The 72089-nt window shown below is 47.6% G+C and overlaps 3 protein-coding genes across 3 annotated transcripts; 1 reads left to right on the plus strand and 2 right to left on the minus strand.

Moving 5' to 3' along the window:
- Positions 1-17857: 17857 nt before the first annotated feature.
- Positions 17858-20424, minus strand: LOC121046700. Its single transcript, XM_040501232.2, has 2 exons — positions 18376-20424; positions 17858-17898 (listed from the first exon to the last, which is right to left on the minus strand). Exon 1 carries the CDS (start codon positions 20402-20404, stop codon positions 18386-18388), a length of 2019 nt encoding a protein of 672 aa, XP_040357166.2. The 5' UTR covers positions 20405-20424; the 3' UTR covers positions 17858-17898; positions 18376-18385.
- A 15279-nt stretch (positions 20425-35703) lies between these two features.
- On the plus strand, positions 35704-36835 carry LOC115324204. The gene is made up of 3 exons (XM_040211214.3): positions 35704-35741; positions 36159-36198; positions 36396-36835. The coding sequence occupies exons 1-3, from the start codon at positions 35732-35734 to the stop codon at positions 36832-36834; spliced, it is 489 nt and encodes a 162-aa protein (XP_040067148.2). The 5' UTR covers positions 35704-35731; the 3' UTR covers position 36835.
- A 988-nt stretch (positions 36836-37823) lies between these two features.
- Positions 37824-40300, minus strand: LOC115324205 (putative nuclease HARBI1). The gene is given in 3 exon segments (XM_040211215.3): positions 37824-38742; positions 39931-40044; positions 40113-40300. Coding segments are annotated over 3 exon segments (1221 nt in total).
- Between the last annotated feature and the right edge of the window lie 31789 nt (positions 40301-72089).

Genomic DNA, 72089 nt, shown 5'->3' on the forward strand with positions numbered 1-72089 from the left:
AGCAACAACGGACGATTTATTCTTCGACGTTTCGGCCGGAGTCCGGCCGAAACGTCAAATAAATAAATAAATAAATATATATATATATAATGTTACGAAGATGTGCGGCCGGCAGCAAATGACGATGACGCGTCCACTCAATAGAGAGTTTTAGTAGATCGTTCCGATACCTCCGATAGCCCCGATAACGATACTATGCATGCACAAGGGAGGCGGTGGCGGAGTTTCGGGATATGGTTATCGGAGTCATGGGAACGATCTACTAAAACTCTCTAATGAGATAGAAAGGATTTTATGGAAGCCGGGCCGTGCGCGCGGACCTTGGCGCGAGATGGTCAGGCACGCCACTGCCCCAGCGTCGTCGTTGTCTTCGTCACATTTCCCCCTCCTTTAAAGAGGACGACCCGGCCGATGAATGATGAAAACACGAGAGTAAACTGAAAACACGCACACAGACAAAGAAGACGAGGTCGAAGAAAGGTGGACAGACGAATGACTGCTGCCGGCCGCGTAAAATGAAAATGTTTTTGAAGCTGCAGCCTCTCTCCACAGCATTGCCGACCTCTGTACCAGCCACAGCCCCACGACGTCACGATCCGGGCTGGGGAATTCATTTGACCGCTATCAACACAGACGAGGCTTGGGACAGGGCAGGGGACCAAAAACTCGCGTCTGTATCTTGATTTCGTCCATAGTTCATCTTTTTTACGGCGATCTTCACAAAAATTCTCGTAGCTCACATTCGCTAAACCTCTGTTTCACTCACTTCGGCATTTCACGTAGTTCACAGGGCGGGGGCTGTGCGGCGGGGCTATGGTCTGGAGCTCAATCGGCTGCGACGGAGGACTGCTGCAACCAAGGTCCGTAGCGATGATGACGAAGAACGAATGATGACGTACCTCACACCTCCACCAAATATGTTGCGTTGTTCTGGGACCAAGCAAGGAGACGACCGTTTGCGGTTCGGCTTTTTAATTCCAAACTGACCGCCACCGGCGCGAGCCCCTCGCTCGTGTCCGTGGCGCCGAGACAGCCCGTCATCTTCTTCCTCGTAGCAATAGACCGACCTCACTAAGCGTTCGGCGCATGCGTGACGCCGCCATAACTTTAGTTCACAGGAGGCAGACGGCCGTGCACGCGATGGATCGTGCCTTCTCGTGCTCTACATGCGCAGAGCTCCAGCGAGATTGTCGCACGTGCAAAAAGACTTTCCCTCGATGCATTGCGGCAGCGGTGGCGTAGTCAAACTGGCTGTGAGATCGGTGTATTGCCCGGGGAGAAGCGTAGGTCGTCCCGACCGAAGGGTGCAGGCGTTGAAGGGGATGGGGAAGGGTGCTATAGTGCGAATGGGGGATGGTACGGTTTTATGCGTCTGACGTGAACAATGTCTGTTTAGGTTCGACGGCGATCGTGGAGGGGTTGCGGGAGTTGCACTCTGTAAGTCACGTCGGAGATTTTGGCGATGATTTTGTAAGGCCCGGCATATCGATGAAGCAGCTTGGTTGCTTTGCCTAGTTGTCTAGTTGGCAGCCAAATCCAAACTAAGTCGCCGGCAGAATACCTTGCAGGCCGATGAGTGGCGTTGTACTGCAGGGATTGTCTTTGCTGCGAGGCGCGGGTACGTTCACGTGTAAGTTGGCGTGCTTCCTCCGCTCGACAGATCATCTCTGCAACGCTGGGGGAGAGCTGGGTGACATTAAAGAGTTTTAGTAGATCGTTCCCATGACCTCGATAAGGATACCCGATACTCCGCCAACGCCTAACTTGGGCATATATATCGTTATCGGGGCTATCGGAGGTATCGGAACGATCTACTAAAACTCTCTATTAGAGAGTTTTAGTAGATCGTTTTCAAAGGCCCGCTACCACTACAGGCGCGCGCTTCGGAGCATGCATCGAAGGGGTAGCGCGAGCTCCCGCTACAAATAGCGTGGCCCGAAAACACGATCTACTAAAACTCTCTATTGTCGCGGGAAGGAAAAAGTGTGTCTAGCTGGGATACTGGGAAACGGTTATAAAGAAGAAAAAAAGGAGAATAGCCGTGTGTGTCGTGAACTGCAGTGTTATAAGCGTATGTTACAAATGGGAGTACTGCGTCCCAGCGGCGTTGGTCGGCCTGGACATACATAGACAGCATATCTGCAAGTGTGTGATTGAATCGTTCGATCATGCCATTTGTTTGAGGGTGGTACGCAGTCGTAGGCGTGTGCACAGTGCCGCAAACATGCAAAAGATCTTGAAGAATCTGAGAAAGGAAAGCACGACCACGATCGCTGATCAGCTGGCGAGGTGGGCCATGCCGTAAAATGACCTGAGAAAGAAGAAATGTGGCAATTTCTCTGGTTGTACCTTGAGGCAAAGGGCAAGTTTCCGCGTACCGCGAGAAATGGCCCATTGCGACAATCACCCAGCGGTTGCCTGAGTAGGATTTAGGAAACGGACCGAGCAAGTCAATACCGACTCGCTCAAATAAATAGTGAGGTGGTGGTAGGGATTGAAGAAACCGGCTGGTTGTTGGGTAGGCTTTTTCCGCCGCTGACATTTGATGCAGGACGTGACGTATTTGAAGATATCTCTACACATGCCTTGCCAGTAAAAGTTGGTGCGGGCACGCAGGTGTGTTTTGTAAACGGCCATATGACCGGCAGTAGGGTCGTCATGCAATGCCAACAGAATATTCGCTCGGAGGTGTTTGGGAACGACGAACAGGAGATCAGGACCGTGTGGATGATAGTTTCGGCGATACAGTATGTTATTCTGAAATTCATAAAGGCGGGTTCCTCGTTTGTCCTTCTGGGTTAGGTGAGGGTTTTGAAGAGTAGCAATAATCCTCTGTAGTTTTGGGTCCTTCTGCTGTTCGGTACCGAAATCAACGGACGATGTTAGGGACACTGCGGCGGCGAGGGCTCCATGGTTTTCGGGGCAAGCATCAACTGGATACCGACACAGGCAGTCATGGGCTTCATGCTTCTTTCCAGATTTGTAGCAGATGGAAACGTTGTACTCTTCCACCTTGAGCGCACATCGGCCTAGGCGTCCACTGGGATCCTTTAAATTAGTCAACCAACACAAGGCATGGTGGTCGGTGATTACCTTGAATAAACGTCCAAAGATATAGGGTCGAAACTTTGTTATGGCCCAGATTACGGCTAAACATTCTTTTTCTGAGATGGCATAGTTCCTTTCGGCTTTTGACAATGATCGGCTGGCATATGCGATGACATGGTCGTGGCCTTGACGCTTTTGAATTAGAACGGCGCCTAGTCCAAAACAGCTCGCGTCTGAGTGTATTTCGGTATCGGCTCGCGGATCAAAATGGGCTAACACGGGCTGTGTTATTAAAGCTGCTTTTAAGGATTGAAAGGCCTTCTCCTGATTTTTGCGCCATATAAATGGTATATCCTTTCTAAGAAGGTGGTTGAGGGGCGCAGAGATGTGAGCAAAACCACGGATGAAGCGACGAAAGTACGAGCACAGACCTAGAAAAGACCGTATACTGTTTTGGGGTTTGTCGGACGAGGAAAATGAGATACGGCGGTGAGCTTGTCGGGGTCTGGCGTTATTCCCTGTGTATCGACGACATGACCGAGTATCTTGAGTGTCTGAGAGGCGAACTTGCATTTCTTAAAATTCAACTGCAGGGAAGCATTTCGAAAACACAAACAGCGCGCAGTCGAGATAGATGCTCATCGAAGGTAGAAGAGTACACTACAACGTCGTCTAAATAACACAAACATGTCGTCCATCTTAGGCCACGTAATAAGGTATCCATCATCCTTTCGAATGTGGCAGGGGCATTGCAAAGCCTAAAGGGCATTACGCGGAACTGGTAAAGGCCATCAGGTGTCACAAAGGCTGTTTTTTTTCTCTATCCCTTTCGTCGACAGTAATTTGCCAATAAGCAGAGCGCATGTCGATTGAGGAAAAGTACCGGGAGCCATATAGGGTATCAAGGGCATCATCTATACGTGGCAAAGGATAGACATCTTTTTTTTTGTGATCATGTTCAAACGCCTGTAATCGACACAAAATCTCCAACTGCCATCTTTCTTCTTCACGAGGACAACTGGTGAAGACCAGGGGCTGGATGAGTCTTCGATTATTCCTTGTTGTAACATGTCATTGACCTGCTTTTGAATAAGTTGGCGTTCAGTTTGGGAAACGCGATAGGGACGGCTTCGTACTGGGCGGTGGTCTCCTGTGTCGATAGTATGTTGTACAGTGGAGGTTTCACCGAAAGGTTTCGCATCGATGTCAAATATATCGGTAAAATCGTGCAGAAGCTTTGATAACTTGTCACGCTGTGTAGGCGGTAAATGGGGATCGATCATTGTCAAGAGTGCGCCAGATTTGTGTTCGCATGGTTTAGTAGGTGGTGACTCTTGTTGGGATGGTGTGACGAAGAACGAATGATGACGTACCCCGCACCTCCACCAAATGTTACGAAGATGTGCGGCCGGCAGCAAATGACGATGACGCGTCCACTCAATGAGAAAGAGAGGATTTTATGGAAGCCGGGCCGTGCGCGCGGACCTTGGCGCGAGACAGTCAGGCACGCCACTACCCCAGCGTCGTCGTCGACTTCGTCACAATATATATATATATATATATATATATATATATATATATATATATATATATATATATATATATATATATATGTGGTTTAACGAAATTCACTTTCAGGGTATCACTTTTAGGATATATATATAATTTGTAGTAATCAAAAAAAATTCGAGCTATGTTTTTTTTTTTTAATGATTTTCAGCAGAGTTCGGCAAGTTCTCCATGCCAGAGAGTGTGCCTAGATTTAAGGGTGTTTCCCAACTGCTCGTACAGTACAGGGTCACGTGTAGACGAACTTGTAGTTGGGCTAGTTGGCGCCTGTATGTCTATTTTCTCCCTTGCGTCCGAGTTGTTTTTTTTTCGCCTCACACCGTGATTTCCATGGGTCACGTGGTTTATGGGCCGCGTTTCCAATACAAGCTGCGACGAAGAGGCGAAAGCACCGATCGTGCGCAAGCGTCTCCAAGCTTTGCTCAGCCTCTCCGTTCACTACTCTCCTCGCCCCGCAGCAACGCGCGCATGCGCACGAGCAACCAATGTGCGCGGGAGGTGTCCGCCATTCAGTTGTTCGCCGCGGTTCGCGTTGACCTCTTTTAAAGCTAGGCTCTTTCTGGTGACCAGAGGATCTCGGGCGCCCAAGTAACCGCAACTGCTCGTCAAACTAAGGCCGCGGACTGGAATGCTCGAGCTGAGACAAACAATGAGAGACCTAATTAGTAAAGTTTGAATATTTAGATCACTAATTATCGTCGAACGCGCGTGCCCTAATGTTCGCTGCAGTAGATAACGTTTCTAAAAAAGGAAAAGTTATTTTTTTATTCCTGTATTTAAGGACCTTTAAAAAAAAAAGCATTTGGAGTTCATAGGGAACACCCTTTATGTGCGAAAATACCCCAAAAGCCGGGAGACGTCATAATTAAAGTAAGAGCACCGACTTGTCACAACAGAAAACCTTTATGTGTGTATATATATATACAGGGTGTCACAAAAGAAAATTTACACTGTCTTTTTTACCGCAAAAATAAACTAGGCATCGCCGAACGCTAATTCTTCGCCCAAAGGTAGAGCTAGAGGTCACAACCAGATGCCAAAGTTTCAGCCCGATCCGATAACTCAATCCAAAGTTATAAGTGATTTTCTGAAAATTTCATTGGGAAAATGGAGCCTATTTTTGCCTGTTTTCGGTTTCTAGTGCCATAGAGCCCCGTGTGTTTGAAAAGTCCGTCGGCCGCCATTTTCCCATTGAAATTTTCAGAAAATCACTTATAACTTTTGATTGAGTTATCGGATCGGGCTGAAACTTTGGCATCTGGTTGTGACCTCTAGCTCTACCTTTGGGCGGAGAATTAGCGTTCGGCGATGCCTAGTTTATTTTTGCGGTTAAAAATACCGTGTAAATTTTCTTTTGTGACACCCTGTATTTATTCATATGCAAGTAAAAACAATTACAATGGAAGTGATCAAATAATAATTAAAAAAAAACAGTGCTCACTGACCCTTGATTGTCGATGACCTTTACATGCACACATGTAAAAGTGAGCCTATTCTTTTCTGTATACGGGGAGAAACCGAGGACGCCAGGGATCGGCGCTCTGGAACCCCCCCGCACTCTCGTATCCGGCTTTTTCTCAGTTTCTACCCGTATAAGCTTCCACGGCACTTGCACAACCTCTCAAAAACCGAGAAAAAAAAATAAAAAGCCGGCAAAAACGGGAAATTAAACCAGCCTGTCCAACGCGAGAATCCCGACAGCAAAAAAAAAAAAACTCAAACAAACTTTGACACCAACTCGATATTTGGCATACACGTATAATCTAGAGAAGAACAAAAGAACGCGTGCGTATGCTCGAACGGTCGCTGTGCTGCTGTTTAAGGCTGTGAGCTATATTCGCAAACGTGTCTAATCCGCTCGCTGCTTGGAGAGCGCGAGGGGTCGAGCAAACACAAAGAGGATCGGAGAGTGGAGGGAAAATCAAGAAAGGTGCGGGTGGCCTCTGCAGCGGCACACGTGTCGTCGTATTGGGTTAAAGCAGGTTAAGTCGTGTGTCGCGCCTTCAAACACTCGCAAGTCGCCCGAATCGACTTCCGTGTTCAGCGCGCGCACACGACTGTTCTTTTTTTTCTGCCGCGCTGTCGCACTATTCGATGTCGTATGTGGCTTGCGCGATCCGAAACGCGATAAAACAAGCGAACGGATACAACTAACTTGGTAGGTAAGAAGACGAGAGCGTGCGCAGACGTCAAAACGCTCTCACTGGAATGATTAGTCTCTAGACGAAAAGCTATACTCCGTTCTCAGACTAGAAGCCTAACAGAAGTGTGACCGTGCAGGCACGCACAACCAAAGCCCTACGGAACGCAGCGAGTTCGAGTGAAGGCGGAGCTTCTAGTCTCAGCTTAAAGGGACACTTAAAGGAAAAACAAAAAAGTTTTCTTTTAAAGGCCCGTAGTTCTCAAGCGAGAGAGAGAGGGGCTTTCCCCCTCTCTCTCGCGTAGAAGCCGGCTCTGTTTTTGTTTTTTTTTCTTTTTTCCGACACGTATGTGCGGGCTGGACTTGAACGCTTTTTGGACCGTCATCTGGGCCATTGCTCACATTTGATGAAGAAAAGACGCCGAGGTCCGTCTTGTACGGCAATAGATATATACGGGTCGTCCCGTTCAAGCCGAAAGCGGTGACCTGCGGTATCTGCCACCGATTGGGACACAAACTGAACATCTGCCCAGATGCTGCCGTGGGTCACATCTGCGGAACTCAACATCCAGCCTCTACGAATCCTGAACAGGGACCCGGATGCCCCGACTCCACACCCTACTGCCAAGGGTGCAGAAAGAAGGGCCACCTGGGAACAGACCGCAAATGCCCCACCTGGCAAGAGACCAACAAGCGAATGCGGGAAGACGTAAAAAAAAATCCCAGAACAACATAAGCAACAACAACAACAGCAGCAGCAGGAGACTGCGACCGGGGCTGTCAAGATCCCGGTCTTTCCCGGCGGCACCTTGTGGGCTGACAGAGTCAAGCAAGGCATCATCGCTCCACCACCATCACCGTCGTCATAGGCGGAGATCCAAGAACTACGCAACACTTGCGACTACTTCAAAGCCGAGCTAGAGACGGTCAAGGCCATTGTCCAAGCCCAGCAACAAGAGAACAACCACCACAAGTCCACCCTCAGTCAGATGAGGGCACTTACAGCGAATATGTTTTAACGCTAATGATAAGGGTGCTCCAATGGAACTGCCAGGCGCTCCGCAAGCGGGCGGCCGAGCTCCGAGTACGTCTGTTGGACAAGCCTGACGAGCGTCCTGATGTATTACTGCTTCAGGAAACTAATACTACAAGCATCGACTTGAGTCGTTACACTATGCTTACTCAAGCACATCCAATAACTAGCAAACGGCCGGGGCAATCTTACTCCCCGCCAGGGAAAGCGCTCGTCTATAAAAAGGTGCGACTGGCCCCAGCACCAAGTAGATCTAACCACCTATTGTAATGAAAACCAAGAAATCGTTGCAGTCAGAGCCACGGTCCGGCGGCAGAACATTGTATTCACATCCGCATACTTCAGGCCTCTTAAAAGCAAGACACCAATAAGAAACCACGGTTGGATCGCTCATCTGCAGGATCTGTAGCCAAGAGAACAAAAGCTGTATTGTGGAGACTTCAACCTCCAACATCATGCATGGGGGTACAACCACGTATCGACCGGAGCGGAAGAGCTGCTTGGTGAGATGCAGATCTTCAGACTCAACCCAGTCAGTAACCACGGGACCAAGACAAGGCTGGGAAACGCCAGGCAGAAGGACACCACCCCAGACCCAACATGGACCTCAACCATCTACACATATCACCACAAGTGGAAGCGCCTTCTGGACTCTTGGGGCAGCGACCACTTCCCAATCTTCTTGGAATTCTCGCCTACAGGGAAGATCAAGGACAGATCCAAGCGGAGAGTTGCTAAAACCATTCACAGGGACAGGTTCAGGGCAACGCCAGAAGAAGGTAACTTTGAATGGTACAGTTTCGAGAGCCTCCAAAACAGCGCCCTGCAAGGAGCTACGATTACTACGAATGTCGATGAAGACGCTCAAAATCCCGACCTCCACCTATTACGGCTCTGGGCTAAACGGCTGCAGGTACAAAAGTACCGAAAGGGTCGCAAAGCTCCGCAAGGCAGACACGCCAGAACAAGAGCTATGGTAGAGGCCAAGGAATACGCCCAACAATTATAGATACACGCCGATGGCTAGACTACAGCTCTTCGCTCTCCGACAAAACCTCGATTACGAAGCTACCGGCTACAAATCGGGCTCTGCTTGGAAAGAAGAAGGTGAAAGGAGCGACGCTCACGCTCGCTCTCAAGTTGAATAAGACGGAAGAACAGCTCGTAAAAAAGGCGGGGGATCTCTTTTCCCGCAGCCAGACGTGAACTGCCCTTCTCCGTACTACGTAGAAATCTTGGCCCCGAACGACGGCATGGACCGACCGTTCACGAGGGGAGAACTCGAGTGGGCGCTACACAAAGGAAAATCCCGATCGGCGAACGGGCCGGATAAAATCACCATGACCATGCTTAAGAACTTTCCAGAAAACACAAAAGAACAGCTCCTCGAATGGGTGAACCACATCTGGGTCACCGGAAAGCTTCCTGAGCAGTGGAAGCATTAACTTGTCCTTCCCATTCTAAAACCCGGAAAAAAGAGGGGATCAACCAGAAATTACAGACCCATCTCGCTAACCTCATGTACCTGTAAGGTCATGGAGGAGATGGTATTGGCACAAATTGACTGGCACCCAGAATCTTCTGTCACCTTACATCCCTCCCAGACAGGTTTTCAATCCTGCCTCGGAACAAAGGAAAGCCTCGCCCTCACCTCGGCAGAAGTCATAAAAAATATTGGACTCGACCGCGCGGCGATAAGAACAGTTGTGGCGGTTAATATCAAAAAACGTTTGACTATGTACTCCAGACCTCAATCATTAGCGAAGCCAGACAATTCGGCTAGGAAGCTCGTCATCAAGAGCTTCCTAGAAGGATGGACGTTTTCGGTCCGCTGCGGCACGCACAACAGCGACCCGGAGATGAAACGAGTTGGGGTCCCTCAGGGTTCCATCCTTTCACCAACACTATTTAACCTCGCAATGGCAGCCCTGCCGCATGAGCTCGCCAAAATAGCTGGACTGGGTTTCACCGTGTGTGCGAATGACATCACAATGTGGACACAAGGAAGACATTGCAAAGCAGCAAAACACACTTCAAGCAGGCCTTGACACAATCGACGCTCACCTTACTTTTATGTATCTGCGTACAGGACAGTGCTCTGCTGCTCAGGCCACTTGGCTGTTTGCAGGCACGCAAATAAACCCCATCTATCTATCTATCTAACCTAGCCAGGGTAGGAATGCAAGTATCTGCAGAAAAGACCCACTACACCGTGGTGGCACCAAGAAAACACAGAAATGCGAGGATCGCAGAACGATTTAACCTCGTCCTCGCGGGTAAAAGAGTCCAACCCTCCCCTTCAGTCAGGATCCTAGGCATTACAATCGAAGAAACGGGCAAGGGAGACATCTTGTTACAAGACACAATCAAGTACTGCAACTCCGCGCTCAACGCAATCAGGCGTATATGCAGCGCAAGAGGAGGCGCGACTGAAAACATAGCCAAACGGATGGTCAAAGCCCTCGTAGTCTCGCGCGTAGTCTACGGAGCCTGTCAGTACTGGCTCTACAAGGGACAGTTGCAGAAACTGGAAAATTTGTACAATCAAGCCATCCGTGTAATTTCCGGCATTCCCAAGTTTACCCCCCCCGGCAAACTGCGGGAACAAGCCGGTATCAACAAACTCCATGACGTAGTGACGGCCCGCACGGTTGCTCACAGTGAGCGCCTGAAACTCACTGGACAAGGCAGAGAGATTATGAAACTCCTCCACAGGCCCACGGAGAACCTCCCAGAACCACACGAGCAACTTCCAGCATGGGAAGACCTCGCGGAGATCACCGACAACAAGCCTAGTGCACGCAAGGGGGACACGAAGCAGCGAACACGTAAAGCCAGGGCGCACACCAAGATGGTAGAAGCATGGGATCCGAGTTGCACCATGGCTGCCTAAACGGATACCGCATCTCTAGACGGCCCCGTCACCCTGAAGACGGCAGCTGTTGCCATCCCTGCCCTACAAATCAGCGCTACTAAGCAGCTCCCCGAAGGCGCCTCGACTAAAGGAGAACTTACAGCAATCCGCCTCGCCCTCGAGACCGGTCCTCGCACTCCCCGCCCCGCTTACAACGAATCTCCGGATATTTACAGGTTCGCAAGAGGCGGTGAAGGAATGTAGAATAAGAAACAGTCCAAGCCGGATAGTCCGCTCGATAAAGAAACTTGCTTTTCAACTAGTTTCAAGAGGCACTACCACACGAATTGCATGGGTTCCCGGTCCCTCGGGTATACCCGGCGACGAACAGGTATACATCGCCTGTCCCACGCGTCGCTTATTCTTCCCCGCGGTTCGGACGACATACCTGCATCATAACATGACCACGGGTACGGCCACGCTCGCGATCGGGAACAGGCCTACTGGGAACCACAAGAATATGATCCAGGCGAGGTTCTGGCCAAGATTAGAGAAGACTGTCTAGCAAAACTCGAAGAGAAGCTCCCCAAAAACCCAGACCCGCTCCCTTGCACGGGTATTGGAAGACGGGCGAGAGTTCTCCTGACTCGAGTGAGGACGGACACCGCACTAACGCCAGCGCGCATCTATCTTGGAGCTAAGGAAAAAGATCCGGAACTTGCTCCAAGTGCAACATGGGCGTCAAGGCAGACATTTTTAACTTGGTGTGGGAGTGTCCAGAGTACAAAGACATAAGGGCTAGACATCGACCAACAGACATCGCATCTATGGAGGGGTGGACACATTCACCAGGCTCCGAGAGTGATAGACGAATAGTCTTGAAAGGTCCCCTGGATTTTATCGTTGAGGCCAAGCTGGACATATTCATTTAGATTTAGTAACCTTTCCTTAGTGCCAGCGTCCAGATCTTGACATCACCGGCGCACTCCCTCATACCTCCTTCCCTTTTTTCTTCCTTTTTTTCTTTTACTATTTTTTTCTATGGCATTAAACATTTTCTTACTAACTGACTGATTCTAGACGCCATGGGCTTCGCTTTCATGGGCTTCACTTCGCAAATTAAAACCGTAACAATATTTTAAACATACCAAAATTTTTTTGGTACATGTAGTACATGTAAAACGAATGATATTCCCAACATGTCTTCATATTATTTTTTTTTCTTTTTGTGTACATTGAATTTTGTATATGCCCCCCTAGCGTAATCCCATGTGCAATTAATATCATCTTGAAATAAATAAATTAATGTATAAATAAATAAATTCCGCAAGCTCTCAAAAATTAAGTTTTGCTTGCGGTTGTAATTAAGCTTTTAACAGTGAACGCGTGTTATACGTGATTCTGCGGCTGGAGATGGAGCTGGAAAAGCTAAAAAAACACAGAACAAAGGTTGTGCCATGACATCGCCAGGGCGTCAATGGCAGGACAAAAATGGAACGTAATTTAAATATGTCCTCAACGTTGAACAAAACGTGGGTGGTCGACGTTGCCAGTACGTCCTGTATGACGTTTACGACAGTTAGGTGTGATCGCGACGCCGCTGAAACGTCACTGACGGGACAATAATGTAAAGTCACTATGGACCTTATTTTAACGTCGAAGAAACGTGAGTGTTCGACGCTTCTAAAACGTCTTGTCTTGACGTCGCGGCGACGTTGACGACGTAGAAGTTGAAACATGACGTCGCCAGCACGTGACGGACAGGACGATAATGGAACGTCATTTATGAACTTCACTTTAACGTCAAAGAAACGTGAGCGTTGTACGTTGCCACAACGTCGTGCATCGATGTCGGGGAAACGTTGACGCCGTTTGAGTTGAAATACAACGTCGTCACAACGTCACTGATTGGACTCTAATGGAATGTTATTAAGGACGTCATCTCAACATTGAAAAAACGTGATCGAAGTCACGCGGGACGTCACGGACGTCAAGGACCTTTTCTCGATGTTTCCACGACGTTTTGTGCTGCCTGGGGTAGCGCGATGAACGCGAGGAGCACGAGCGGACATTCCATCGCTCGGGAGAAGTGTGTTTCGGCGTTTCGCTGCAGCGGGGCGCCCATTACATGACTCTCCTCTCATCCGTTGTCTGCCGCTCTACCTTTCACTTTCGGCAGCCGCGTTTCTTGGCGATCTGTCAGGATTTGTCAGCATAGACCCGTTGCTCTCGGGCAGGGGGCGTGAGCGCGTTTGCAAGACGCGACCATGTTATGCTGGCAGTACTATCCAGGCGTCGCTGTAACGTTCTATTTTGTAGAGTGCCTTCATACACACGCGCTTTTGCTTGAGTGGTGACATCTCCAGCCATTTTTCCGCCTAATCGTTCTTCTATGCGTCTTGAAGCCCACGCAATCTGGTGTCGCTCAGCTCGAGCGTGTAGCTTTGGCTAAGGCAGGGTCGCCATTTTACCGCCCGAGTCACGCAACGAGTGCGCGAGAAAGTCACGCGCTGGCACATTCAGGGCAACAATGGATGTCTTCACCCTGAGACAGACAGACATGTAGGCACCCTACTATTTTGTTACAATTTTGCACGTGCCACGTTCGAATGTAAGCATCTGTCAGCATCTGTAGACGCGCGATAACAAAACGTCTAAAAAAAACTAAAATAAAAAAAAAGAATTATGCAGCCCACGGGCTCAGCGTCCCATTCAGCTTTATTAATTTATTGCGTTCTTTCATATATCTTTCGTAATCTTGCATGTTTCACTTTACGTGATAGCGAAGCTGAAGCTACTTGAAAAAACATGTTCCCCTGAACTACAGTGTACTATAATTCTGGCACACTGTACCTGAACGATGCTCGCACTGCACGAGCGCGCGTGCTTGGAAGGGAGTCTGCAAGCTCAGAGCTTGCTCTTGTAGCCTCTGCTACGCTGGCATTGAGAATGGAACGGAGTATAAAAAAACTGTAGTGGGGAAGCGTGATGACCGCCCGTTCGAAACGCGAGCCAAATATTCTATTTTGCTCGCCTGGAGCGCTGCTCAAAACTTGAGAGCTACAAGCCTATACAGGAGGCTATGGCTCTTGGCATTGACAGTGCTACGACGCCGTTTTGTGACCAGCTATTTCTTTGTATTTTTGGGGGGAGCGCGTGCTCTGAGCTTCGGGTACTACAAAGAATGGCATCACCCAAAGCGCACATGAAGACGCCCTATACCAGGGGTGGCCAAGCTGCGGCTCGTCGCTTGTTAAATTGCGGCTCGCGGCTCCCTTCCTTATCTCTCTCCCTTTCCCGCCTTCCTGCCGGTCACACGAGCACTTCCCCAAAAAGAGAATAGGGATGCAGATTAAATCGAAAGACAGGTTGCGGTTTGGTAGTGTTGTGCTATACTGCTACCTTACGCACAGTTGGACTGCTTTTGACTCGGATAGATTGAAGCTAGTTCAAGTTTCGTTTATTGCTCTAGACAAAAGTTTGCCCCCCCCCCCCCTCCCCCCCGCGGCTCTTGGAAGCTTTGTGGTTTTGTTTGCGGCTCTTCGGCCGGGTCAGCCTGGCCACCCCTGCGTTATACTCTGTTTCATACTTAATATGCAACGCTGCCAAAGCTACTGGCAGCGTTGTACATTAAGGCGCGTTCACACTCTTGCAACCGAGTACGACCGAGAAAGACTTCTTGGGACCGGATGCACTGAGCGGAGCTGGTCCTAAGAGATCGCAAGAGGCTTAAAAACCGGTTTGGTCTCTCTCGGTCGCACTCGGTTGCAAGAGTGTGAACGGGCCTTTAAGAATGAAACGTAGTATAGTTTATTCAAGTGCGCAGCAAAAGCTGTCTTGGCTTGGCGACGAAAGTGTCAAACTAAGGAAAAGGGAAAGAACGTGGAATTAATGCGTACCGCTGGAGTCGAGAATACTTCGTTTCTCCTTATGATGTGCAACAAGGGGCGGATCCAGACCTCCATTTTAGGGGGGGGGCGGTTCCTCGGTGTAAAACGGCGGGGGGGAAGGGGGGGAGTGTTTATATTTTTCGTGGAGTTATCGTAGACCCGCTTCAGACAGAGCAATTTCACCCAGCAACTTGACGTCGCAACACCAGCAACACCGGCCGCACGCGTTCACACGCGGTAACCGAATTGCTACGACTTGACATCATCATCATTACATTTGATTCTTCTTTCACTATTTAGACGCCCAGCTACGCGCTAAAAACGCATTCTTATATCTTTGAACGGCGTTGAGAATAATAACTCATTTTTCTGAAACTGTTTATTTCCGAAAACGATCCATTCCACTAAACTCTGATAACATAATATTGATCTTGAGAGCTTTTGTATCGGTTTACCTGTCGTGGATGAACTCTTTGAATTAAAACCTTTCGGGTGACCACGCTAGAGGTAAAACAGTGGTTCTCAAATGGGGGTCCGCGAAGCTACTTCTGGAATCCGCAAGACCCTCAACAAAATTTTTTTTTTTTTTAGTTGGCACGTTTTGATCAATTGACCAAAATGAAGTGATGTGCCACCTTTGTTTTATTTTTTTCTGATACGTAGCAATAAAAGGCACCTGTTTCATGCTCCAGATGTGTTAACTTACTAACGTCCCCCCCCCTCCCCCCCCGCCCCCCCCCCCCCCCCCCCCCCCCCCGGGCTGGAAGGGGTTTCCCCTCACTGCCAGCGGTCCGCAAAGGGTCCCCGACACATCCATGGCTGAGAACCACTGATCTAGAAAATTGTGGTGGCACTATCCTTTCTGAAACTTGGTTTTCAGACCGACACTATGTGAGCAGTCGATTTAGGGCAGCTTAAAGACATTGCCTTGGCAGACATTCTGGTTGGAGCTAGTGCTCAACTGCTGCGGCAACGGGAAGAGCGGCTTAAATCAATGGAGCAAGTACGTTGCAAACACGCGACAAAAATGGCCCGGCGGCTTTGACGCTGCTCGCGGCGTCAAAGCACTGTTGACGCAGCGAGCGAAACGAACGCTGCCAGGCAAGTTCGTCGTTCGTTCGCCGTATATTTGGAATGTCCAGAGCGCAGCACATGCGGCATTGCCAACCCAAACTCGTGTTTTCACGTGTTCTGGATGCAACTCGAGAGAACGAAAGCGAATAATTGTTGAATATTTTTGAAAGCATGTTGCAGTTCGGAAACTATAACTTTTAAACTTAGACAAGACCTTAAACCAGCAATGGATCCTTCCAAATTATATTCAATTGCACTTCGTCTGGATATTTTCTGTATGAAAGAAACACTTTTTTCTGGGTAGTTAGCTCATTCGTCAGGGTCGAGAGGACAGGTGCAGAGATATGATGGGGCAGAACGGTTGTCTGGTCGGCGAATCTCAACTGGACTAAAGGCTGATCACGACTGCAGCATGGATGTTTGGGAGCCGGTGTTCACTCGAACGGGCACAGGCACTGTCTCTTTAATTTATGTACAGACGCATCTTTGAAAGGGCTCGTTTGCCCCAAGTCCCTAGGTAGGGAATTCGAAGCCGCAGTTGGAAACCAGCAAGTCCCGCCTCTGTTCCGTTCGATACACACATATTCGCTCCTGCAAAGCCGCGCGAAAGCTCTGCCGTCAATCCACAGAAGCCGCGTTTAACTCGAAAAGTAAAGACGGCGCCAAGGGGAGACAAGGAGTAGTGGGCGCCTTTCCAAAAATATGTCCCGCCACCCTAAGTTGAAACGGCATTGTATACAAATAAATGCCTACGGCGTCGGCTTGAGGACCCCGTGTAAGCAGCCTCCAGCCTTTAAAGTGCTCCTACTAGGGAGCCTTCATGTGCGCTTTGAAGCGCACATGAAGGCACTCTAGCTCCTACCGTTTATCTTTTTTTTTTTTTTATTAGCTTCCCGCCATGAGAAGTCGTACCGCAGGCAGTATGAAGCCCATTAGAGGAAACACCTCCCCCTTCTGGCGCTCGTCGGCTTCTTTCTGTATTCCGCGCTGCGGCGCTGATCCTCAGTAAGGGATGGAGGCGAGGACGAAAGCGGGCTTATGTTTAAGCCAAGGTCGTGGGGAAGTCCGGAGCGTCTTCAGGAGAAGCTCAGACCCAGACCACACTGTACCCAGAGCATTTTCTTCCTCTCTCAGTTGAGTAGAAAAGCAATTGGTCACCTGGTTGTACAAGCTGCATCCTGCGTCGATTGCTTACGTTTTTCCTTCGAGCTGACGAAGAACTCCGAGGGGGGGGGGGGGGTTGCCTGGTGAGGCGTTTGGGGGGGGGGGGCGATCGCCCCCACCGCCCCCCCCCCCCCCCCCTTGGATCCGCCACTGTGTGCAACAAAGGACGCCACGAGTCACGTGAGCCAATCCATAGCAAGGAACGTGTCATGTGACTTTCTGGTTCGATGGCGGAGAGGAAAGTGAAGTCACGTGACTTCACTCTTCCTTATTCCACCAAAGACATCGAGCGATTGTCTGCGAATTTCGCAGGCCTGTATTAATGAGATGTTTAAGTCCCGGACATACATTGAATTTTAATAGAATATTCTTTTCCCACATGTAATGAAAACGACGTGAATATGAAGTACTTGCATCGTACGGTTGTTGAGGTCATGCAAACACGCGACCAAACAAAGACAATTTTTGACGCCGAATAACAAAAAAAAATTGACTAAGAAAAATAACACGTATGTGATTAAGATACCCTATAAAATACAGGCCTGCGAATTTCGCAGTCATACATATAATGCAACTAACAATAGACCCTTTTCGGAATTCAGTGACGTGACTCAAATAGAAGTTTAACTTTTACCGTACTAATGGCGGCAATGAACCTGTGGTCTGCAGCATTCTATAGGGTACCGGCACTTCCGCAAGTCAACGGTAAACGAGAATTTGCGCTTCACTGTACAGTTCTTTTTCAATATCTTTCAGTGTCGATGGTGAAAAAGATGCAACCAGTCAGAACGAAGCGCCAACCCACATAGACGCCTCGAAGTTTTATACGTCAAGGGGCTGTGAAGCCGAGTATGTGCTACTAATAGATTGACTGGGCCCGAGTTAGAAATGAACGCTTACGCATGCTCTTACATCCAATTCCCGCCTCACATCGCGCTAACGTCTAGAATGTATAGGTCTCGAATCATCTGCTTAGGAGTATCTTCAACTTCTTTCTTTATCAGTAAACAGAAGGCCGTCATTAGTATAGCACATATGGCATTTTTTCATTGGATTGGATTGGATTGGATTTGGGGCTAACCCCTTTGTATCGGGGGATCTCAGCAGCGCTGGATCTAGCCTGGCTATAGTCGGTTACAGGTTAAGAAGGTAGCGGCAAATGCCCCTCAAAGGGAATCCTATATCCCTCCGCCACCTCCGCATCCAATAGCGTCCCATCGTTTCCGTGACGTCGCGGCCAACGCGCGAGGAGGGTCTTACCTTTCTGTACATATTTGCTTTATCTTTCGACTTCGACTTAGCATTGTGGAAGCCACGAGAGGGAGATTAGAGTTTTCCCCCACCGACGGGAACAAATACGACTTTCGGGGATTAGCTTCCCCCCCGATGGATACAAAGGCTGCTTTCAGGGGCTCGGTTCCCTCTCGAATGAATACAAAGGTCGCTTTCTTAAAAAGTGGGATCGGAGACAAGTTGGAATCCATTGAAGCGGAACAAGGAGCGTTTCCAGCGAACTCTTCTTTCGACTGCGGAGAAATTTGAAATGGGCGCATCACACTTGTGGGAGGAGCTTCTCCTACCTTCTTGACTTGTAACTGACTATAGTAGCTACACTAGCCAAAAACGTAGTTGTGTTCTTTTGCTCTCCTCCACCAACACTCCAGTCTCCTCTTTGTCACCTCCACTGGCTGCGAGCTGTCGGCGTCGTACTGTTCGTCAACGCCCCGGAAACCCAGCGCCACCGCCATGTCTGGTTCGTACGTCACGTCCGGCTTTATACCCGTGCATTCCAGTATGACGTGTTCCGCCGTCTCGTCTGCTCCCTGCGCGCACATGACGCACTTCACTTCCATGTCCATGTACTTCGCGCGGAAAACGCGGGTCCGCAGCATGCCGCCTCGGGCGTCCGAAAGCAGTGCACTGCCCTTGCTGTTGTCCATGAAAGGTATTCGCTTCACCTCCTGTTTCTCTCTGGCATACAGGGCCAGCGTTGGTTTCAGACGTGCCGCTTCCGCCCATCGCCGTGTCTCGCTCTCGATCACCCTCGTGCGGATGCTCTGCTGCAGTTCCGGCTGCTCCGCGGCTGGGTAGAGGAGTGGGCCGTTGACCTCGTATCGCTGTGCCAGCTGGCGCGTCCGTCGCACCCACCGGGTTGGGACGGACCGAAGATGTACATACTTGAAGACCTGTCTGGCCCAACGCTCTTCGCTCATCCGGCTGAGGCGTCGCTCGAAGTCCAGCTTGGCTCGGGCCTCCCTGGCCTCAAAACCGGACCAGCCCATGTCTCCTTGGACGGCTTCGTTCGGTGCTGTTCGGCTTGCTCCCAGTGCCGTCCTTCCCACCTCCCTCTGTCGGACCTCGAGGTATTGCCTGGTACCTGATGACAGGCACAACACTGAGTTGCCAAAAGTGAGCCCCGGCACCGCCACCATCTTCCAGACCGCTCGGGTTACCTCGTATCGGTTATATCCCCAGAGGGCCCTGGCCGTTGCTATGCCCTTGTTCTTCCTGCTCTTCGCCTTGACCTTCGTCTCGTGCTCTAGGAGGTAGTGGTGTCCCTTCTGTAGGTTTACACCCAGATATTTGTAGTGGTCCACCCAAGGTACAGGATTGGCTTGAATGGACAGGTTGGCGGTCCCGTTTTCCTCTGCTGCCCCAAAGGCCATCAGCCCAGACTTGTGCGAACTGAAACTAAGCCCCAGGGCCTCTCCCATTGCACCACACTCGTTCATGAGCCCCTGCAGGCCCTGCAGCGAGTCCGCCATCAGCACCATATCGTCGGCGTAGATGAGTCCCGGGAGTTTTCCTCCCTTCCTTTCCCCGCCTTCCGAATATTCCAGTGAGAAACCCTCCCCACTCTCCTGCAGCCGCTTTTCGATTCCTGCTATGTACAGCATAAACAATAGCGGCGACAGCGGGCAGCCCTGTCTCAAGCCCTTGGAGCAGGTCACTGGATGTGTTGTCTCCTGCTGCCACTGTGCCACCACCGTCGTCCCTCTGTACACTTCTCGCAAGAGGTCTATCCACTCTCTGCAGAGTCCCCGCTCTTCCAGCTGCGTCCACAGTTTTCGATGTTCGACCGTGTCGTAAGCCTTGCTGATATCGAGAAAACAGAGGTAAAGGGGGCGGTTCTCCTTCTGGGCAATCTCGATGGCCTGCGTCAGCACGAATAAATTGTCCTCAAGGCGTCTCCCCCACCGGAACCCATTCTGCAGCTCCCGCAGGACTCCTTCTGCCTCTGCCCATGTCTGCAGTCGGTCTCGTATTATTTGTGTGAACACGCGGTAGAGTACCGATGTGATGGCTATGGGGTGGTAGTTTCCGAGCGTTGACTTTTGCCCTTTTCCCTTGTAGATGAGTCTGAGTCTTGAGGTTCGCCACTCCTCCGGCACCCATCCCTCCTTCAGGATCTGGTTGAGGATCTCGCGCAGCAGTGCTCTCGTCTCTGGCCCCAGCTCCTTCACCAGCCTCATTGGGATTTCGTCCATTCCAGTGGCTGTGGTTCCTCCTATCCTCTTGACTGCTCTATTTAACTCCCTCTCCGTGATTTCCTCTCTGCTCGGTTGCTCCTGCAGTTCGTCCTCCGTCTCCCCCTCCTCACTGTCCATTTGTCGGCTGTCCCCTGTGAACATGTCCCCTATCCACCTCTCAATGTACCGGTTAGTCTCTCCAGGGTCCAGTTCCTTTCCCGTTGCATCGTCTTTGATTACAGCATCCTCCCTAGGTCGACCTGTTTGGCCCTGTACATGTCGCCAGAACTTCAGTGGGGCCTCACGTCCTGCCTCTCTCAGTTCTTCCAAAAATCTCTTATCTACCTTGGCCATTTTGCTTTGAATCAAAGCTGTCACCTCTATTTTCCTGCTCTGGTACTCCCTCCATTCTCTTGAATCTTTCTGTAGGGGGGCTTTCTTCTCCTCCTTTCGTTTTCTGATGGTCCCTCGCAGAGTCCTGTTTGCCAGTTGCCTTCTTGTAATGGCCTCCTTCACCTCCACATCCCACCATCGTTTTCTCCTCCGCTTCCCTCGTGTCGGTCGTTTCAGTTTTTCCAGGTGGTCCTTCCACCACCGCATGAGGTTCCCGTACGTCTCCACCTGCCTGGTTTCCACCTCTTCCTCCAGTTTCTGCGCAATGGTTTGTGCTTCTGCTTGCGTTATGTGGTGTGGTCTCATAGGTTCGCTGACTCTCTTTTCCGTCAGCTTTCCTCCGAAAGTGATCAGCAATCTGTTGTGATCACTTCCCAAGCTCTTGTCGCCTTCCTCGTCTATCTCCATGTAGTTCAGTTTTTTATACAGGTCCGGAGACACCAGGCAATAATCGATTGTAGAGCTCATCCCTCTGGCCGCCCATGTCGTCTTTCCTATGCATTTATCTTGTGTGTTGACGATTACCATATCCAGGTGTTCCGCCATGTCCTGCAGCAGCTTTCCATTACCGTCTGTTCTCCCATCAAACTCCTCTAGGTGTGCGTTGAAATCGCCTACCATAATGGTAGGTCTCCCCATGTTGTGATAGTCTTTTTCAATGCACTTGATTAGCTTGATGTTTGTCTCCCTGCTGTCTGCCCTCGTCCACAGGTACACCACTGCCACTGCCACCTTTCTCCCCGCCAGTGTCCCCGTCAACCACATGTGCTCTCTGCACTCTCGACTTTCTCTCTGCCAGCCTGGCCCGCTAAAGCATCCTACCCCCCCTCCCCTTCTCTCACTGTCCTTTCTGTTTACCCCATCCCAAAAAAGCCCTTCGCAATCCGGGGGTCTTTCTTCATCTCTGAGGTGGGTTTCTGTGACTGCGAACATTCCAATCTTATCATCTTGTAACATCTGAAAGGCCTCTTCCCATTTTCCTGCTCTCCTTCCTCCCTGTAGGTTTAAAAAGGCAATCTTCACTTCCCTCTTTTTCTTTTTTGCTCGTCTGTTTTTCCTTCTTTCCCGGTCAGGTGCCTTTTTGTGTTTTCCGCCTCTCGTGTTTTTGCAGGCACCATCCCTCCTACTTTCTCTTCTTAGTGGGCATGTCCCTGTGGGGGACACATCCTCTGGAGTTGTTCCTCGAGTCGCTGTAGTCTCTGGTCCAGAGTCAGCCTGCCTTCCATTCTTTCCTGTCGCCTTTTCATCGGTGTCACGCTTTTCCCCTTGCATTTCAGTCCTAAAAAAACTCTTTAGTCTGTTACCCAGTGCTTGTCCCTCTTCAATTGCCGCATCTCTGTTGTAGCAGCCATCTTCCATGTCGTTTCCCGTTCCTGTGTTCTTTACCACCTCCACCCTCGGTCCCAGCTGCTGGCTGATCTCTCTTGATAGCCTGTTCCACTTGGCGCACCTCTCTTTGAGTGGGTCCCCCTTGTCTTTGATTTCTGGGACTTCATACACCATAAAAGAATGTTTCGGGGCTCTCGTGGTCCAGTCCTCAAGCCGTTTCCCTAGCTCCGCTGCCATTTCTTCCACCGATTCTTCGCCTTGCACGTCTGTCACTCCCGCATGTATGACCACCACTCCTGCCTCTGCATTCCATATTTTCCCATCCCTCTCTGCTCTCTCGAGTGACTCTCTCAGTTGTGCTCCCGGCTTAGTTGCAAAGTGAACTTTCTTTTCGTAATCTACCACCTTCAGTGTGGCTCTCTTTATCTTGAAGGCATTGGTGTCCCCTACCACTAAGACTCTCTTGTCCACCTTCTTCTCTTTGTCCTGTTTCTTTGTCCCGTCATCTGGGTCTGCTCTCTGCCTCATGAGGGCCTCCTTGTAGTTCCTGTGCTGGCTTCTTTCTGTTTGGCCTCCAGTCGTCTGTCTCCCCTGCTCCTTATCCAGATCTCCACTTCCCGTCCGTTCTTGGGAAAAGCTAACTGTCTCTTTCCCGTCTGTGTGGTATGTCATCTTTTCTTTGACCCCGTTTCTCGGTTCCAGCTGTTGCGGCGCGTTTTCAGCCCCGTTGACCGTCGTTTGCTCTGGTTCACATGACTTCATCCATTCATTAAACACCTCCCCTAATTTTTCTCTCTTGTTCCTTTCCTCCAGGCATTATTGCATTCAGTTTCTCTTCCGTCGCTATTCTCAAGGTTCTCTCTTCTTCGAGCTTCGCCAACATCCTACTTTCTATGGCCGCTCTCTCTGTCTTTGCCTCCTCCAGCTTCACTCTCGCTGCCTCTCTCAAGGCATTAACTTGCCGTTCGATCTCCTCCTCCAAGGTGATTCTTCTCACCTCATTTTCCTTGCACTCCTTACATTTGTATGTACTGTTCTCCGCCTCCGTGCATGATTCGAACGGTGTCTCGCTGATATCCACCCATTTTTCACAGCCTTCGCACTCCACCGACGCCTTGTCTCGCTTTCCCCTCTTCTTTGCCTTTTCCATTTGACTTCGACTGGTTGTCATTGTTTTCCTCCGTGGAGTCATGATGTTAGGTGTCTCCCTTGCCTGGTTTCCGAGACGCCCCAGCCACCACCGCCAGATTCCGTCGTTTAGCCGTGCCCCGACACGCCGTGTCGAAAAAACACTTGCGCCCTACGCCCGGTTGGTAGGCAGATGATGATAGTGATCAAAGTGGCCAGACTGAATTCCGGAAAGGATCTATTAACGTTATTGTAACGAACTGCACCCATACATTGTTTGTAGCAATTATTAACTTTCTTTTAATATTATATCGTTTTTACTACCTGACATGGCCACACCGGCGGTGTGTGCAAATGCGAGTGCCCTCCTTCCCAGGTCCTACGATGTTTTAGTTTCCCGTGATTTCTTTTGGGCCAAAAATATTTATAGATTCGTTTATACTAGACATCATGAAATGACCTGCCATATAAACAAACATATCAAGGGAATTAAAGAATGTCGACATTCACCCATTGTAGGATCTTACCTGAAGTCACCCTATGGCGGCTTGAAACTTTGCGAGATAACTCCCACGCTCTTCTGAAAGCAGAAACTTGTCCCCAGTAAATGAACGCTGCTAGCGGGGGCTACAAGGCTGCTCGTTGGGGTTTCCCATCAAATCAGGTTATCACAGAATGGGCCCAACCGCTTCGGTGCACTCGAGAGTATTTTCCGGCGAAAAGCGACCAAGAACCTAACCAAAAAGCGACCGGCCTGGGTGGTTCGAGTTGACAACTAATCGATCATAACCGAACTCAGAGAAGTCCCCAATCGAGCCACCGATCGGCAGCGACTCCCGTGGTCCTACCAGCAATGTGGAATAAAGTTTAACTATGCGAACTCTATCTCCGTAGCTGAGACCGCAGTCAAAGCTACAAGCGCAAGCTCTAGCCGCGCCCCTGGCTTCGAGGCGTGCATTTTAGCGCGAGAGCTTGTTTTGCGGGAGAACGTTTCAAAGCAACGACCCCGTGCTCTCGTGTTTATAGCATTGGCCACAGCCCCAACTTGTGGGTGAACTCCGTTTACCCTTCAGCTGAGACCAGAAGCTCCGCCTTCAGCGCGAGCTTGCCGGCTTCAGCAGTGTTTTGGTTGCGCGTGCCTGCGCGTTAAAGCTCGCACTGAAGGCGGAGCTTCCAGTCTCATGGCGAATTCCACTGGGCGTTTTGGAGCGCGGCGGGATCAGTTGACCAGATCCGGAATGGAGCACACGATCCGAACGGGGTCGCGCCGCCTACGGAACCCCCGTGCAACATGACCACTGCTCCGGGATCGGCGGATGCCTTCCCGCCATTCAACTGCCCGGGAATCTCTTTTCCGCGGCCGCCGCGGTCGTTTCGAAGACGTTTTCGCAATCGCGGTGCTAACACATGTTCGAGGCACGAGCGGCAGGAATGGCTCAGGCGCTTCTAGCAAAGATTGCCGGAATGCCCGTAACGCCGGCAAATATTTTCTCTTCTCCTTCCTGGAAAACACACCGGCTGTCAAGCCAAGGGGTAAGCAAGCAGCCTTTACGAATTCTTCTGATGTCGAGACAATCTAGGAGCCCAGTCCGCGACGTGCTGCTTCTTCTTCCGAGGCGAGATGGGCGAGATCAGGCAAGATGCCCCGCGAGAAAGGAAGTCACGTGTGTGCGCCGAGGGCTGGCCCGGCTGCGACTTTTTTCGGGAGCTAATCCAAAACGACCAGTGAAACATGACGGTCTCGATCCCGATCGCCCAGTGAAATAGGGTCGCTTCAGAGAAGTCGATCCCGGCGCGTTCCAAAACGACCAGTGGAATTCGCCATCACCTTAAGGGTGAAAGGAGTATAGGCAGTATTCACTGGCGGCCATAGCTGTATGCGCGAATGCTGAGCGCGTGTTGGCGATGAGCTTCCACAGTTCTTCTGCAACGTGCCTTTCGCACCCGATTGCCTGTCTTAAGTTAAAATTATTACTTATCGCGATTATCGTGCTCGTTGCCATCCTCTACTTGGCGCCCTCAGTAATTTTGTGTTCAGCACGCTAACCGGAGAGAGCTCGCAAACCAGAGAGCAGATTGCGAACAGGCTTGTATAGGACATAGAAACTACACGGCCGCCGTTTTTGATTTATAGTTTCAGGTTGGAATTCGAATTTGCAACACGTGCCAAATGTGCTGGCCCTGAAATGGACATCGAAATAATTGTTTTTAAATGGCTTAATAACTTTTTGTAAATTTTTCCACAGACACACACACGCACACGCACGCACGCACGCACACACACACACATACAAAAAAGAAGCAATATTTACGCCGTTAGACGTAATTTAGGTGGGCGTAGCCCTGCTCGGCCCCGCCCGGTGCAAAACTGAGCACCTTTTCTCGGCTCTCATTGCATCGTTGGAGAGATTTTGGAAGTGTGAAATGTTAATTATAAAATTGTATCTCCGTGCCGTAATAGCATTTCAATCGACATTCTTGTTTTATCTTCCCGAAACAAATAATCTAGATAAAGCCATTATTATTTTCAAGACTATCGCGATATTGCTTTTCCGCTTCGGCTTCGAACGATAACAAAGATGGCTGCCGGCGTTTGCGGGGTGACCAACGAGAGCAGCTCGTCGAGCTCTTCTATTTTTATGAGCGCGAGTTGTTTTGAGTTCATCGAGCTGTTTAGACGAAGATCTCCTCAACAGACCTAGTTTACAGCAAACAACGGTCACAAGTACACGCCTTCGGAAGCGCTGTTGACGCTGCGCGGGTGCTTGGGTTCGAAGCGGACGGTAGCGGGACTGGCCTAAGCCCGGTATCCCACTTCAACTATGCTGGTTGATCTGGCTTGACTTGTTTCTTTGCTGATGATGAATAAAGATGTTGGTTCCCGCAAAACCGGCCCCGCTGCTCTGTGAATTGTGCGACCATTGTGATTGTAACCATGGTTTCAATACCCGAGAAGATACCTACACAAGTAAAAATTTGCTAGCGATTTGGCTGGAGGCAATCGGGCTTTCGGCTCGCATCAGGTTTGTTCCCGTCAATTCGCTTTGAAAGGAACGTAGCTCTCTCGTTTTGCAGTGCACCTGGCCTGCCAATGCGAATATATTTAGGTCTCGTTTTAGTTGTGCGTTATGACGCTCACCCAGCTTGCTCACGGATGTCATGCGAAATAATTACAAGAACAGAAAAGCAGGAACGACTACATATTTATTTTTGTTGATTTTTTTAGTCCTCTCGGTCGCTTTTACCAGTTGCTTTTACCGCACATCGACAGACCCTGGCAGACGTTTGTGTTGGACAATGGCTCGTGCGTAATGGAACGTTAGAACGCCGCTTTCATGGTCGCGTATTGCAAGCGTTACAGACATTTTTATACACAGGGCGGAATAGCAGACGGACGAAGGCGAAAACGGACGCCGACACGCAGCTTTCATGTCCGCGTATGGGCATTGCAGACGACAATAGACGGTGATGTGGAATAGCAGACGATGCCGGAGGCTGCTGCGCGTCTGCTCGACCAGCAGGTGGTGTTGGCAGTGTCGGACTTCCAGACTTGATGCACCGGATGTCAGAATAATGGAGGCGAAGGACGTTTAAATAGGGCAGTTAAACGTTATTAGATTAGTTCAGTTACGTAACTGCTCATGGACACCGCTTGCACGAGCAGGACCCCCCTCACTGGCCACGAGTCGCCTCCCGTCGCACGACGCGCCGGACGGCCGCTATGGCAACTGCAGTGTATTCTAAAGGAGTACGTACGTTTCGAAGCACAGCGTCTACATGGCGTTCCAGCTCTGCTCTATGAAACACACAGTTATGAAACGAAAATCTGGATGGCGCTTCAAACGACGCGCGACTAGAGGAGCGGTTGATAAAATCAGGACTGGGCTTCTCGCTACTGCACGTTGAAAATGGAGAGGCCGTGAACTGGGTGCTACCGGGTCTGACCTTCGCGGACGACATTGTGCTGACGGCGGGCTGTGCAACGGCGATGCAGCAACTTCTCGACATATGTGCTGATGAGGCTGCCGTGCTTGGTCTCAAGTACAACACATCCAAGTCCGCCATGATACAATTCGCGGGCACTGAGAAAGAAAAGTTCGACAGCCTCAGATTGGCGCTTGACGTATTACCGGTACTGAATAAGTATAAGTACCTAGGCGTTGAGTTGTCCAACGAGGCAGACTATCTGAAAGAGCATTACGTCCACCTTCGTCAATCCGCCACACGGGGAGCTAACATCCTCCGTAAGCGCAGCCTATGGAGCTGTAATAGATTCATAGTGAGCCGCGAAATGTGGAAGGAGGTGGTGGTGCCAGGTTTGACGTTCGCCAAAGCAGTGGTGTGTGTACCAGGTGACACAAGAACCGCTTTGGAGCGCAGACAACGAGAAGTGGGACGCCAAGCGCTGGGCTGCCATGGCACGGTGGCGAATGAGGCAGTGCAGGGGGACCTGGGCTGGTCGTCTTTCGAAGCGAGGGAGGCGACAAGCAAGGTTTCCTCTGACGGGCGGCTTCGACTCATGGACCGGTGCCGTTGGGCCAAGAGGCTGTTCATGTACACACATATGACTTCTCTGCAGAGCCGTTGGCGAAAGCGCCTCTACCAGCTTGAGAAAAAGTTCGGCTTCTTCACAGAACCGGTGGAGGCGACCACAGAGAAAGAATGGGAGTCTGTGGTGCGGAAGAGGGTCCGCGAACAGGAGAATGTGCAATGGCTGGAGGCTGCCCGGACAAGGTCAACCCTTACCATGTATGCGGAGTTAAAACAGCAAATCACGGCAGAGACGCGGCTGTATGACAACAGCTTGGGCAGCCGCCTATTGTTCGAGGCTCGTGCTGGAGCCCTGCGCTCACTGGTGTACAAACAGCGCTTCGACAATAGTGTGCAGTCGACTGTATGCCGAGTATGCGAGGGTGAGAGCGAAACCGCAGAGCACATCATACTCCGTTGTGGCGGAATCCGACCTTCTGCCAATTCTGCCACCGAAGAGGCGAACCGACTACACGAAGGTGTCCCGCCTCTAGCGGCAGCGTTGGGCTTCTCGTCAACAAGCGAGACAGCCAATACTACTGAAGCCTTTTGGAAGACCATCGAGCAGACGAAAAGACGACTGGAGGATTGGTGGCATCATACACAACACAGGGGGCGCTGAATTCACCCCCAGGCTTGGGCACGATTATTTGAGCCCGCCCGTTATAAAGGGAGCAGCCGCAGTATCATAATCATCATCATCATCGGTGGTGAGGAGGGCTACTCCCTCCCGCGGGAGTTCCACAACTGACCTAATCTTAGTAACGTCAGGTAACGTTGCCTGGGTTCTGCTTCGTCTACTCGCTGTCGCGGCTGACTTTCGACACGATCGGCGCACCAAAAGAAGTTTCGATGCGAACCCGCATTCTCATCACGGCAGGAGAAAACCAACACCTGGAAGCAGGGCTTGTACGATTTTCTCAACCCGCGGTCCCATTCTCAGCTTTCGTGCGTACGACGACTGACACACTCGCTTTCCAAAGCCGCGCTATGACGACTCGCTGCAGACGACGCTACACGCCACCTTCCTACTGGTAAGGCAAGTGTTGGGCTCCAAATCTCGCCCGTTCGACACCGGTTCAGTGGACGCTGCCATGAAATTATGGAGCAAACAATCGCGTTGCCACAACAATGCCATGGCAACGCGGATGTTTGCCCCATATATTCAATGCGACGTCCTATTAATGATGAAAATTACCCGAGAATGTGGTAAAAGATCGGGAACTTCGTAAAATAATAGAGACGCAGAAAATGAATCGTCTCAACAGCCGAGAGAATAACTGAAAAGACATTTCGTGGACGCCTCTTCTGTCACACGTCGATCCGCGTATGGAGAATACGGACGCCACCTCCTGCCCATTATAACCTCCTTGGTGGAGGAACTGATTTATAATCGGGCTTAAAACGGGCCGTGATTTCCACCTAAATAGCGTCTAACGGCGTGAATATTGCACCAAAAATTTTCGTGCGTGCTCGAGCGTGCACGCGCAGCCAAAGCACGGTGGAAGGCAATCAGCACGTGCTGGCGGAAGCCACGGCACCCGAGAGAGACTCCCTGCCGTTATAACCTTGTCAGTGAATCTCTAAAAAAAAAAAAAGAATGTGTGAGTTCACTTTCTTGCTGAACACGGAGACAGCCATTCACGGGGAAAAATGAAAGGATCACGGCAAATGTCGAAGCTCGTAGTACGATTAGATCTGAAAATATGTTATGTGCGAAGGGACAGGAGTAGGTGAAAATAAAGACCCTTGATATATATATATTTTTTTTTACAAGTAACGACAATTAACACGAATTACGAAGCACATTCCGCTGGAACAAAATGGCGTCATTCAGCCCAGCCTTCTGCTGGGCGCCACCATTCGCTCTCTATAACATCCACCGTCACGCAGTCGACACTTCAAATAACGTTGCTACCATGTATAGGAAGCACGAAGGGCTCCTCTTGTCTAGGAACTTTAAGTGAAACGTCATACTCACTGTCCCCGGCACATCGCAATTCTTGGTCTAATCGGATTGACAACGTCGTCATTCCCTGGCATCCTTCTATTGTTTGCCGTGATGTGAATTGTCTCGTATTATGCAGGGAAGTGAACGCACAGCCCCAAATTTTCATAGATTGGACTTCTTCAGTTATCTTCCCAATTTTATGAACGGTGTGATGGCTGAGTATAGGTACACTCAAAGAAATCTGAGGCACCTATAGACATTGTTTCGTTTACCCTCATTCCCAGCCACGTAGCTGACAAATCCGGTATGCGGGATGAAAAAAAAAAAAGAAAAAAGAAAGCGAGGCATTACAACCTGGAACGAGTAAAATAATGTAGAAAAAGCAAAACCAGAATGGCGGACAGTAGCGGTTCAAACGTGAGCTTGTCCCTGTGGTGTGGCGACAGCAAAACGATGTTTTCCCCGCATACCGGAAGTTCCAAGATTCAAGATGACGTCGCAGAAATGGTCTGTACTTTCCCGAAAGTAGTTGGGAAAGCCAATGGCTGCAATTTACGGTTGGAGCTCGGCAAAAAAGCGAGGCTGAAAATACGCGTAGACCTAAGAAAAAGGCCAGCGCTGTGGAAAATGAGTCTAGCGAAACGTCACTCTCAGTGCCGCAGACTGTTTGCTTGGGTCGTATTTCCAGCCTCTTCATTCGCTTCTCTTCGTAGAATGCAGCGATTGGTTCTCGCGAGTCCCAAGTGCTTTGCCAAAACGTAAAGGCACTACTATCTTATTTTAAAGGATCGAGGAGTGTTTAATGCAGGTTTCTAGTAGTTCGAAACAAACCATAGCGCGAATATGGTTGAAGTTGAAAAGGCAGTCGTCGGAACGGCGTCCTTGGACGTTTCGTCGCACCGCTCAACGCACTGCGCTCCCCTGCGCTGCAGCTGCGCGGACTTCTCGGGAGAGGAAACCGGGTCAGTCGGAGAACGGAAACCCCGTTCCCCGTTGTCGAATCGAGGCGCACGATATGCGGCTCGCAAATGACACTCATTGTTTCCTGCCCGAATCGCTCTGCTTTATGTTTATATATGTATGTCTTTTTTTATTATTATTATTAATTGCATGCGGGGTGAATGTTCGTACGCCCATTCGATGCTACGCAGATGATCTGGGCGGAAACGTGTAGCACTAGTCACCAAACAAGCTGCGCTTAGAGCAAAGGTGGGCGCCGCCATCTTGGTGCTCAGTGCAGAGTGACGTTGTGACTTCGGCTTTGCGATTCTAGAAAGCGAGTTCCTGAGCTTATGCGGTGTCATCAAGCTCGAGCGATATTGATTTTACTGAAAAAAAAAAAAAAAGAATTAGACTAAAAACGAAGTTAAGAAAAAAGTGTCTAGCAAAAGCGCGCGTGTGTATGGAGGCAGTCTACCTAAGGTCGGTTCTCGCCGGTCCCTCGTGCTTGTTGTCGTTCCTCGCGTTTCCACTCGTGCCATCGGTGGCTCGTTGTAGGCTCGTAAGCGTTCTTTTCGGGCACCTGAATCTTCGAGTCGTTCGACAGTCAATGAGCAAGCATGTCGCCCTGTTGCGACATGCGGCTGTCACAGCGGGTGCGCGTCTCATGCGTCGAAAAGTGAAGAGAAGCGCCACTCCTTTACCGCTTCGGGGTATGCTCTCTGCCTGAAAGTACAACAGAAAGCGATAAAATAAAAATAAAAAAAAAACCCCAAAAAAAAAAAAACGTTTGCGCAATTTCCAGTTTTAGCTTGACGACGTTCAATGTCATTCCTCTCACGTCATCAATGGACAAACGGTTGTAATGGCCAAAGTACAGTGGCATAATAATAAAAAAATATGCCATGCCACGTCTAATGTCCCCCCACATATCTCGGAATCAACCACGAAAAGCAGCGAACGAAAGCCCCCCACTGATCGAAGCGTTGCAGGCTGCAGCCGGTTTTGTTACCCCTGATGCGACAATTACATGCGAACCCGAAGCAGACGACGATGACAGCGACCAAACAGACACGCGCACCGACGCATTCGACATCTGTTCCAGAATTTTAGGAACGCAGCCGCCACTCAAAGAAATGATAGCGTCCAATGCCCGATCATCACGTCATTTTCTACAAGCTTGTGGAAAGGCGTTGTTTCTGTGATGAGGGCTGTTACATTATATTAAGAATCTCCCTCTGGTTGTCAGCATAGGGCGTATTCACTGGCCGCCACATTTGAGGTCACTGTTTAGAGCGCATGCTCAGAACGAGCTCACATTAATAGGCTGCCAAGACCGGCAATCTTGATGATGCGGGGTGCACGTTGCAAAATAACTGTGGAAGCTAGCCATCAGCCCGTGCTCAGCATTAGCGCACAGGGATATGGCCGCCAGTGAATACACCCTATAGGAGTCAAAGTAAGACTCGGCCATGGCTATCAACCCTCGAAGAATTGAGAGTGTTCTTGGGCTATGCTGACTCCCCCTCAAAGCGTGTGCTGGCTGGATGCCCCTGTGAACTCTTCCTGCCAAAACCCCAACAACAGCCGTCTTGAATAGGTGGTTTAAAAAGAGGCTAATTTACAGCTGGAGGGTGTCGGGCATCGCCAAACAGCACCCGGGCTCCTGCTCTTTAACAAATAATGTGTTGGACTCGGCTTTTTTGACCGTACTGTCCCAAAACGATCTATAGGTCGATTATTTTAAACATTAAGCTTAACAAGGCTCCGGCCATTGATAACATCTCAATTCATGAGTTACTTAGGCATCTCCGAAAACTGCGATAATTACTCCACTTTTTAAGGGCGGTGCGCGTAAAAGCATAGAAAATTACCGACCTATTTTAATTTTGCCTTGTATTGGTAGTGTAAAAAAAGCATTCGTGCCTTACTTTGACAAGTTTTTTTTTAGACGGGTACAGTATTTTTTCACTTCATCAATATGGGTTCATTCAAGGTCGAAGGACACAGACGCTTCTAGAGGATTTTTCTGATACTGTAAAGCCCTTAATGTTCGCGAGCCCTTAATTTTTGGGAAATGCACAAAATTTAAGGGCACGCGAACATTTCGGTCCTTAGGAGTTTCAATGCAGGCGCATGGAATTCGCGAAATTTAGTGGCCGCGTTTATGTCATCTGAGTCCGATTTGCGAAAATAAAGGGTTTTACAGTTGTGGGGGACAATGAGCCGTGATGCACGTGGAGGGACGGCGCCGTGATGGAAGAAGAAGAAAAGGAGGCTCGCGGCGGGCGCGAGGGCAGAGAGTTCCAAGGCAGTGTTCCAAGGGCAGTGAAGAACGGAAGAGACGGTGCCCAGCGAGCCTAGGGAAGACCCGGACCACACGGCAGCTTTGGCCCTCCGCAGCACCCGACTCACGCGGTAAAGTATTTCTCCATGATAGCGCTCCCCGTGTGACTTCCTCGGAGCGAGTGGAACTCGGCCTGATCGGTCGTTATTGACAGGTGATCCAAACAGTATATTGATTTCATCTTTTTGAACGGAACCAAGTTTATGCGCACTTTTTTGGCGTATGCCACCGACGTTTGCTAATGAAACTTTCGAAATTAGGATTTCGTGGCTTCTTTTTACTACAGATTCAAAACTTCCTAAGGGAACGTCGACAGTGTGTTTCAATTGGGCATTTTTAGGGCACATTTTTGTCAATCAAGGCTAGCGTACCGCAGGAATCAGTTCTGAGACCATTATTGTTCAATGTTTATGGTAATGACCTCCAAAGCGCTGTGCCACTTTCGTTGTTTCAATATGGTGACGATACGGTTATTTTATTCAGAGCTACCAATTATTTAGATGCAATCTCTTCTCTGAAATCTGCTGCGATTAAATCTGTGAACAGGTTTGTGGCTAATTTAATTATTGTTAATGCTTCCAAAACGCAGCTTATTTGTTTTCATAAGCCATTGAAAAAAGTTAGGCCCACTTATCTTTTACTCTTACATGCGCCCAATTGTTTATCGTGTGCTTGTGAATCGGTGAAATATACATAAAATGTGAAATATCTTGGTATTTTTATTCGACGATGATCTTTCCTGGAACTCCATCCTTGCTCATATTTGTAAGAGGATTATTTCGAGCCAGGTTGCAACCAGAAATGACGGAAACCTGACTCAGGCCGAAACGTCGACTCACTAAATGCTTTCAAAAGCCAAAAACGCTTCGAAGTGCGACTTCATTCCTTTATTTTTTTCGGCATCCTACGCTATATTACGGCGCAACTCTTAGGCGCCCGTCTCTGGCTTGAGCGGTGACGCCGTCTGCTTCCTGCATGGGGGGGGGGGGGGGGGGGGGCGACGATATCAGAACGCCGAGCTCTTATTGGCTGATTGAAAAAAAAAATAGTGGGTAGACCTCAAGGCGTCTAGCGTTGATGTCTACCCACTATTCTTTAAATCAAAGCTAGTTCGAAGTCGGCGTCGTCCTGACATCATCAAGAAGCGGACGACTTGCTCTCCGGATAGCGTCAGCTGCCTCGAAGTGAAACGGAGTATCTACATGAAGGCTGGTTTCGACACCTGCGTAAATGGAATTCGTAACAACTCGAACAAAAGCAACAGATCACGAGCCATCAATTTTCTCAATCCCTCAATTTTCGCAATTAAATAAAATCACAAACCTCGCTTAATTTTTTTGAACGCCGTTCTTTTTTTGCCTTTTTTTCCTAGATTGAAATTGTTATGCATGTTATGTTTATTTTATTTATATGTGTTTGTCAAAACTTTTATTGCAGCTTTAAGGTTATCTCTTTTTCTCGCTCTCTCTTTCTCCATTTGGATTTGTATGCATGTCGACTCGCTCACTGGCTGTATAAACTAAGTTCTAGGGTGCCTACTTGTTTCCGCCCCTCGGAGCGGAAGCATGTAGGCACCCTACTAATGGCGAATTCCACTGGGCGTTTTGGAGCGCGCCGGGATCAGTTGACCAGATCCGGAATGGAGCACACGATCCGAACGGGGTCGCGCCGCCTACGGATCCCCAGGGGAACATGACCACTGCTCCGGGATCGGCGGATGCCTTCCAGTCATTCACCTGGCGGGGGATCCCTTTTCCGCGGCCGCCGCGGTCGTTTCGAAGACGTTTTCGCAATCGCGGCGTGTTCGACGCACGAGCTTCTAGCAAAGACTGCCGGAATGCCGGAAGCTGGTCGAGCAACTTGACGACGAACTGTCTTCAAGCAGCAGCAGCAGGTACAGGCGGCACCTCCCGGGCGGCCATTACGAATTCTCCTGAGGCGAGATGGGCGAGATCAGGCGAGATGCCCCGCGAGAAAGGAAGTCACGTGTGTGCGCCGAGGGCTGGCCCGGCTGGCTTCCGGTTGAATCCGCCGAAATCGTCGGAGCGACTTTTCTCGGATCCAGATCGAGATCTGGAGCGGGAGCTAATCCATAACGACCAGTGGAACACGTCCGTCTCGATCCTGATCGCCGAGTGAAATAGGATCGCTCCAAAAATGTCGATCCCGGCACGCTCCAAAACGACCAGTGGAATTCTCCATAAGTTCTAGAGAATGACTCTTGTCGCAATGACAGCATCTGGTGCTCGAGAATACAAAGTGGCAAAAGTGGGTGCCGCCGCCCATTCGCGACGGCACGTAGCATAAAGGGCTGTTTATACTCCAACGTAACGTCGACGGGCGCGCGCGCCCAACCGCGTTGCCTGACGTTGCTACGAAAGGACAGTTTATACTCTGACGACAGGTGGAACGCCTCGCAACGTAACGCGCCCCGGCGCGCGCCAGCGAAGCTCACGTCGAGGCGGGCTGTTTATACTCCAACGTAACGTCGACGGGCACGCACTCCCGAGCGCGTTGCGTGACGTAGCTGCGAAAGGAGAGTTTATACTCCGAACACAAGTGGACCGCCTCGCAACGTAACGCGCCTCGGCGCGCGCCGGCGAAGCTCACGTCGAGGTAGGCGCTGCTCGAATCTCGGCGTCGGCCGACGACGGTCGTCACCCAGAATTCCTCGCGCGAGCGTCAGTTGGAAAGAAAAATGGCGAACGGAGGTGCCGCGGAGTGCGAACCGGGCGATCTGACGACGGACAAGGTTGAGCGGCTCATTGAAGCGGTGAGAGAGCGCGAGTGTCTTTATGACGTCGGTTCTCTAGAGTACAGGGATTCCAAGCGAAAGAAGAATGCCTGGGAGTCCGTGCGCATTGCCTGCGGCATGAAGTCCGGTAAGTTGACTAGGGTGAATTCATGTCCGCTTTGCTTGGCGTGACGACATCTGGCCATTTTGTTTCGAACGCTTTTTGTGTGTGTGTGTGTGTGTGTGTGTGTGTGTTGAAGCGCGTGAAAGAGCGTGTCCCTGCACGCGCGCGTGGCGCTGACTGTGCTACGGCCACGGTCTAGCTACGGCGACTATTTGCTTCCTGCGATTTCTTTGTATTTTCCCTGTGAGCGCGTGCTGTCGCCATCGGGTACTACAAACGATGGCATCATCCAAACAGAAAGACATTGAGGCGCTCTAGTTATTTAGGACTTAAAACAGAAAAGAAGTGCAATCGGCTTACCTGACATGGCAACTTGTTCAGCATTTTATTTTTGTATCACGTCTGCATTTGGCAGAACTGAATTTGACATATTTATTTCAGGTGAGGACGCACAAAAAGCGTGGAAGCGTGTACGCGACAGGTATGTTCGGGAGGTCCGCGCCATTGAAGCTGCCACAAGGAGTGGCAGTGGCTTCGTCCGGAGAAAACAATGGGCCTTCCTGGAAATGATGTCGTTTTACGATAAACATATCCGACCCAGGAAGTATGTAAACAAAACATGAGTCCTTATTTGTTGTCTAACTAAATTTCTCTCCCATATGTTAATCCCATTTGCAGGGCAACCACCAACGTAAAGGCACCACCTGTGGGCGACACAGCACAGTGTCTATTAATGGAAATGGTGGAATCTTCTCCTGACGACTCGACCATTCCCACTGACTTCGAGCCTGCCCAAGAAGAGCTGCAGTGCAGCCCCGAGGCTCCTGTCCCAGCCACGCCGTCCACCTCGGTTGTATCAACATCAAGCACCTCGAGGAGGTCATCAGGCCAGTCACAAAGGTGCCCAGGACCCCCCCATTCTGCACGTAGAAGGGAGGTTGACGCAATGGAGAGAGAACTTCTAAATCATTTAAGGACTAAAATGACACAGAACGAGGCGTTTGCCTACTCTGTAGCACAATCTCTAGATCGTTGGGACGAGGTCACCAGTGCCCAATTCAGGGCTTGTGTTATGCAGATTGTGTATGAGTATGAATGTAAATTTCAGCAGAAATAAAACGCCCCCGACCTTTGTGCATCTGAAGGCACACGTGTCCACTCATGTTTTGATAATATACACATTCTGTTAATATGAACTACATTTTCGAAGAGCAATCTCTGCGTATGCAATTCTACTACATCGTTAGAAAAAAAAAAACATAATCTGTGAAGCAGTCTATGTTAATCTGAATATTATTAACTCTCTAGTTCAATACTTCAGAATTCGTTCTTGGAGGCAAGCTGCAGGGATGCCTATCACATAAAATAGCTTGAAAGAACACCTACAGACATATTTCAAATTTACCCCAAGCGTCAAGGAAGTGGCTTGGAATGTAGGTACACACGAGTGTGGACGATACCTTGCGCAGCGAGTGTACTTGCAAACCCGGCATGATCTTTGGTGCTTGTGTAAATTAGCAAAATGTCTAGTGCACATAATAGCATCATCTGCTACTCAGACACACAGCCTGCGCTAATACCGTTAATCAAACATGCTTTCTACCCATTACATTCGCTTCGTGGGTGGCACGCATTGCTCAAAACCTGTTTATATTTCCGAGAAAAATGCAAGTAGAAAAGCAGGCTTATCGAAAGTACATCTAGAATGTTATTTTACTCCTTTGTGGTGTAAATGAAAAGATTAAACCCGACTTTTGTAATTAATACGCAAGCTGTCCTATTTTCCAAGTGAGCCACTACTACATTCCTGCGGGTTCACTTAATAAGAAGCCAATCATTTGGTATGCGTGCCTGTATCTCAGTGGCAAGCGAAAAACATGGATGGCCAATATTCCTCGCTTGTGCCAATTACCTCGCTCTCCCCTGTACAATGAAAATCACCAAGGTAGGCAGGTAAGCTCTTTGAAGGTGAAAACAACGAGGGATTGCGAAATATATTTTGCCGGTCAACCCTGTTAAGCAAGCAGAGCAGAGAAAATATATACAATTTATTTTGCAAGGAAAGAAAAAAATTGAATAGCATTGATAACAACCTTGTGTCGTCGTCTACTCCCTCGTCACTATGTCGTGTTGCCACGGGATGGCTCCCCTAGGGGAGATGAAGTGGTCTGCCAGCTGGTCCCTGATGCTGATTGCTGCTGAGCTGCTGTTGCCACCTAGGCTCCTGTTTACACCAACATTCAAAATGTCAGCTCGCCACTGACCATCCACACGGGCACCCCTCCTTTCACTGTCAGCATATCCAGGAGGGCGGTAGGCTTCATCCCTTGTTAGGAAGTTGTGGAGGCAGACTCCCGCTTTTATCATATTTTCACAGTGCTCAACAGTGCCATGCATGGGAGCCAGAAACGCCCGCCAGCGAGACACAAGTATTCCGAAGGCGTTTTCTACTGTACGCCTGCCCCGGGAGAGCCTGTAGTTGAAGACCTTTTTTCGGTAGTCCAAGCCTCTTCCGGGGAAAGGGCGCATGAGGTACGTTTTCAACGGGAAGGCTTCATCCCCCAGGAGGCACAGAGGTGGTGCAGGCTCTGCGATTACAGGGATCTGGAGGGTGTTGGCAGCTAACGCCTTTCCGAGGTTAGACTCTCTCAACACACCGCCATCGGACTGGTGTTCGGCAGCCCCAATGTCCACCAGTCGAAACCTGTAGTGGGCATCAACAACAGCGAGCAGCACCATCGAGTAGAATTTCTTGTAGTTGTGAAATATTGAGCCAGAGTTTGGTGGGCACCTGATCGCAAAGTGCTTTCCATCTATTGATCCAATGGCGTTAGGAAAGTTCCACTTGACGCAGAACTCCCTCCGGATCTCTTCCCACTGTTGTGATGTGGGTGGCTGCAGCACTAACGGGGAGAGGCAGTCCCAGATGGCTGGCAGCGTTTCCTGGAGGATCCCCGATAATGTTGCTTTATGCATCCGGTAACTTATGGCCACATGGCCCAGGGATCCTGGTGATGCAAGGAACCTAGAAATGTGAAAAACAAAATTGTGAGACTTAGTACCTAACTCAGAGCAACTGTTTAGTCAGTCATTTGCACTGTTTGTGACTAAGAACGACCTACGAGAGTGCTCCGTCAGACTTATATTGCTATACACGCAATATGTAAATATGCACTAAATGTGTTTGACTGACGCTCTACGGTGTTTTGAAATAGTTTCTACTCTAAAACCGCCCGCAAAAATCAAGGGATTGGCGCATGAAGTGGAAATTGATCTCGAATATGAGTTTTACTGTGCTGATTTACTCATTAAAAATTTCAGTCTCAATTTAAAGTGCAAAAAAAAAAAATGAATGACGATGTTGTCAAGTGGGTCAGCCTTTCTATTTAGTAAGATATGTGTTTGATGTAGTAAGTGTTACAATGATACGTTGATCCGCTTATTTATGAGTGTCTCAAAATAAAGTTACAAGGTAGTACTAATGGCCCGTCGAACATCAGCAACTGAACCTATCAAGTTGAAACTTACCTCGAATACATACCTCACTAGTCCCCTTTACATATTACAAATTCAAGTCTCTATTTAAAGTACGAAAAACTTAAAAAGAAAACTTTCCCATTTTAGGCTTTTTTTTTCGTTCTAGGAGTTCAGACTTAAAATATGAATGCGTGCTGTACATCCAACCAGTAAAGGAAGCATTTGAGGTAATTTCTACTTGAAACGTCGCGTCCCTGATTTTTGCTGGCGATTTAAGAGCCCAAACTTTATTTTGAAACGCACTGTCAAGATTGGGCCTCTCAATTAAAATATCGGAGTAGATGAGAGCGCATAAGTTCCCGGTTTGAGGTATTTTAATACGAGTTGGGCGTGTGTACGGCGGTAGTACAGCGCCTAGAAGCATAACCTAATCAGTCAAGCATCCGCGAAAATGAAGTGTATATCAAATATGTAGTACATAGAGTGCCTCAATGTACTTCTGTTTTGGGGGATGCCACCGTTTGTAGTGCCCGATGCCGACAGCACGCGCTCACAGGGAAAATACAAAGAAATCGCAAAAAACAAAATGTTGCCTTAGCATAGTCACGCCAGCAGCGCGTGCAGGGACACACTCTTTCACGCTTTCAGAAAAAAAAAAAAAAAAAATAAGCGTTCGAAACAAAATGGTAAAATGTCATCACCCCAAGCATAGTGCACATGAAGGCACCTTACATACCTCAGTGTGATGGCCAGCCGCTCAGCGGGCGAGATGGGAGAGCGATGTGTGGGCGAGTGTACAAGACGGTCGTGGACGAGTCCGAGCAGCTCGTCGAATGACGCCTTCGTCATCCTGCAGAAAAGGAAACGACAGAATTGACTCACTATGATAAGCGACATGACTATCGACCGTCGCCTTACCTGAAATATTGGAAGTGGTATTCTGGGTCGGACTCGCGCAGCTCCTGTATTAGATGGTAAAATTCTCCAAACACTGTGCGCTTATCAAATATGTCTCGTACCTACATCGTGCGTGTTCTCTGGCGCCGTATTCGGCGCCATAAAAGCACCGCTGCAATTTTTTTCTTTTTTTGCTGATCTAAATACATCGCGAATCGGCTCTCCATGGTTCCTCCCGTCTGAACAAGTCAGGACAGAATGCAAACGGAAACGGAAATAAACCATCAGCCTATGTCGCGGTTGTCATGGCGACGCGCAGGCGCAACGCGAAGTGCGCGTCGGAGCGCGCTGGACCGCGATGGAGTATAAATGCCGTTGACCGCAACCCTTTCAGCGCAGCGCGTCGTGTCGTTGTTGACGACGAACGCCGGCGCACGTCACGTTCGTCGACGTCGGAGTATAAACAGCCCTTAAGTCGACGGCACCTGGACGCTAAAACGCGAAGCAAACTATTTGCTACTTTTCAATTCACTCGTTTGAGAACGTGCTGCTGTCTCATTTTTTTTTTTCTTTCTTACTTACTTTGAATAACGATCGTGCAAAGCTTCGACGAATGAACTTTCTGTCGGGGTATGCGCCGAGATGCTGAGAGCGACGAGGAGACGAGAGAGCGTGGGGACGTCAGAACGCCTCCCTCCCTTTCTCAGGGCTAACCTAGTTGAGCTTTGCAACTATACGCTCTAAAAAATGTCTGTGCGTTCAATTTCTTACAAAACACGGACGCAGTCAATCACGCTGAATGATAGAAAGATCCCAGTAAATAAATACTAAAAAAAAAAGATCGAGGTACACCTAAGCATTTCTTATGAGTTGTGAATGCGAAAGCATGCAAGCTGCTCGTCCGCTCCCCTTTTCGTCTGCTGCGTACTTTTCGTCGCCGGTCAACGCGTGTGCTCCCCGGGGCACGGTGACCTTGGACGCTCCGCGCCCACAGGAGCATCGGCGCGCTGATGGACACGCAGCGCCATGGGGTGAGCGGTCGTGGAAACTAACGAGCGCAGCGGCCCGTCGACGCGCGCCAGCCAATGGAACCGAAGGAAACTGGGTGCCGTTTTCGCGCTTCAAACTGATGATGTCAGCACGCTCCATGAGACAGTTAATGCTTTCGCATTAAAAATCATATCGGAAGAAAAAAATGAGCAAGTTATGCTTACGGTCCCTACGTACGTCGCGTTTCATTGGTCTAGTCGTATTCTGAGCTCCGTCATTCGCTGGGATTCCTCTATCGTTCGCTGTGATTGGCTGTCTTTGTGTTCCGCAAAAAGTTAACTCACGGGATTTTTTTTTTTTTCCAGTGCAAGATTGACCTTTGTGAAGTGTCGTTCTCCCGGTACCTAATTTGATCGGACTTTAGGGCTTGGAGTTTTATGCGTGCTTTTTCACAGTGAAAAAAAGGCACGTTTATTTTTGTTTTATTTTTAACAGTTATGTGTATACGACGCGCACCGCCGCTCAGTGGACGGTGATAGCGCCCGCAAGGAAAGTGATAGTACCCTGTTTCAAAGTCCACAAAACGCACACCTCCTTGTAAACAAATAAATAAAAAATTGCGTTTGCTCGTTTTTGCGTAGCTCTACTTCTATTATTTCTGTAGGACGTGACCAAGCCAGAAAACGATGGAACTTTGAGAAATATAAGATGGACGGCGGTATATATCTTTATTTTAATCATTTTCTTATTTCGAGTTTCTCGTGGCTCGGACTGCAGTTGCGCTCCCGCACTTACGGGGCCCACCAAGTCGAACCTTGAGGCACCCAGAGCTTTCGCGAATCTTTTCATACTTTTTTTTTCAAAATAATGACTATGTTAAAAACGAAAAAAGAAATAGTAGGCCGTAAATAGTTTTCGACCAAATATTACAAATATTAGAAATAGCCTTTGAACTGGAAATATAAAACAAGCTCTTGGATTGGACTGGATTAGATTTTTTTCGACTAAACACTTTGTTGCGGGCGATCAGAGCTTAAAACTGTCGTCCAACCTCCCCTCCTCCCCGGGCCCCCCTCTCCCCCTACGCACGCACGCGCGCATACACACGCACGAACACGCAAAATATTTCTCTCTCTGTACAGGCTTGGAAGTTCGAAGACTGCAAATGACGTTCATTTCATTCATTCATTTATTGTACCCTTATTTCGCCCTCATGGGGCTTTACATAAGGGGGGACAAACAGCAATATATATTAGAACTCACAAAGAAAACACACACACAAAAAAAAAATATAGGTTAATTGCGTGTAAAGAGCGGCAAGTGCGGCTCGAAACGCGCTGGGCTCTTCAATCGTTACAATGTTATCGGAACTTGTAGATGTTAGTCCTAGGAGTGGTGACGTGAAGTTTCCGTGTGTTGTCTGTGCGTGAGGAGATGTGGATGGCGGCTCTGCAGTACTTATCTTTTTTGGATGGCGAATGGTATTACAGCTGGTGCAGGGCAATCAGCCGTGAGACTTTCCGACGGTCTGCAAGAAGTGGAAGCTTAAGTTGCTGTTTTAATGCTATAATGCTTGTGCGGGTGAAGTTTCAAAGTATGAAGCGGGTAGCTCGGTTTTGTATGGCTTCTAACTTATCAATTAAATATGACTGATGCGGATTCCTGATGAGAGATGCATATTCAAGCTTGGGTCGAATGAGAGATAAGTATGCGATCAGTTTAGTGTCCCGTGTTGCAACGTAGAGGTGTCGCTTCAGAAAACCAAGAGTTTTGTTTGCCTTTGCAGTAATATAATTTATGTGAGGCTCCCATGAACGATTGCAGGTGAAGTGAACCACAAGATATTTGTATGTTGGAGCATTTTCAATAGACGAATTGAAAATAGTGTAGTTAAACTGGGTTGATGTACGTTTGGTATTAAAGTTGAGAAATTTTGTTTTGGAAACGTTATTTTACACTTGCCACTCTTCACACCATGTTTCAAGACATGTCAAGTCGCCCTGCAAAAACGCACAGTCATCTAGCCTTTCTATTTTCCGATAGATCACGCAATCTTCGGCATATAACCTAATTGTGGACCGAATGCAAGTTGGCAAGTCATTTACATATATTAGAAAAAGCAAAGCACCGAGCACGGTTCCCTGGGGCACATTTGATTTGACATTTGGTTGTGAAGAATTTTTATCGGTATAATGAACACTTTGTGTGCGGTTATAAATAAGAGTTGAGATCCATTCGATAACAAAAGGGTCTATTTTCAATGAACGTATCTTTAACATGAGGCGGTGATGAGGCACTTTGTTGAAAGCTTTCTGGAAATCAACAAAGATGTCATGTGTTTCAGTGCGAGGGTGCAGGTTTTCATGGATATCATTAGTGTACTCAAAAAGCTGTGTTTCGCAAGAGTGGGACCTTCGGAAACCGCGCTGGTTTACAAAGAAGTAGTTGTGCGGGCATAAGTGGTTCATTATGTTTGAAAATATTATGTGTTCCATGGGTTTACTGGGTACACTTGTTAAAGATATTGGCCTGTAGTTAGAGAATTCATTCTTTGAACCACTTTTATAAATTGGAATCACTTGAGCATGCTTCCAGTCGTCGGGTATTTCACCGGAGTCTAGCGACTGTTGAAAAATCAAAGAAAGTAGAGATGAACACTCATATTTACAAAGCTTGAGAGCTTTAATGTTATTTCGTCAGGGCCTGGTGCCGAGTTCGATGGTAGGTCGCCAATCAGTTTCATAACGCCAGATGCGTAGATAGTTAAAGGGGCCATTTCTTTGTAACTATTATGGTCTGAATCGAAGTCTGGTAGAGGAAACTGGTCCTCGAAAAAAACGTCCTTGAAATACTGACTGAACTGTTCGCATGTCTCAGCACTGCTCATCTCATTTCCGGATGCATCAGTAATGGTATTCAATTGCAGGTAAACAAAATAAATAAGATATCAATATTGTTGTTCTTTCTTTTTTTTTTTTTTTAGCACAAATTCTGTACACCGTTTAGGTGTACAGAGTTTGCTCGTCTATTGCTGACGTAAAGCCCTCGACTCCCATTTACTGCCGCCACACCGTGGCAGCCGCGTAGCGGCACTATTTCAACAATATCGCGACCTCTGACTGTACACCAGCTTTCCGGTCACGGTATATGTGGGAATCCAGCGAATGTTTATAGGCAGTGTCATGACTCGTGTACGGTCGATCTAAAGTTGCGGCAGCCCATTGTTATCCCTGGTCGAAGACCGCTCATGTCACGCACCCGAGATGCTTCACGCGTGTGCTGCGCCGGAAAGCACTGGGAACACATTGGCCTTCCTGGGATCACACCAATCGATGTGCAGGGCTTTCGGCATCATGATTGGACAGCCGTTCGGTTCGATGGAAAGCCCGGTCTTATCCCCACTCCGCAGCCGACAAGATTGTGGCATCAGTCGAACTCTCTATATGTAGGAAGCTCGGGGAATGACGGGTTGAGAGCCCGAAGTGGGGGGTTGTGGGGATATTTAAACAGCGTGTAGTTGGTCAGCCATTAAAGTTGCGACGAGTCACACGCTGGCCCGAAGTGTTGCTGAGCACCACAAGGTTTCAGGAAAGGTCTCCGACTGGTGCGTTTAGCAAAAGGGGTCTCTCCCCCTGAAAGTTGGGGGGGGGGGGGGGGGGGGGGGGCCCCCCCAACTTTCAGGTGGCAACAAATGACGTCACAGAAGCCGGCGTGTTATGCTGTCGGTCGTTGCGATCCTGGCGGTTGGTGTGGGAAATCCCGGTGAAAAGTGCGAGCGATTGCGAGTGTCGCTGTCGTCGCAGCTTCCGAACTATACTGACTGTTGAAACTTCCGTGGCCCGCAGCGAACAGACGTCTGCTACATCCACTGCGCGGACGCCGCCAGGATCGCGACCGGCGGCAGCATGACACTTCTATGACGTCATCGGGCGGAAATCGAGGGACCACATTTTTGTGCGCGTTCCAAGCACCATAGTCTCACGTCGCCAAGAACGAAGTCGAAGCAAGTTTCACGTTTCGGCGGATGAGATCGAACAGTCACGCCTCTAGCGGAACGCTTCAGCTGTGGGGACAACAAACCGTTTTTTTTTTTCTCTTGTTTTTTTATCTCAGAAATTGAAGATGACGAATCGAAGGCCGCTCCTCGTGCGACTAAATCACTGGACAGAGCGAAGCGCTAGTGCCCAGACCGTGCTCGGCCAACACCACCTAGACAGAAGGCCTCCACACGCGTCATCATAGTCAGATCGATCGAGGCGAGAGATTGGGCACGAGTGCTGCGTCAGTGTTCGGCTGCGGCTCGTGGCCAATCAGCGCGTCGAAGGTCGGACTTGGGTCCAATAGCCGACCGAGCGCGATCCGACTGTGATGACGTTTCATAGAGGAAGAGGAAACCATGCGGAGGCATTCTGTCTAGGTGCATGTGTTGGCTCGGCGAGGTTCAATTTCTTTGTTTTGTTATGTTAGTAAAACCCACGTGCTCTGGGGACAACAAGCTCGATAAATCGCCCCCTTCAGTTCGATCTCCCGGCCAATAGATTACAGTAATTGGTTCTCCGAATTCTCTGCGAAGAAGCAGGCGTGGGTATCTTACCGCAGAGTGATGTCGCCAGCGAGCAGGTGGAAATGAAGTAATGAAATTGAAGGTTACGGTCTCCAGCGTTTCAATGTTTGTCTTCGTCATTTTCACCGAACCCTCCGGTTTATCCAGTATGTTTATGGCAGTAGTGCTTTGTCTGCGTCTGCTGAAAAGCGCCAGGTCTTAGATCGTATTACTCTTTTTTTCCTCGTCTTTCGGGTTTTTCTTCAAATGTGTTTTTGTATCTGATTTATAAGTAAAATAAGATATATTTACAGCATGTTTAATAGCCGCTGAACGTTATTCACCTCCGATCGTCGTTAAGCTGCGCTATAGTTGCACCTTTTTTCTCCTGATACTATATTTTAATAAAGAAAAAGTAATTTAGGTAAACCTACTACCTTTGACAAGGTTTCAGTTAGAAGCAGTCCAAATAGAGGTCTCGTTTTTTTGCTCATTCCGTTTTCATGCTCTCAACGATGTTCACTTCGTCATTTTTCTGTGACCGGGTTCGTTGCCATATGTACCAACGTATACACCTCCATCGTCCCGATCTCTTGCGCAAGATTTATCGGTAGTTCATAACTCGATCATCCGAATTAGCATGTTATGCAAAAAAGAAACAAAAAAATATTATTTTCAGTAGAAGCATATCTAACTCGTCGGACGTCGCTTGGAACGTTCAGTATCCAATCTCGAAGTTTAAAACCTTATAGCCCCCATTTTAGAGTGTGAATGATTGTACTTACTTCGCAGGGCCTTTTTAATCTGGCAGGCCATAAAACACTCAAAGAGCCAATCTCTGCGATCTACGAAATCAGCTCAGCGGATGATGAGGTCTAAACATCCGTTTTAGGTCTAAACAGATGTTTAGACCAAAAAATTAAGTGTGCGCCGTGGCATTGCGCAATGCAAAGCGTCATCTTTGCATTGCGTAATGGCACAGCACAAACTTAACTTTGAAGTCTAAACAGATGTTTCGCCTCATCATTTGCTGAGCTGGTTACGTAGACCGCAGAGATTGGCTCTTCGAGTGTTTTGCGGGTAAGTGCACACAGAGTCATTTTTAAGAGAGCACGTAAGTTTACAGCGTGTTGATATGTTTACTACCGTAATATTTCAATGGCATCGTGAGCGGCACTCCAACTGACAGCAGTTTCGCTGAGTATGAGAAAAGATGACGACCACGTGACTGCTAACTTACCGCAGGACCTAGGTTAGGATTAATACTGGGAAACTACAAAATATCAAAGAAATCCACACAAAACACCAACATGCGTAAAAAAAGACAAAAACGTTTCGTTACCCGCAAAACAGCGATTTCTCGATCCCTCTAGATAACGCTAAAACCCGCTAAGTTGGCAGCATTGTTTTTTATGCCTGTCTAACGCCGACAATGTTTGCCCAGAAGAAAATTTGCGACTCCTCTGCCGGGGGAGAAGGCGGAGCCCGATACCCCATATATCATCCTGGCGATATCCCGCACTGCTTGACGTTGCCGTATGGGTTGTCGCCAGGATGGGGAAAAATGCAGAGGGGAAGGAAAGTGCCTTAAGAGGGCGAGGGAAAAATCGTATGTTTTTATTTGCGTTTTTAGGCTAGGTAATACAAGCTATCACCCGCTACAAAGGGCACAGGCGTCAACATTATAATTCATTTATCCATCTATCCACGTTATGCCGCACATAGTTGGTAAGAGTCATGGATGTAGGAAGCTCCTGGAGGCGACATGACGCTACCAGAGATGAAGCCAGGGAAAACTTCCGGATAGGAGGGGCACGCCCCCAACGATGACCAAAGCCAAAAGACGCTATAGGAGGCATTCACTGGACGCCATATTTGAGGGCGATGTTTAGAGCTCATGTTCAGAACGAGTTCAACTTAATAGCCAGCTAACACCGGCAACCTTGATGGTGCTAAATGCACGCTCTAAACGGACTGCGGAAGCTCGCCGTCAGCGCGCTCTCAGCAGCAGCGCACACGGATATGGCCGCCGGTGAATACTCCCTATTGGACGGAAATGACAGCTGATTTGGCGCCAACAGAGACCCTCCATATGCATGTAGACCCTCCCTATGTAGACCCTCCCTATGCATAATACTCATATGATTATTAGTGGAAGCTTACATTATTTTAAAGAAATAGCCAAACTCGCGTTTGCGAACGATTGCGCAGGGAAACACAGAAGCAATCTCTGTTACTCAATAGTGGCTCCAGCTCCTCGTTGATATGGTCCAGCTCCGTGTTGCTGGAGTCGATCCTTGACCGCGTTCAGCCTAGCTAGGTCTCTCTGAGGATCGTTCGCTGAAGTCGGCGTCGTTAATCACTCTGGTGTTTTGTGCTCGTCGGGCTGTACGCTTTGCTTTTAGTCTATCCATGGCGATCCGTTAGGGTTGATTGACTATTGTTGGGTTGTAGGAATCCTTGTTCAAAGATCTTCGCGTTATGTTCCCGATGGTTTGCCTCCATCGTTAAAGTCTCCGAGTTCCACGATTAAGGTTAGCCGCAAAGTCCCAAGCACCTGGAAAATTCGCAGCGTCGTCTTAGCTCGGAGATGATGATGGGAAGCAGTTTCCCGGGTTTGGGCACCAAAATGTTGAGGATCTTTCTCGTTTCAAAAGCAGAATGTCTAGAGGCCAGGCAATGATTCACATACCGTTTAATTAGTCTTGCTCGAACTGCCCTAACCTTTCTACTTCGTCTTCATCAATCGTTTCGTCTTTCTTCTTGGTTCTCTACAGTCACTGGTTCGGTACGTAAGGATACAAACTACTACAAGGAAAGCAATGCGGAACGCAAGTTCGTCTGTTTCTTGCGCAGGGAGTGCGGTTACATCAGAACGCCGAGTAGTGATTGGCTCTGATTGGAAGGATAAAGTGTAAACCTCAAGTCGTGAAACGCTTTCCCAACTTTTTCCTGTTTAACTTTCCTGCTCAACTCATAAATCGCGCATTCTACCAAACAGTTCAAGGAGACGGAAAGGGGGAGTCTCCACTTGCTCAGACTCTCGTTTGTGTAATCCGGACACATTCATTCTCCCCCTAGAAGATTAGCCCGTCGCTCAAAATTCAGACAAAAGTTGCTTTCCCCACCCCTTCACCCCGAGGCTGACAGTGCTGTGGAAGCTACGTCCTCGTTGGGCCAGCCAGACTTGCCACGTGATCACGCTCCTTCGCGGATACCCACGCGCAGAGAATGAGGTCACGTGAATAAAGGGAGGCGACTGATGGGTCCGGCAAGCGCGTAGCTTCCACCACATTGTCAGCTTAGGGGTGAAAGGAATAGGAGAGATCGGTGGCCGAGTGGGCTGAAGCGCACACCCAGCTCGACGCGCGTGGAGCGAAAGCTCGCGCTGCAGAACCCAGGGATCCTGGGTTCGAGCCCCACCCCTGCCCGTTTCGATCTGGATGAGCATCGTACCGGCGTGCGGTCGTGTATCACTACTGCGTGAGCACGTTAAAGACCCCAGGTTAGCAGTCGTACTGCACTGGCCAAATTGCTCATCTACAGTGTAAACCAGTGTCGCCTCATCCTGGCAGACCAACCTTACACTGTATAAACACTAAACGTCCAATTTGACTTTTTGACTTTTGGGTGAAAGGAATAAGTGAGGTCCGGCGTCGTGTGACGTGCGTTTGGAGCCAGTGACGCTCTGCGGGGTCCGCGGATGTATCCCAGTGAAAAGGCAGAGAGCTTACGAAGGGAAGGAGGTACGAAATAGTCCGCAGTGTTTTTCAAATTTTCGTACCGAAAATTTGATTTTCTACCTTTTGATTTTCTACCTTTTTTTCTTTTGGCCCACTGAACTATGTGCTATTAGTGAAATCCCAATATAAAATTATTTATTCCAGCCCAAAATTCGTTTCATGGGCACTCGGTGAGCCAATCAGAGCTCGGCTTTCTGACGCCATAGCAACCCTGCGCAAAAAGCAGGCGAACTTGCTCTAGTGGCACCTATACTTACCTCGGGGATTATACAGATCCACTCCACTCAGGTACGTCGAAGCATAAAAAGAAAACCGATGTCGTTTTCTATTTTTTAGGCTGGAGAGTAAAAGTGTGGACTTAGTTTGCTTTTGTTTTTCCCGCTCGTTTCCTCAACTATTTCTTGCTTCTTTTTTTTTGTGTGTGTGTGTAATAAGGAGGATAGAGCAATCTCCCTGCATCAAATTCTACTTGATACCCGTGGTATTCAAAATTGTTTCCACAATCAGCACACTTCGGAACGTTAGAAGAAACGTCCACTTATCTATTTGATAAATTTATGTGATGTGCATTTAAATCATGTCTCGTTAATATGGATCCGTTAATATGGATACCCTGCTCTACTCTGTTCACCCCTAGGCTGAGAATGTAGCCAATGCTACAAGCACTACAGCACAAGATCGCAACTTTGAAATGTTCTTCTGCTAAATTTCTTATCTACCGCTGAGGCAGACTCAGTTCTAGGCATACACACACACCCCCCATTTGTTTTTCTTCTGCGAAACGAGCGCTTGCGCTAGAAAAGCCCGTCTCGAAGCCAGGAGCGCAGGCTAGCTCGCGCTTGAAGCTAATTAAGGTCGAACGGGGTATATATGGACACCATTCTCGGGGGGAACAAACTGGGATGATGCATCCAGTTTTGTCTCAATATTATAAAGACGCAAAGTTATGAACGATTTTGTTTCGGCGGGGGGGCACCTAACATTCTCAGGATTTGGCATGTCAATTCTATTGCTAATATGCTAGTCAGTCCTAATGTGGTGCCAGTTTTACTGCCAGTTATAGTGATATTAAAAAAAAATAGCGACGTGATGTGCCTCGTGCTATGAAAGTTAGGCGCGAAATACCTTAAAAGGCGCTGGTCACGCGAAGGCTCATGCAGCGAGAGTTCTTTTTCAGAGCTCCAGGGCTGTGGTTTTTATTTCGCAGTATATAAATTAACGTATGATCGCGAGTATGTGTATTTATTTTCTGCTTTATTTAAAGTCGATATAATATTTCCACGAGTGTATGATAGTTATCTTGCTTGCAGCTCAAATCATGAATGGTAACTCACTGTATCAGATATTGACTAATACTATTACGAAACCAAAGTAACAAAACGTTTTTTTTTTAGAAAAAATATTACCTGTGCTGTATAAACGAATTAAGTCATATTAATGCTCCGTGTGGCAAGTATTTTGGCATGACAAGAATTCCTCATACGAGATACCCGGTGACAAGTTTGCCTACCAGGTGAGTTCAACTATGACCAATTGACGTGTAACGACTGGGCTTGCGACGTGGTCTCCTAGACCCCAGGACGGCACAAGCTTGCGTCGTGGCCATGACTGAGCAACAGCTCATGCGCGCGCAACTGCGAGTGTACTTACGAAATAATTAGTTACCCGACAGTTGGCGCAATTTTACGGGAAGATTAAAGCGCATCTTCGACCGAATATTCCTTAAATAGATCGCTTCAGAGCTGTTCGCACAAACGGAACAATGCTATCGGCCATCCGTCAAAGACGCGGGGTGCTAACGAGCATCGTGAATGCAAACGGGGAAAGGGGGTGCGGGGAAGAAGAAGACCATCATTTATCTCTGGCGTCGAAACAGTGTTTTCCTCTAATTGACATAAACCGGGAGGTTGGCAAACGCGTAACATAGGCGCCCCTTGTTTTCTTTTTCTTTTCTTTTTTGTTGTTAGCAAGTGAAAAAAAGACTAGCCAAAATTTCCTCTTTCTGCGTTCCGTCGTCTGCCATGTTTATTTTTGTGTGTCGTATGCAGGACGCGTTTTTCAACCATTTGTGGGCAACAGTTGCAGACAGTTTAAGAAAAGCAGGAAGCGGCCTTCTTATGATCTCGCTCCCTTCTTCGGCGTCCTTACTGGATAATACTTTTTTCGACACGTTACCCATTATCGCGAAATTCGTTATTGTAAAGTCAGCACACGAAGACGCTGTCAACGTTCCCAGATATCTGCGCTTTTCAGCGCCTTGACATCAGGGGCAGGCAGACTTGTAGGTCGAGCAGGAAGACTGGAAAACAGAGTCCGCCGCGCATTTGTTTCATGCGGCTGCGCCGCTGCTGGAGCGAGCTTTCAGGCATTCGTTTAATACCATCGAACTTTCTTGTAATCAGTTGGAAAGAAATTCTACTACTCAAAGAGCGAAGAACCCCTGACTTCCACCGGCCTTACTTTTTCGTTGTTGCCAATAAATTTGTTCAATTCGAAAAAAAAAAAAAAAAACTCGGCGACGAGTTTTAAAATTGTAAATTTAATAACTTCGCGAAAGCGTTCATTTTAGACTAATATTTTGGTTTCTAGTATAGCTTCTTTGTTAGTGTGTTTGGTAACTTTTAAGACGAATCGGAACCCACGACGAGGATGCTGGAGTAAGTTGCTGTAGATCGGTCGATACTATCCCGATCGTAAGGCGCGGTTAAGGCGCGCGGTGTGCGCAAATTTCTCTGTCGCTTTTTAGACTTATCCGAGCGAACTACATTTTTATAATGCCTGGGATCTACTCTTCCCGGACCGGTATCGATTACATCTAAATTTGGAATAGTTTTTGAGGAAAGGACGAATCACAGTGATGCCAAAATCAACCATCAAGTTTCCGCGCACTTTCCAGTGGGGCGACGTCATACGTCTTAGAACTTGCATGGAGAGCAGGCAGTCTCAAAAGCAACAACATAGCATGTTGAGCATATTTTTATTTTTATTTTGCTGAAGTGAGTTTTCTCAGCCTTTATTTCACACCCGTCGAGAAGTGGCTGTACTGCCTAAATAACAATAATTGTCGGCATCTTTTTAGAGTGCCCAGTATAAACCCTTTTAGTTAAAAAAAAAAAAGAAGGAAAGAAAAACCGGTGATGACAAAACTTTTAAATTTAATTAGTTAACGAAAAAAAAGCTTCGGACGTTAAATTGGTTTATCAGTGAAGCTGTGCATGAAGAAATTTATATATCCTGCTAATTCGCTAAAATCATTTATGTCGAAGTGTTAGCAAGCAACTTGGTACTAACGATGCAAGAAATATCTTAATTTTCTACTAAACGAAAACAAAGAAACTACGTAGCGCGACTCTGTTTTCATGAATACGACATCGATGCGTTTTTGTATTTTACCCATGCAGACTATTGACCGGTGCAAAACTTTAACGGTTGCCAAACTTTAACGCGAGGATTTTCAGCTACTTTCATAGAGAAATAATTGTAAAAACTGGCGATGCCTTGTTCGCGCTATCGGTGTCGCTCTGTCCGCGTAATGCAACCATGCTCGTCTTAGCACACGTTTGTCTATTCTCCTGGAAAGTTTACATCGTGAACAAGCTCAATGAAAGCTGTTTGCTTTCGACCGGTTGCCCCAGTACCGTGTTATCAGAGTTCAGTCGGATGGTATACTGTATACTCAATTCGCTTTAGTTACCACATAGTACGATAAATGCGTCTTTGATTGGTCTGTATAATGCGTCCTGAAATGAGATATTTACTAAAGCGCTTGTCCTGTTCATTCTTTGTCCCGTCCTTGTCCTTTGCGCTTTTGTAATTAAGATATTTACATTCCTGGCCTGATGGGGTCAGAGAAGTGTCATGCATAGTCGGACTCGGCGCCATAAAAACTCAGCGACACCTCCAACTGACTTGGAGATGTCGCTGAACTTTTATGGTCATTTGGAAATGTCGCTGAGTTTTTATGGTCAGTTAGAGATGTCGCTGACTTTTTATGGCGCCGAGTCTGACTGCGGTTACCAATAAAGAACAAGGCTCCTTCCGATGGAGGTCATATACCTCTCTGGGAGGAATTCATGTTCCGGCGGATCAAGAAAAGGTCTTAGCCCTTGGGCCCAAGTTCCGCCTTCAACCGACTTTCCAACCCACCGAGCTTCTGGCGCTAACTAGAAAAGTAGCATACAAGGTAAATGAAGATGTTCGACCGCGTTGTACTCATGAATGTGTCGATGCTTTTGATGGCACTAATATTCATCTTAAACATACATATGATCATCCTCGTTCTCTGATTTCCTTTTTGGTCGGTAATAACCTTCGAGTTCTGGAGGCTGATAATAAGGATCCTTTGTATTTTTGCCGGAAGAACACTATTATGAAAATCCTGTGCCGCCGTGAGTAAAAACGTCGAGTAGGGGCAATCGTCCTTAAATCATGTCAAGGGTCAGGCATTAAAGCTCTATGAACGACGTTTCTTGACACAATTGGCCGGAAACACCAAGAAAGCAGCAGGGCTTCAGCATGAGGTTTTCTTCAGTGTGAAAACCTACAGGGAAGGCTCCCCATTCCGTGCCATCGTCACTGAGAGAGGCACGTGGCAGCGCCAGATGGCTAGCTTTCTTCAAAAACACTTATCCGGTTTGCGAAATGAGGACCCCTTTTTAGTCAGCAATTCTGAAGCCCCGGTGGAAGCTTTGAAGAACAATGATTGGAACAACCACTCTGTGTTCCACGTTGATGTACAATAGCTTTTTTTACTTCCTTCCCCAAAAAGCATTACTGGCCTAAGTCAAGTCCTATATTGAAGAGAAAGAGGTGCTCCCCTTCAGAAACTATATAGTTGTGTGCCTTTAGAAAACTTTCTGGAACTTCTGCAATTCTTTCTGAACCCGATGATCGTTGAGTGGAAACATTATACCTTTTTAAAGCGGTGAGGCGTGCGTATAGTATCTTGTGTGGAACCCGTGCTTAGTGATATTTTTCTAGCAAGTGTTGATAGAGCACTTGATGGTGTCCTCAGCAGATCACAAGTGTCAACCCTTACAAAAAACTGAAACGAGTTTCAATTGAAAGTCAATCAATTGAATAGAAACTCAATTGAAACTCATTGATCATTTTTGTAAGGGAAAGGTGTTTTGATATGTTGATGATTTTTTGCTTGTGTACCTCGAGTCTGCTGAAGGTGATAATGTTGATAAGGTTATGCCCGTATTTTCTACGTGTGGGTTTGGTCTTAAGTTCACAGTTCAAAAACATTTGGACGGGAAGTTACAGTTCCTAGACCTTTCGTTGTCTCTTCACACAAACCATATCTGCTGGAGTTTCTCAACTAGGTAAAAAAGAAAAAAAAAGAAAAGCGGAATCCTTCAGCACATTCAAAAATTGTTAAAAACGAGATTGCGATTTTCATATTTGGTATACGCGCGTGGGAAGGGCTGCTTTCACACTGTCCGGGATAGTTTAAACAGTCAAGTTGAGAGACTCTATTTGTCGGGCTTCCCGTCACAGCTTTTAAACAAGGTGGGGGGGGGGGGGGGCATTGGCAAGTAAGACCAAAGCGAGTCAGCGAAGATAACCTAGAGATCACCAATAATAATTGGGTTGTGGGGATATTTATACAGCGTGTAGTTGGTCAGCCATTTCAAAGTTACGACGAGTCACTCGCTGTAGATGAGCAATTTAGCCAGTGAAGTACAACCGCTAGCCTGGAAGTCTTTAACGTGCACCACGCAGTAGTGATACACGACCACACGCCGGTACGATGCTCATTTAGATCGAAACGGGCAGGGGTGGGGACTGAACCGAGAGATCACCAGACACGTATGAAGGTTGTTTTATATATGCACGAAACATCCCATAATTTAAAAAGAGCAGCCAAAAGGTGCGATATGCCTGTGGTGTTTTCAGCTCCCAAAAGAATTGCGCGAATCTGTTCCAAGCTTCGCTCGATTGCGGAAAACCTTTAAAAAAGCTAAGTGCCAGAAACTCCACAGCCACCCCTATGTGTCGTGTTCAACTGGCATAGTGTATAAAATCCCACTAATAGTAACGTGTGCTAAAAGCCATGTGGGCCGAACCGGCCGGTGCCCGAATGACCGCTTTCTCGAGCATAATCCTTCACTAAAACCTACGGTGTGCGGTCATCTTCCTGTATAGTGCCTCCAAATAAGCTACGCTTCAGGGTAATGACACTTGGCCATAATGTGTCTTAAAATCGTGTTTGCCAGTTATCTCAAGGTTTATCTCAAATCACAGGAAACGCTTTTCCGCCCTCCACAAATGTTGGAACAGTTCGCGACAGAGCAAGGCAATGTTACATGACCTTCCTAACACCGAATATAGTGATTAGGAAGTCGTACTTTTGAATCATGGCGATCCGCAGTTGCGTATGCTCTGGATACGAGCCAAAATGGCGGCGCCCACAACAATGTGGGGGAACGCTGGGGGAACGGAGTGCCGATTCTCTAAGCGCAGCTCATTTAGTGACTCTGTTCCCGTACATTGGAATACCTGCTCGTGTTCTCCGATCCTCAATAGGCGCAACAATATTTGAACATTATCGAGACAAGACGACTCGCGAAATTTTGGAAGCGCATTACATTAATAGCTCGGGGGACTGCTGCGTTTGCCGCCCATCGGTGACACTGCCTCAAACAGAAACATTGCTTTTCTGATCGGACAGCGGGGCAAAGACGAGTTAGTTCGATGGCGTTGCGTCGCGTGTGACTTGCCCTGGTACTGCGTGACTTTAAGCACGTTTTCTTCTTCTTACCTTTTTTGTATAAATTCAGTTGCGAGTCAGCGCTTGTACAGGATCCTTTTCTTTGTCCCTGTCTTTTTGTGCGCGTTCACCACGTCATCATACCAACTTTCCCAGCTTGCCACATTTCTTGGAACGAGCCTACAGGCAGTTTTTGCGCGACCAATGTTGCAAGGCCATCATAAAAGCAAGCCTTAGACGGTTTCTGCAGACTGCCTTTTGTTCGATGCATTAGCGGTGGAATCGCAGATTCGAAGGAGCAATGGTGGCCTCTCGTTTACCGATACGTCATTGCGGTTCACGGGTGCCCAAACGCATCTTACTGTTTCGTTTTTCCGTGCGAAAAGAGAGGCTCACGGTGCCCTGTCACGGTCACAGGATTGTTAGACGGAGCGCATGCCCCGAAAGCAGGCCACCAAGATGTCCTGCATACACGTCGTGAAGCCCCACGGGGCTCCTCCGTTTCTAACGGACGCACGACACCGCGGCGTGGAAGTTGGCTTCACGGGTTTAGGAAGTCTGCTTCTGGTGTTGTTTTTTTTCACCAGCGGTGACAAGGAATATTCTGAGCCTTGCGGGAGGCCGAATCTGGAGCTGTCCTATATGCATGCCTAGAGAACTCTCTACGTTTTCACTTCTACATCCACCTATTCATGCGCCCATTTTTTCACCAAAATGGCAACGACGACCATCACTTTGGGCTCGTGGGCAAGCTTTTAATAAAACTGACCGACCGTTTTGCGTTCTGTCACCGCATGGAACTGACAGCATAGTCACGTGATGACCGATGTCAGGTGATAGCTGCTGCGCACTGAGCACAGTGACGTTTGTTCGCATCTTCGATCAATTAGGGTCTTTCAGATAACTGTTTTACCTTTGCATCGGGTATTTTTCCTCTTTAAAGTCGTAGCGGGGCCTGTAGGCGTTAAGGATGTCATATCTGGCAGATAAGAAAGGACAGGGCGTTGTTTTTATGAGGGACTTCCTTCGTAGCTTCGGTATAATTTCCTGATTATTTTCTATCGGACGATGCGGGAATCTCATTGACGTTCTTATAATAACGATATGGTCTAAGGAAACCATGTCTTTTTACAATCATTTACTTGGGTTCCGAAAACAAACAAACATTAAACCTAACCTCTTTTCAGTGGGCAAAGAGAGTGTCATTTACAATCTTGGCCGATGACGAGCTGTTTACGACCAACTCCACGTTCGCCTAAACCGTGTCGTGTTAGGCGAACGCGGAGAGTAAGTCATCTGCTTCTTGCGCAGGAGTTTCGGTGAAGTCAGAACGACGCCGAGCTTTGATTGGCTTTGATGAAAATAATAGTGGGGAGACCTCAATTCTAGATGCCTTGAAGTCTAACCACTATTTTTTAATCAGTCAACAGAAGCTCGGCCTTCTGATATCATCGCAATTCCTGTGCGAGAAGCAGACGAGCTTGCGTTCCGCATATTGCACATGCGCACCAGCCAAATTTGCGTGAGATTAAATCTATGTGCGTGCGCTGGGCCGCCAAGAGCAATGCCACAGTCGCAACATGACGTCACTGTCGCGTGTTAGCATGCATATAAAGAACAGGTCGCTCGAATTTTACGGATCCTGGGCGACGCCATTGACTGTTTAGAACCTCTAAGCCCGAATCACACTGCTTATACATCATACAAAAGGCGGTCTGCATACGAATTCGAACACGAGTCTTTGCGAGATACGTGCTTCGAATGCCGTATGGCAATAAGTTCAAGGTGAAAACTTGGCACGCTGCATTCAAACCACGAATATTGTGGCGACTCGTGCTTGCATACTGTCGTTTGTATAATGTTTGGGCAGTGTGACCCCGCCTATAGGGGTATTCACTGGACGCCATATTTGAGAGCGATGTTTAGAGCGCAAGCTCAGAACGAGCTCACATTACTAGGTTGCTAAGGCTGGTAATCTAGATGGTGCGAAATGCGCGTTGCAAGAAGAACTGTGGAAGCTCGCCGTCAGCACGCGCTCAGCAGTCGCGCACACAGTTATGGCCGCCAGTGAATACTCCCTATAGTTACAATCAGTGTTGTGGCCGTTACCGAAAGTAAGTAACAAAATAGGGTTACTCGTTAGTCCGTCAAAAGAATTAACGTGTTAGTAAGATTCGTTACTGTCTAGCAAAGATAACGGAGTACCGTCACCGTTACTGATGAAAAAACTAAGGAACGTTACTTTTGCGTAGATTTCAGCATTTGACAGCGACACGCAGCAGTTACGAACTTCGATAGCAATTAAACTTTTAAAGAACGATTTGTCAGTATTATTATGTTTCGTTGAACAAATTTGTAGAACGCAGCGTGGTCCCAATAGTGCGTTGACACTTTAAAGGGACCGAAAACGTGAAACATTTTAGTCCAAAGCATCACCAGACCAACCAGGCTGCCTGAGCGTTACCATCTGAAACGTTCATCGAATGGCCCTCCAGGTCACCTCGGCTCCCTGGCTGACTCGCCTCATCTGTCCCCGAACTTACAAAACTCGGGCAGCGGTATTCGCGACGATCAGAACACGTCGTCTCCATCTTGTATATTATGTCGTCACATAATCATCATCATCTAGACGCGGCACCGCGGGCCTCCATGGTACGGGCTATTATTACCTCACTGCGGTGTCGCAGCTCTCTTGAGCCAATAAACATTATTATTATTATTATTATTCGTTGAACAAATTTGTAGAACGCAGCGTGGTCTCGATGGTTCTACAATATGCAGATGACATTAAGATGTTTATAGAGGTACGAGACGAACGCGACTTGTTTTGCTACAAAATGATGTATATGCTTTCGAAAACTGGTGCAATCAGAATGACCTAAAACTAAATAGTTCTAAAACTTAAGTCATGTCCTACACTCGAAAGACACATAATATTATATTTTCTTATGACATTCAGTCAGTTCTTTTGGCACGTGTGAATGGAACCAAAGACGTTGGAGTTGTATTTGATGGTACATTACGCTTTTCGAATCATGTTGACCACATTGGGAGCTCAGCTTTACGCACGCTTGGTATTACGTGCCACATTACTAAAACGTTTAATGACCCTAGTACTTTTGTTACACTGTATAGTGCTTTATGTCGACCAGACGTCAAGTATGCCTCAATTGTATGGAATGGAATCTGCGCGACAAACTCGGCTTGGATCAAACGTGTTCAGAATATGATGTATGTACAGACATCGTTTCTCGTCGTGCAATGCGTCTACCTCAAACGATGATCCAGCAGTCCCAGTCCAACATAGCTTGGCATTGCCCACCGTGCGGCGTAGGAGATAACAGGCCGATATCCTATTTCTGTGCAAACTTATCCATAGCATCACTGACTGCACATCATTTATCTCAAATGTACTTTTGAAAATTCCCATAAAAACTACACGGCAAAATGCATCATTTTACAATGCTCGCATAACTAATCTTCACGACCTTGTGTCAAGAATGGCGCACCTACAATTCCTCTTTTACAGACACTATTGATATATTTAACAATAACACACCGGAGTAAAGGTCCTCACCTAAATTTTGCTTACCATTTTTTGCACTTGATTAAGTTGCTCAGAACCAAATTTTATGCTCTCGCTTTCCTTTTCTTTCACTATCGTGGTGGCATACCGTAGTGAGTTTATGTGACATATGTGATCTGTTTTAAGTGTTTTTATTGTTCACTGTTTGTTTGTTGTGTGTAGTGTCATGTTTTTCATGTTTCCTGAGTGCACCCATACCAAGACCGCAAGGTTGTTTCTGGGCACTTTAATAAAAATATTGATTGATTGATTGAAACATTGATTATTATTATTATTATTATTAACGACTAACGAATAGCGTAATTTTATAGTCCATATTATAGGAATGAAATTAATTTACTCGTTAGTCGCTTCGGAATCGAACGAGTACGCAAGTACGTTACTAAAAAAAAAAGTAACGCGTTACAAGTAACGTCGTTACTAGTAATGCATTACCTTTAACACTGGTTAAAGTACTGTAAAGAAATGTCCGTGAGTTCACTTTCTTATAGAACACAGAGGCAGCCAATCACGACGAATCATAAAAGAATCTCAGCAAATGGCAAAACTCGGATCACGATTCGATTTGAAGAAAAAGAAGTGATGCGCGTAGGGTCAATAAGATAGTGAAGCGTCGTGCTCAATTTTCTGCCCACATCACATGTTTTGGGGGTTCTAATCGTATTAGAAGCTTCTCCATTCTCAGGGGTCCTTCTATGGTTCGCCGTGATCCACTGTCTCCATGTTCTGGAGAAACATGAACTCACAAGGTTGTCTTCAAGGAGCCATAAAATGATTCTTCAACTTCTTCTTCCTCAGCTTTTCTCCTCAACTCAAAAGCGAGAGGAGAAATCACACGGTCGTTTCGTGCCTGGGCACCGGTACAATGACTCCAAGCTTCCACCGTCCTTTTAAAGCGCATTATGAAACTTGTCATTCGCAAGCGATGCTAAGCGCCGTCAGGGCACTCATTGGCCACGAACGCGAATTCAAATCTTCGTCGACGGATTGATTGTTGACGAGCGCATACATCCAAGCGACGCAGTGCTCGGATGTATGCGCTCGTCAATCCGTGTCCAATCCGTGAGCTGGGTACGGCTGGAGGGCTTTGGGTACCCCGGATGCACCACAGTGAAAAGACGGAAAACCTTCGAAGGAAAGAAGGTACGAAATAGTCTGCCAAATTTTCTAATTTTTGTACCGAAAAGCAGGCTTTTGATTATATATGCGCTCGTTATTTTGGTACGCTAAATGATATGCGATTAGTAAGACTCTAACCTAAAATTGCGTATCTTAACTCAAAATTTATTTGCTGGCCCCTTTAAGCCTCTGGTACGATGCTTACACATCATACCAAGGACAGTCTGCATCAGGGTGTAAGATAGACAGGTGGGGAAACGGCCCATAGAAGCCTACCGCAGCGCCGTTACCGGATTGTGAACTCGTCTGCTTGCGGGTACCCCCGATTTGCGACAGATGGCGCTGCGGCAAGAGGAAAAAAATCGGAATCTGATTTGCATGGAACTCAATGCGAGACTGCGTAAAATAAACCGAGAGCACGACAGTCCTCCATCGAAAATCCACGAGAAACCATCTCCGTCAGTTTAGCCGGTCGCCACCGGTCGCCCACCTGGAGTGAGAGTTCGCGGTCCTCCACATCGATGGCGCCACAGAAAAAGAGAAAACCGAGAGGGACACAATCCGGTCGCTCATTTGGCTCTCGTTTCCCCACCTGTATATCTTACACCCTGGTCTGCAAACAGGTTCGAACGCGAGTCACCGCGAGAATCGAATGCCGCATGGCAATGACTTCAAGCAGAAAACTTGGCACGCGACATTCGAAGCACAGATATTGCGGTAACTCGTGTTTGTAGACTGTCTTTTGTAGGCATCAGTAGTGTGACCCCGGCTTTAGAGTGTAGACTTTAGTAACGCACCGTGATTGGATCTTTTTTTGTTCTTTTCTGTTTTGTTCTACAGGCCAAGTACAAAAGTGGTTGCATAGAGAGAGTAGAGCAGAGTAGGTCAGTGTGCCGGTGCAGCAGTCCAATGTGGGCGCAACGGTAGAGGTAAATCAACGCTCGGTGCGACAACAGCTGTTGCGATATTCATGAAAACAAAAATATGAGGCTCCGATCGAGCGCGTTCTTCCCTTCTGTTCTGTTTCCGCCGCCGGAAGATATGCCTGTCGCGTGGAATAATCGTTCTGGCTCCAAGTGGAGTGCGGCGCGGTAATCGCTCAATGAGTTGAGTATATGAAAGACCGCTTTTCAGAAAACCAAACCAAACTATGAGGGAGGAGGAGACCGTTTTGTAATTTAATATTGCGCGAATTTTGAAATAGTGTACGACTTTGCACGTGCAACGAAATGCCGGCGCTGCCATACGTTTTTCCAAAATGCGCTTATGACCCGACGCATGCGCGTGGCGACACGCCATTTCTTTGTGGTCTGTGGTTACCAAATTTCGAGTCGCGATCCCAAGGGCAAAAAAAGAAAATGTTGTGTTTATGTTTATACAGCCGGAAGTTAGTCCGCCTCGGTGGGCGCCTGGTGCCTCAGCTGTAGATGAGCAATTTAGCCAGTGCGGTACAACCGCTGACCTGGGGTGTTTTACGTGCACCACGCAGTAGTGATGCACGACCACACGCCGCTACGATGCTCATCCAGATCCGACCCCAAAGGGATGGCGACAGATTCCGCAACGGGGGGCGGGGGGAGCAAAACGATTAGGGATACTTAAAAAAAAAAAAAAAACTTAGCTTTTTCTTTTGCGGTGGCGTCGACAAATACCAAGCACAGGTCGCAGCTCAACATCGAGACGGAAGTGAGGGTTGCGGCCCAAACTCAGTCCTAGTTTTGAGAATCTGTGCTCTAACAAACAAGCGCACTTTAATCGAACAGTCGTTCCGCCCGGCATGCGTTTCTTTTTTTTTTTTTTTTAATTATTAAATGCGTTTTACTGAATCTCTCCCAAAAACCCGGTGGGCATCGGGCTTTCAGACTTATTTGAAGCTCAAGAACACCACGCTCAAGTCTACGCCACGAGACACCACCAATAGGTCCAGTTCCACCGCCTCGGAAGGCTTATCTTAATAAAAACGAAAGCCGCTTCCCTGCCCAATCTCCCATACCCCCCCCCCCTTTCCCTTTTTTTTTGTTTCCAGTTTACCAATTACAGCACCACAAGTGCGTAAAACGTGTGGGTAAACACGTCTCTTCAATCAATCCAAAATTGTGTGCGTCCGTCCATGCATGTTCCGCTCAACCTAGCGGAGATATTGACGTCAGGTCACCTCACGTCACGTGACCTATGCACCGAGTGGGAAGATTTACGTTCCGTGGCCTACGCGTCAATTCAGTTTTGCCGCCAAATGTAGCGGGAAAATTCTTGTCATTTTCAGGGTCCCGAGCCGTTCCCCGTTTTTACGCGAAATTCAGTTCCTCACTAAATATAGCGGGAAAATTGACGTCCTGACTTGTCGTCATGTGGCGACTACAACAATCCAGATTCCGCATTAAATTTAGCAGGGAAACTGACGTCACGAGACCTAAACTCCAGTTCAGTTTTCTCCGCGAAATGTAGCGGAGGAAATCAACGTCACCTGACGTCACGTGACCTCTAAAACAATTTAATTTTTACGCTCGTGGTGGATAATGGCGTTTTAAGATTTATTGTCTGGAATTCCGACATCACCCGCTGAACGCACACCGATATACGTTTGCGACCGCTATCTCAGAAACACGACAAACAAAGCCGTAGAAATCATGCGGTCCTTACACAGTTAGTTACCGGAACGGTTGCACGAATTCGCACGTCTGGAGGGTCATCGTGGAGAATGAGCGCTTGTGCGTGCTGGGTACAAGACCGCTCCAACTGTCGCTGTCTGCGCGCTGCCATCCTTGCCTCCTGGGCTGTGGAACGCCCTCCGGGCGTGTGCCCTCTTCTGTCGAATATCAGACACCGCGCATCCATCCACGGCCCACTGACTCCTCATTTTCTCGCTTGAGTGATGAGTACCGAAGAAAGTACTCATCACTCAGTAACACTCAGACGTAAAAGTTGTCGAGAATGGCGCATCTGCTAAAGCATTTTTTATGCGCACATTTAGGCCCGCAAGCGGGCTCTGTTTGCCTCCTGCCCATGTTCCGTGGTCACACTGCTAAGACATCGCACGGAAAACAGTGCGCAGACACCGTCTGATTTCTTCCTTGTACGACGGTCCTGCCAGATGGGTCGTGCAAGAACTCTCTGTAGCATGGAGGTAGGAAGCCTCTGGAGGCGACGTGACGTCACCAGCGGCGAAGCCACAAGTGTGGAGGGACACGTCCCCAACGATGACCAAAACCACAGCTGTTTCAGTCACAATCGGGTGCCCGGGAACCCGAGGGTGTGTGGTCTTGGTTTCTCGTTGGGTTAGTGTCCCTTCACCTCTGGTGACGTCATGTCGCCTCCACGAGCTTCCTACCTCCATGATCTGTAGACTTGATCCCCCCGATAATTCCGTCGTCCTATCTGCAACAAGCGTTATTATGTTTTTTTTAATTTTTTTATGATGTATAAGCAATGTGATTGCGGGTTTTAAACTTACGAGCTACCGTTTTTCACATCGGATAACGAAAGATAACGGTGACGACGACGAACATGATCCCTCTGATCTTGAATTTGTGAAATGCCTGTAAACCGTTTATAGGCATCTCAACTAACAGACACTGCTTTTAACAGCTCGAGAGTTGAAGCTGTTATGACGGAGAAGAGCGGGGGTGACAGGGTGGCGATAAAATTCTTAACCGAAATTGCGCGTCTTTCATCGGTTCGATAATTTATCATGCGGCGCCTTGTCTCTTGTGCCACTTTCTCGCGATCTTTTATAAGCGTATGCTCCTATGTATTCTCTACGCATTTCGTCCTCTAGTCGCTGGTGCTATGATTTTTCTTCCTGGTGACTTGTCTCAATCGGAGATCGAAACGTGATTGATTGTATGTGTGTGTGTTTGTGTGTTTGTTTATGTGTGTGAGCGACTCTTGCCTACCGCGCATAGGTGTACTGAAGTCGCCTAATGAGGCAGACTAAGTGCTGTATAAACATACACATACCCCAATATCTTTTTAATTACTAGAGCTTTGCGAAGTTTGTGATTATATTAGCTGCTGGATGAATTGTTTTATTGTGACAGTCACTATAAAGAAATGTTTCTATCGCAATAGACGAAATGAGCGAATAAATACTGGACTTGCAGCTTTATCTTAAGTTAAATAGCATTCCGTACGCGATAATTGACTTTTTTGCGAAAATTCCAAAAGGCGGTGCTCGAGGCTCTGTAAGTTCCTCTTTGCCCCTGCAGGAATCTACCACGTGACAATGATTAGCTCTTTTTTATGTTCAGTTTAACATTATGTGGATATACCCGGTAGACATTGGTGAGCACTTCTTGTCCTTCTGCTACAACCTGAAAGTTCCAGCAAGCTCGCGGCATCTCTTGATCCCTGAACAGCAACTCGCGACTGAGTCCGTTAAAGTCGCGACCGCCCACTCTGCACACCCCTGTGCATGTAACTCGCGCTTCTAGTCAAGGGATCCGACGTGTTAAAAGGTTCAACAGTTACAAGAAAGCCAAGTCAAAATATCCAACGCAATGTGTTAAGAGATCCAATATGGGCCAAGATATTCAACGAGTCAAGATATCCAATATGGGTAAAGAGATCGAATAAGTCACGAGATGCTATGTGCCAAGAGGTTCAATGCATCGAAAGATCCTATATGGGACAAAATATCCAATATCGGTCAAGAGATCCAATGAGTCAAAAGGTCAAACGTGTCAGGGTATCCAATGTGGGTCAATAGATCAACAAGCAAAGAGATTCAATATGGTTGAAGAGATGAAATTAGTCAAGAGATCTCATATGCGAAAGAGATTCAATATATGGGTCAAGAAATCCATTATGCGTCAATAAATTCCCTGTGGGTCAATGGATCCAATATGGGTCAATAATCCAATATAGGTCAAGATATACAATGAACCAAGAGGCCTAAAGCGTGAGGAGGTCCACTATGAGTCATTAGATCCAACGAGGCAAGAGGTCTAACGAGTCAACATACAAATATGGGTCAAGAGATACAATGTGGGTCGAGATGGTTCAACGCGTTAAGAGATCCAATATGAGCGAACAGATCCATTATCGGACAAAATATCCAGCGAGTCAAAAGGTCCAGCGCGTCAGGAGATTCAATATTGGTCAAGAGATCAACAAGTAAAGAGATCTAACATGGGTGAAGAGATCGAATGAGTCAAAAAATTCAATATAGTTCAAGAGATCCAATGAGTCAAGAGGTACAAATCGTGAAGAGATACAATATGGGTCATTATATCCAATGAATGCAGAGGTTCAACGAGTCGAAATACCAATATGGGTCAAGAGATTTAGTATGGGTCAATATAGTCAATGAGTCAATAGGTCCAAAGTGTCAATACATCCAATATGGATAAAGAGATACAATATGGTTCAGTAGATTAAATAAGTCAATATATGTGCAGCGTGTCAAGGGATGCAATATGGGTCAAGGCATCCAAAGAGTCAAAATGTCTAATCAGTCAAAAGATCCGATATGGGTGAAGAGGTCCAACCGGTCAAGAGATCCAGTATGGGTCAAGAGGTCCAATATGGGCCAAGAGATCTAACGAGTCATGAGGTACGCGTCAGGTGATCCAATATGGGTCAGGAGATCCAACATGGGTCAAGAGATCCAACACACCAAGAGGTCCAACGCGCCCGAATATTCATTTGTGCCAAGATATCCAACAAGTCAAGAGGTCCAATGCGTCAAGACTCAAGAGATCCCATAAGGGTAAAGAGGTCTATTGATGATGAACACTGATCCCTCTGGGCACACCTCGGTGAAAAAAAACAAAAAACTGCTCTTTTTGTGAAAACAAAAGTACAAAATTTTACTGAATAATGGCTAAGCATGGTGAGATGCCTTTCGTTAACACTTTCATGGCTCAGAAAACGTGAGTTTACTAGATTATAAGTTCCGCCTCCGGCTGTAATGAACACCCCTCTCGAGAATTATGCATAAAGTACAACTGTGTATGTGCCGGATGTGAGCACGCTGCACAACAGACTCGTGCGGGCGACGGCACTCTCACGAACGGTGTCCCTCAGCAGTGAATAAAACAAGCACGCGAGGACAAATGCAAAGGCGGCAGCAAGGCACAGTATAAAAAGAAAAAAAAAAAAAAAGCTTTGAAACGGCTTGATAGTAGGAAGGACTCGGCCGGTCCTTGTGTCCATAGCCTTTTCGCTATAGTGGTATCGCCGTTGACAGACATCAAACGGCATATCTGTTTGCTTGAGCGATAGTGACTCCGCGGAATGCAGAAAGGAAGTACTACCGACACATGTCGGCCTATAGAAGGAAAAAGGAAACGTTTACGGGAACGGGTTCGTTAATTAGGCTGAGCTCAAGGCGCTAACGGTACTTTAGTCAGAGACAGCTTAAGAAACACAGGGCGTGGCGAATCCTGAGCATATTATCGCTCCGCAGCCGATCAGATTGCGCCATTAGCCGATAAGAACACCCGTGAATGATTCACGCCTGAGCAAGAAGCGTAAACATAAAAAAACCACGCCCTCCGTTTTTTTTTGTTTTTTTTTAATTGGTTAGTGACTATTGTTGGGGGTGAGAGAAGGAAACGAGAGGATAATGTTCATTGCAAAAAGACCAGTAATTGGGAGGTAATAAAAGAGAATTGAAATGTGGTTATGATGAAAATGAACAATTATTAGTGTGTTTAAACAGAAAAAAGGAGAAAGCATTTCAGTCGAACATCGATTTAAAAGGACGCTGAACTCCCAACACTTACTTAATTTTAACGACGGTACTGTAGAACCTGGTTATTGTCACTGACATCGCTCCGATGTGGTCTTGCCGACCTTGCCACAGTCACTACATTGTCGGTAAAAACCTGCGCACTGCGTATATCTTCAAGCGTTGCGTTTATGCTAAGTACTCATCTCCTGTTATGACTGGAGCCTTGCAAACATTTTTAGCTACACTCTAAGAAATGCCCGTGCATCTACTTTCTCGCACAACGCTTGGAGAGCCAGTCACCGCAACTTACGGAGGCAGCTCTTCGATTGACGATGCCGAAACATATGTTTGGACCAAAAAATGCAGTCAAAGTTGTGACACTAAGCAATGCAAGCGTGACGTTTTGCAATGCATTGTCTTGTCTCTCAGCTGTAGATAAAAAATTTAGCTAGTGCAATACAACCGCTAGCCTGGGGTTTTTAATGTGCATCACGCAGTAGAGATACACGACCGCGCGCCGGTACGATGCTCATTCAGTCCGAAACGGGCAAGGGATGGAACCCAGGATTCCTGGGTTCTGCAGCGCGATCCTGCGTTCCACCTGCTCCGAGTTCGTGTGCGCTAGCCCACTCGACCACCGATCCCCTCACAGTTGCTTTAGGAAGTCAAATAACAGTTGCCATCCGTCACCAGTCCTGTATTGGGAGCATCGTCATACTCCTTAGATGAAAAACAGAAACACTCGGTTTGAACAGAAACTGAATTTCAGCTCTAATAATATACCCATTTTCGACAGTACAAGTTGTCTCCCCAAAATATTTACAGGTTTTCTTCACCAAAAAAGTCAACTACGTTTCGCCGAACGCTCATTCTCCGCTAAAATGTAGCGCTAGCTGTCCAAACCATACCAAAGTTTCAAAACTAACCGTTATCGCAGTCAAACGTTGTATGGGATTTTCTAAAAATTTCAATAGGAACATAGGCCCGGTTTCGGTAACCGGCGCCATTCATCTTTATGTATTACAAGAGAAATCCATCGGCCGCCATTTTCGTACTGAAAATTTAAGAAAAATTGGTTATAACTTTTGAATAAGATAATGGTTAGCTATGACACTTTGGCGTCTGTTTCGGGCGGAATGCTAGGGCTACAAACTCCTATGTTAAGTAAAGCCACACTGTGATCGGGACAGTTAATGTTTGAAATCCGTTATTTTCGAGTATCGTCGAGTCATTAAGAAACGCTTGGCGAAGCTTGCTATTTCACTCTTTCTGCACTGTAATTTAATTTTTGAAGTTGTCTTTTATTGACTAATATCGCAATCTTATCAGATTAAGAGCGATAACAAGACGCTCGGGAATCACCACGCCCTGCGTTCTTTAAGCTGCCAGCAGATATACACTTACCAAAAAAAAAAAAAAAAGTCTGCGAGCTTAAGTTTTTGCAGCACGCGAGACAACGACAAATCACGGCGAACCATAAAAGTATTTCAGGGAATGACGAAGCTCATAACGCGATTAGACCAATCATGAAGGTGAAGCGCGACAATTAGCACGACCTTTCACTCACTAATTGACCCGCGCACATCGCATACTGTCGGGGATGAAAAAGAAATATCGAAAAACGTAAAAACTGAATATAAAGGTATAATCGGCGAACTTGTGCCAGAAACAAAAGAAAGAACGACCGTCGAGAAAGCAGCGGCGAGCGGCGGAGTGTCGGCGTGACAGCTGTCTAACGCGAAAGCCTCTGACTCAGCATGGCCACGCTGGTCCCATACTACGATCGGTCTCTCCAACATTCGGCCTAGAATGTTCGAGTGTCGTACACTCGGGATACTGACTCGGCAAGGTCATGCTGGCCTCTTTATCCATTACACTTGGTATCTCGAACATTCGAATCGAACTGGAGTCCTTTGGGGGTAAGAGTAAACGCGAATCTTTTAGAAGTATACGGAGTAGCGTTCGTCCATAATATACACGCAGCAATATTTTGGATCAAATGGTATTCTCAGCTTGGGCATTCGCTTGGATTTTTCTGCTGTTGGTCGTGATTAGCTGTAGAAAAAAGAACTGCGACATTTTGTATGGAGCGTACTCAAAAGGCAACTCAAGAAACGCAGGGCTAGGCTTACTTCACTTTCACGCTTCTCGCTCGGTGATTCGTTCTTCGGCGTTCTCGTCCGTCAGTGTTGCCATCTCGTTGGCTATGGAGCGACCTGTACACTCTAAGAAAGTCCGTTTGAGTCCACTTACCCGCAAAGCGCTAGAAAGAGCCGACCGCAATAATCTGAGAGTGCTGTGCGAATGACAAATCTAAAAATAAGTTTTGTCCCACAAAAAAAAAAAAGAACTATCTGCGCTGCGACATTGAGTCGCGATCCCTTTGTTTGTTAAGCTGTCAGTGGCAGAGCTGCTCTCAGTCGCGATGATTGGAAGGTGTATATTATAGCCGGAAGTCAAGCTAATTATAAGCACTAAACCCGAGCGGTATCCGAGCAAATTGAAAGGATTTTTTTTTAAAGTTTCTCTAAGGGGTATTGCACTTCAACGCATAGGCTTCAACTCTGAAAAACTTCGAAGGACACCGTCGGTAAAATTTTGGTAGACTCGGATTTGTCCGATGAACTCCAAATTTTGAATAAAAAGAAACAAAACGGTATTTTACAATTTTATCAGAGCGCAGCGTCAGTGATCTAGGAAAAATGCCACCACAATTATCTTTCAAATCTCGGGCCATTGTCAAAAGGGGCCTTACCGCTTATCTCGTCAAGGTTCATTCAGGACAACAAGTCATGCTCCTTTCGGGTCACGACAAAAGCCACTGTTTTGGTTTCCAGCTTGGGCCATACTATTTGCGCTTTAGAGGAAGGAGAGGTTATGTTTTTGTAACAGTGAAAGCTATTGACCCTTCGGAATTAAAAACAGCGCGGAAAGACGAGGACCAGACAAAGAAGTGACACGGACGTAGCGCTGACTTACAACTGAGTTTATTGAACGCAAAGTCGCAATATATATTTGGGGTGTCACGAACAAAAAAACAGAAAAAATTCAGCCCATGTGATGTATCACCAATAAAAATAAAACAATGATAAAATATATATATATATATATATATATATATATAAAAATTATTGACCCTAAAGACTGCACAAAATGGGGAAGAGGGGAAGTTGAAACTTTTCTATTTAAACCACTCCACCTCGCGCGCGGTCGGGTAGGTTGATGGAATAGGATGGAATAAATACGAGCTTTCCAGTGACTACCTCCAGGAGTTCATTGATTTTAAGGTATGAACGTTTATCGAAGCAACACTCGTGTGCAGCTTTTGTCGTCGGACAAATTAGTATTGCCAATGGCAATGGCACCAACGCCAAATCCAGCTAAGAAAATATTATTTAATACAAACGCGTTTTAGTTATTTTATTTTGTCTAGCATATGTTTACATCCGGATATTATTTATTTATTTTAATACTAATTAAAAAAGACACTACGAAGTTAAACTCCAAATTTCAGATAATTACAAAAAAAAAAAAAAAGGCTCTGATAAGATTTGATTTTTTGGGCAAAATATAAACTTCGAAAAGCACCCTCCAATTTTGACGAAAAATAAATTCCGTTAACACGAAATCCTACTTATAACTCAAACCTCACAGCCGAATCCAACTGCATAAGACAAACTGAAGCATCTGACCGAATTGGAGCGTTCTGGCCAAACTGGAGATCCAGCCAAATTGGGCTTTCAGCCGACTTGGAACGTTCTAACCGAACTGGAGATTCTAGTAAAATTGGGCAGTCATCTGAATATGAATGCTCTAGCCGAATTGGAGATTCCAGCCGAATTGAGCGGTCAGCCGAAGGGACATTTCAGTGGGATTAGGATGACACTGGTTTCTCCGTAAAAGGGCGCGTTACATGGCGTGCGCATTAGTCACTACAGCGTGACGCACGTCGCAAAAACTCCAGGTAGCAGTTGTAGTACACTGGTGAAATCGCTTGTCTGTTTCGGGCACATCAGACGACATTTCATGTCAGGCTATTCTCCCGTCGTCACACTTTCATACAAGTTTGATTTGTTCAAGTTTTGTTTTTCGTATCATGTTTGATAAACACTCAGTTTAGACTGGCTCTTCCCAAAAAAGAGGAAAAAAAATGAATTAGCTACTCTCGAAAAAATCTGTCTGGCGTAAAACATTAGCATCAATACAAGCAAATGAAGCCGCTCGCTCTGTGGGCGAAGGCGTTTGTTTATAAACATCAAAGTAGTTTGTGAACGAACGTGATGAAAGCAACCGCCTTGAACACTTCAATAACTTCATTTTTTTCTCCGCGGCCAATGAAAGTGCAACACTACCCAACGCCGAAGACCGAATCACGAAGCTGGGCGCATAAACATAATAGACTGCCTTTTCTAAGCTGTCAATCGAGTGAAGCCATCTTAGGGTGGCATGAAGTGAGCTCATTTTAGACTTAACAAAAATCACAACAATGAAGCGCGAGACACATGGACGACAGAATCGTCCGATCCGACGTCCGATCCGACAGTCCGAACGCCGCTCCCAATCGTCGTACGCGACAGTTTGAGACACACGCTTCCGACCTTGCATGCGACACGACGATCCGTTCGGCTC

The sequence above is a fragment of the Ixodes scapularis genome, unplaced genomic scaffold (genome assembly GCF_016920785.2).
Source record: "Ixodes scapularis isolate PalLabHiFi unplaced genomic scaffold, ASM1692078v2 PGA_scaffold1__304_contigs__length_218370807, whole genome shotgun sequence".
NCBI classification, from domain to species: Eukaryota; Metazoa; Arthropoda; class Arachnida; order Ixodida; family Ixodidae; genus Ixodes; species Ixodes scapularis.

Excerpts from the sequence above, each read along its gene's own strand:
- LOC121046700 (XM_040501232.2), bottom strand. The coding sequence starts at position 20,404 with ATGTTCACAGGGGACAGCCGACAAATGGACAGTGAGGAGGGGGAGACG.
- LOC115324204 (XM_040211214.3), top strand. Across the intron at positions 36,199-36,395 it reads TGGAAGCGTGTACGCGACAG|GGCAACCACCAACGTAAAGG; the intron begins GTATGTTCGGGA and ends TCCCATTTGCAG.